A 72089-nucleotide genomic window follows, 5' to 3' on the forward strand; every position below is an offset into this window, starting at 1 on the left:
AAGTAGCAACAAAAATAATTTTATAATTGGGGGGTCACCACCACATGAGGGACTGTATGAAAGGGCGTCAGCAGTAGGAAGGTTAAGAACCACTGATCTAGCTGCTAACAATGTCCTCAAAATCAGAGCAGGGAAGAGATGCTCTAAAAACACCCACCCTCCTCCATTAATCCCGCCCACACAGATGCCACAGGTGCAAGCAGGTAAGAACAGGAGCATGCACTGAAGAGTAATGGGGGAGTGACGGGTCTGGACGATTATCTTTGCTTTAAGACCCCTGGTTTCATTGTAACTTCGTGTAAACTGCTTTTGAAGTAACAGTTGCCTTTCACCACAGGCTTGCAAAAGGAAGGGCAATGTGACAAACTACTCTCGCCCGTTGCCTCCAATCAGGTCCCAAACAGGAGATCCCGCAGTCCCCGAAGGTCATTTTGCTCTGCCATCCTTAATGTATAAGGTCTTCGCCTTCATTCACACTGCCTCGTGGTCACAGTGGTGCTGCCGCTCCACGCCTCACTGTGCTTCCCAGGCAAGAGGTAACGGGCAAAATACTAACGAATGAAACAAGGCATGGACATCTCACCAAAACTAGAACAAAGTCATACTTCCCCACAGCCCGATGGGTGTGCGGTGTTCTTTTTTGGTTTAGCACAATGCTGACCCGGTAGGTCATTAGCGTACTCGTGTTTTTGTGGGTGGACTGGGTTGATGGGCCAGGAGCTAACTGGTGTGTGTACTTGGATTTGCTTATCCAGGTTTCAAGCCTGAAGGTCATCTAGGTCGTTACAGGAGCCTGCAGCTCTGGAGAGTTGCACCTGGAAACGGTCATGTGGTATGAGTTAATATAACGAAAGTATTTCCACATGATCTCCCCCAACTTGAAGATGGCTAGGCAGGAGAGAGCTGTGGAGAGAGACCAGGAGAGCCAAACGGGTTCGCCATAGTAAGTAATCACCATCTATTCTTTGGTCTCCAACATCAAGCCAACAAGGCGTGGTGAGCGCAGAATGTGGGTCAAGGTCTAGCGTTTGCCACAAAGACTCTCAGGAGAAACAGAACCAAGTCCATGCAAGGAGTTACCATGCCTGGGAGCCAGGTGTGTGGGTTTTGATGCTAAAGACCTTCTGGGTTAGCCGAGGCCCGGCATCTCTCTGGGCTGGTGGTCCATGTCAGAGGGGGGCTTTTCATCCCAGAAAGAGAAGCTGAGGCAGACTGGTCATTGTCCACAGGGCTTCTGGTTCTTGCTTGCTTTCTAGTCACCAATTCATGTCCCTCGGTTGGGTCCTTGGTGGTGTTATTATTGGGTGCCATCATGTCGGTTCTGACTCATGGCAGCCTTGTGTATGAAACACCTTGTGGTCCTGCCTACGCCATTCTGACCATTGCTTTTACGTTTGAGTCGATTGTTGCAATCACGGCGTTAATCCATCTCACCCAGGCTCTCCTTCTTCCCTGCCCATCTACTTTACCAAACATATCCTGGGATGGATAGGTCTCCCCTGAGGATACGTCCAAAGTACGTTGACTCTAAGGAACATCCTGGCCATACTTCTTCCAAGAGAGCTTTGTGAGTTGAGGTAGTTTATTATGCCAACCTGGCTGATAAACACAGACAGGGTTAATTGAAGGGTAGAGGGATAAATGGCTCGGTGAGCCTCGATTTTCTAGTTTTCGGGTCTCTTGCTTTCTGATGGTTGGACCAGGGTGCAGCTGCCTTAGCCAGTTCCCTGCTTCAGCTGGCAAAGCTCACTTCCTGCAAGACACCCCCAAGGAGAAGCCATATGGACCTACCCTGATGCAGCCCTGGGTGCTGGAGCAGCCATGTGGAGACCCCTGCCAGCACTGAGATGCTTACACATTCACTGATTTGGCTTTCCTCCTGCAGTCTGCATCAACGCGTGTGTTTTGTGAGATAGAGGAGGACTTTGTGGATTGGTGTTGGACATATAGGTTAATGTTGGATTTGTGGGTTTGGGCAGCACTGGGTTGGGATGTTTTCTTGATGTGCACTTGACCTTTATATAAAACTCTCTCTTATACATGAGTTTCTGTGGATTGTTTCTCTAGAGTACCCGGACTAACACATGAGTACTCTAGATGTTCATGGTGCACTCAATATTCTCCGCCAGCACCATCATTCCGTGGGGCTCCTTAGTGCAGCATGGAAGTGTCCCTTCCACAAGGATAAATGGACATGAGCCCCATGGAGGCCAGCAGAGGAAGGCACTCACCACAGGACACCTGAAGAGTCGGGGGCCAGTCAGGGAAAAGAGATGTCCCCCAGGAGATGCCATAGAGACTCTAACTACCTGGGGGCCTTCCTGGTGGGCTTTGAGAAAGCCTAGTGGGCAGTTTCCCCATGATGGGGGCTTACATCTGATGGGCAGTGGTTATGTTGTATGAGGTCAGGGCATGGCGTGTCCCCGGGGTCTGACTACCAAATCGCTGAGAACCCCAGCCCAGCCTAGGTTTTCAGAAGGCTCAGAGAGAAGGGTTCTTGGCCAGGGATGTGCTTCCAGGAAGAGGGCATGGGATTACGTCCAGGTGGAAAGCAGGCAGGTAGTGGGGTGTCTAGAAAACTGAGGCTGTTGGGTGTTCTTCAGAGTTATTTTCTGCGGAGGCTCAGGGCCCTGGAAAGATGTGCGCCATGGGAGCTTGGTTAAGCTAGAGGAGAGGAGACTTTTCAGGGGCCCATCTGAGGGGTATGGACACTCCAAGGAGTGGTTCCCCACCAGGAAAGCAGCAGGCTGCTGGATGGACTCCCGTGAAGATGGCGTTGTTGTCAGGGGCCATCGAGTCAGTTCTGACCCATCACGACCTTAGACACAACGGAAGGGAACACTGCCCACAGTCCTGCACCACCCTCTCAATTGTCCCTATGCCCCGTGCCTCTCAATGTCCCGTGGTCGCAGCCACGTGTTAATCTGCCTCCTTGAGGGCCTTCCTAACATGATTTCTTTCTCCAAAGACAACACGTCCTCCTGACAACATGTCCTAAGTAGAGAAGACAAGCTTGCCTTTAAGACAAGCTTGCCTCTAAGATAAGGTGACCAGACATCCCGCTTTTGGTGGGACAGTCCCAATTTTTAACAATTTTTCCTGTGCCCCATGTCATTTTTTTTAAATCCCGATTTTTGGGAAGAATACACAACAAACTAGGGTATACGGTTTTTGGCTACCATGTGGCTATTTCACCAGGATATGAGTTTTATCAATGGTGTCCTGCTTTACCAATGTTAAAATCTGGTCACCTTACTGTAAGAATAGTAGTTAAGGACATCGGATGAAGACTGGTGGGACACAGGACAGTGTGGCACTGAGTCTCCGTCAGGGCTGGGTACGGACCCATGCCTGTGGCTCTGTTTTCAGCCAGAGGGTTGACAGGTCTATACAGGGAACAGTAGCACAGGTGAGGCCTGCCCACCTTAAAACCATCAACCGTTTGAGCACCAACAGGCAACTTTGCCCCACAGACACTGTTAAGAAGGCAGGAAGGGTTGGGAAAGGGTTGAGGGTAGAAATAGAAAATACCGGGAGGAGGTGGGCTTAGTGGCATGACGTAGTGGGCATCAGAACCAATGACAGATGGAAGCCGGCCTGCTATGCGGACCTTCGCCCCACTCACCCTGGAAAATACACCCATCCACTGAGGGAGGAGGTCTCCTGCGGGGCACAGGGGTTGCCTTGAGCCAGAGAGAGCGATGAGTTCAGGGTGCTTGGTTGCTCTGAGCAGATGTCAGCAGGCTAGGTGCTCAGGACAATGCCGGCTGTTCATGTTTCCCACTGCTCTGATGTCTGGGGGGGGGAGGGGCTGCCTCAAGGTGTCCCCCTCTCTGGGATCAGGCCTGGTGGGTTCTCACCCTCCCTGGGGTCAGAACACTCTCCTGGCCCAGCTGTCTTCTACTTGGCTGTGGCCTCCAAGGCGGGGGAAGTGGGGTGGGGGGCTGAGGCATCCTGGGGCACGACTCTAAGGGTTTTTTTCATCATCGGAGGGTTCAATATTTGGAGCAATATTGATTCGATTTATCTAGTGTTGTGATGTTCCATCGGTTGCTAGGCAACGCCACTCTGTCTTCTCTCCGTATCCTGTGTGGCTCATGGGAGCCAGGCTACCAGAGAGATTACTTTGTGTGGATGAAGCTAAATGGGGCATGGGTGCCGGATATAAGTGAGGAGCTACTGTTTTACTGGGCAGGGGAAGACCAAGTTCCCCATCATCTCTCAGTAATTGCAGCCCACCCTCCAGAACCAAGGGCTGTGCAGATTCACATCCTCCCCCACAAGATGCCCACTGAGAACAATTTAGCACAAACTTGGGCTGAGGCAGGAAATGCTGTGTGCTCACAACTCCATCCGCCTGAGGCTCGGTTCTATTACCAGGGCCAGGCTGGATTTATTCCGGCCATGCCAGGCCCTCTCAGACCTCACTTGGCCAGCCTCGAGAAGCAGCCAGGAGTCCCAAGGATGAGATCTGGCCGGATTGACACCAGAATCCACATGTGGTCATGGATTTTCCCATTTATCTTCCTTCAGTCCAGCTCACCCTCCCCAAGTGGCCCCCATCCTTTTTCCTAAAGCTTCCTTGGAAAAAAATCTCTAGCCGGCGTTCACCATTGTTTTCACATCCCAGGCTGAAGCCGCAGGTGGAGGAGGCCGGTCACCTGGAGCTGGGTGTGCAGTTCAGTGAATGGGCATGAAAGACACTGACTCTCTAGACAGATGTTGTGTGACGGCCTGGCCGGTTTCTTCACCTCTCTGTGAGTTTCACTGTTGCTCCCTCCCCCACCTGCCCCACGAGTGGAAACCCCACAGCCACCGGGTTGATACTGACCCATAGTCACCCTGGAGGACAGAGTGGAGCTGCTCCTTGGGGTTTCCAGAGCTGTCAATATCAGCAGGAGTCCAAAGCCTCCTCTTTCTCCCAAGGGAGACCTGGTGGGTTTAAGCCCCTGACCTTGCATTTCCAGTCCAATACCTAACCCACAGAGCCACCAGGACACCTTGTTGAACTGGTAGAGGAAAAGGCAAAGTAGACATGGCGAGGGTGGGAAAGAAGAGAAAGAGGCTGGAGGCCAGAGCTTCTAGAAATTACATAGCAAGCTTCCCCGGCTGCCTATCACGGATGGGAGTCACTGCCAGTGTGGAGGTGAACCGGTGTACACAGGGCTGTGGAGCACACGCTGGCTCACAGGACCTTAAAGGGCAGCGTACAGCTGCCCCTGTGAGTGTCAGAGACTGTAACTCTTTCTAGGAGCAGACAGCCTCCTCTTTCTCCTGCAGAGGGGCTGGTGGCTTCTGACAGCTGACCTTGAGGTTGGTACCCCTACCCCTATGTGACCTACTGTGTATCACCAGGGCTTCCTCCTCCTCCGAAAAACCAAATGCTTTTCCCTTGAGTCTAATTTGCCTCATAGCTATAGGGTGGCTGTGAGTCTTTGTGAGCCAGTGGTTAAAGACTGAGGGAGACCAGGCAGAAAGGTCTGGCAATCTACTTCCAAAACTCAGCTCAAGAAAACCCCGTGAGCCACAACAGAAGACTGTCTGGCAAATGGAGGGGGTTAGGAGAGGGACTGGGGAAAGACTCCAACTTCAAATAGGTTTTACAGAGATCCCTGCAGTAAGTCTTAAATGAGGACAAAGCTAAGGCAAAGACGAATTGTGTGCGTGAGGGCGCCATCAGTGTGAGGTCATCATGGCGTCCGAAGGAGTGGTGGCCATGTTGCTAATGGTAACCACCACACTAAAAACTCCTTACAGCCACTGATTCGATTCCAACTCATGGGGGGACCCTGGAGGACAGAGTAGAACTGCCCCTCCTGGGTCTCTGAGGCAGTAACGCTCAACAGGAGGAGACAGCCTCCTCTTTCGCCCTTGGAGTAGCCAGTAGTTTCAAACTGGTGAACTTCGTGGTTAGCAGTCCAATGTCCAGCCACTGTGCCCCTAGGACTCCTCTTGCTAAGGATAGAATACGGGAAATAGGGGACTTATTACAAAATCCTGACTGGGGGCAGATCAATGATCAATTTATCACAGGGGCAGCCAGGAGGGTGGAAGCAGCCTGTGATTTAGGTATGCACACTGCTGCAGATTCGCTCTGGGACCCTTGGACCCTCTGGTTCAGGACAGAACTCTCAATCCTGAGGCTCAGGTACCCCCATGGCTATGAAGCACAGGCCTGCTGGGGATGTCCTTGAGGGCCAGCCTGGCCCTCCCTGGGCCTGCTAGGAGATGGACAGCAAGCTGCTTTCAAACAGCACTGCCTGAGGACAAGGCTTTTTACATGGCCTGGTTAATTCCAGCGGAAAGTGCTCAATGGAGGCTGAGTTTATGTCAGGAAGCAAGGGGCATTTAGGGCTCCCGTTTTAACCCTCTGCCTTCTGCAAACCAAGCCTCAGAATGGAAGCACTAATCCAGCTCTAGATGAGCCCTCCCCCAGGGTTGAACAACATCTCCCTGCCATCAGGTCAGCTCTGACTCCCAGGGACTGGAATTCGTAGTTTGTGGCTCACATTCTGAATCCAAGTCACCAGCCTTTCCCCTCCCCCTCCCTTGTTTCCTCCTCTCCATTCCCCTCCCCCTCCTTGTGCCCTCCCCATCCTGTTCTCTCCCCTCCCACTCCTTTTCCCTTTCCTTTCCCCTTCCCTCTCCTCCCCTTCTCTCTAGTCCTCCCTCTCTCATAGTCTTCTCTCCTCCCCTTCTCCCCTCTCCCCCTCTCCCTCTGCCCTTTCTTTCTCCCCCTCCTCTCTCCCCTTCTCCTCTCCCCTTATCCCTCCCTCTCCCCCTCCCCCTTCACCCCTTCACTCACTCACTCTCCTTATTGCTCTATGTATCTCTTCCTCCTCTCCCCTCATCCTCCCACCTCTTCCTTTCCCCCCTTCTCCCTCGCCCTTTCCCTCCCTCCTCTCCTGCTTTTCTCTCTTTCTCAGCCCTGGAGAAAGGTCCTGGTTGCTCTAGCTTCTGCTTCTTGGTTCCTTTGAGATCTGTGTCTTAGCATATCTCTTCCCCCATCTCAGCTCACTGGCTGGTCTCTCAAAAGACATGGCTCAATGTCTTGTCAATGACTACAATAACCCTGCCTCATTGACATAACAAAGACAACCCACTGCCAAAATGAGATTATAACCACAGGCAGAGAGGTCAGGGGTGACAACACCTCCTGGGGAGGGGTGGGGGGCTGGCAGGGGAGGCCCACAATTCCATTCAATCCTTTACCCCAGGGCGCACATCAAACTGTCCCTAAGATGCCAGGGTGCAGGCCTGTGATGGCCCTTCTAATGGACAGCAGGCAGGAGCTGTGACATTTCCAGCCATTCCATTGCCTTCTGAGCCTCCTGCACTTCCCTTGGCAGGGAGGCACCATGGTACTCTGGGTCCCAAAATATTTTCAGGAAAGTGAGCTCAAAATATCAACCTGTCAGACATTGTCTTAAGTTATTAGCCTGTCTGCTAACATGGCTGGCAGGAGCAGGCTGGAAATCTGACTCTCTCTCCCTCTCTTCCCTCTCCCTCTCTCTCCCCTACATTCTCCCTTTCTGTTCCCAGTGTATTTTCCTAGGGCTGTGATTCACATATTTATAATTAGAGCAGGGGTGGGGGGTGGGGGGATCAAAAGGAGGAATGAGGTACTTTGTATTCTTTCCCCACTCCAGGCAAGGCTCCAGCCTCTGGAATCTAGATTAGCAATGTCACATATTGAGGAACTGGAAGGGGATATGGGAGGAGGAGGAGGAGGAGGAGGAAGATAAAGGGGGTGGAGGAATGAAAGACTGAGAAGGCCAAGGAGTGACAGCCAACCCTACAGGTGCTGAAAGGAGACAAGCACCTTCCCCAGAGCCAACAGAAAAGGAAACCGGCCTCCAGAGATAGAAACAACACACTCCCTGCCGCAGAGTCAAGTCTGACTCATAGCAACCCAATAGGAAGGAGCAGAACTGCCCCCGTGAGGGTCCAACTCTGTAACTCTTGATGGGAGTAGCAAGCCCCATCTTCTTCCCTCAGAGCTGACTGGCAGTTTCAAACTGCTGACCTTGTGGTTAGCAGCCCAACATGTAATCCCTGTGCTACCACGACCCTACCTCTGAGTGGAGACTTCTGGCCTTGTCAACAGGTGCCCTGGTGGCAGAGGGGGCTATGAGTTGGGCTGCCAGCCGCAAGGTCACAGCTTGAAACCACCAGCTGCTTCTCAGGAGAAAGGGGTCATTCTGCTCCCATGGAGATTGACAGGCTCAGAAACCCCCCAGGGGCAGGTCTGTCGTGTTCCTAAGGTAGGGTCCCTGTGACTCAGAAGGGACTCCATGGCAGTGAGACTGGATCCCGTGGTGGTGACAGACTATCTCGCCACCCCACCCCACCAGGCAAATGCAATCAGGTTTAACAGAGATTTATCACACCTTAGAGCTGGCTTAGTTCCTTTCCAAATGAAACTGAAGGAGGCCTGGTAGAGTAGTAGTTACACATTGGGGCTGCTAACCACAAGGTCAGCAGTTCAAAACCATCAGCTGCTCCCTAGGAGAAAGATGAGGCTTTCTGCTCCTATAGAGCTATACAGCCTCATACACCCACAGGGGCAGTTCTACTCTGCTCTACGGGGCCCCTCTGAATTGGTATCAACTCGACAACAGTGAGTTGGGTTTTTGGAGAATGAAAGCTACTCTCAAGCATACAAATCAACAAGCTAAAGAGCATCAAGGAGCCGGTTAAGAGGTGTGACCGGAAGTCCATTTATTGAAACAAATACCCAGGGGGTTTTGAAATCCAATGGCCCTTCCTCTGCTCAAGATCACAGCTGATGAGTAAGCAATTGCTTGGTCGCTTGGCTGAAGTCAGCTGGGTGCTTTGGAGACCATCCACCCTCTGCCTAACATTGGCACTTTGGGGAGCAGCGGCAGTTGAGGTCTTTGCCACCGGTTGGCTGGAGCTCAGAGCCTGGGTGCATTGCACATTTAAACTGAGCCTAGGAAGTTGGCTGAAAGAGAGAGTTAACATCAGCCTCAGAGATGGACTCATCTTCAACAGACCCCACCTGGGGGTCAGAATAAAAACAGAGGAGGGGAACCTGTTCCCTAGGTAACAAACACTGCAAGGATTCCTCCCCAGTTACCAGACAAAGTCCTTGCTGGAAGGCAGAAGGCCAAGTCAGAGCTAAGTCCCCCAACATTCCTTAAAGCAGCAGGAGGAAGCCCACTGGCAGTCCTGGACTACCCTTCACCACTGACCAATGGGCCTGAGCCCCTTGGGCATACTTCTTCTCTCCTGCAAAAACAGACCCCTCCCTGTCCCTGCTCCCATCCACCCAACCAAGCTCCTTCTACCTCTCCAGCCCCAAGGGGAGCCGTGCAGATAGTATACCTCGTGGGCAGACATGTTCAATGCCCAGTTCGGGCAACCCCTCCTAGTAACAAAGTATGTTTGAGCGTTAAAATAGCCAAGTGGTCCCATCTGGGTGATGGAATATAGGCTTGAGAGACCTGCCCAAGGCGGGGTGGGGAGTGAAATGGGGTAATTCTAGAACATGTTATCCCCAAACACCAGTGCCCACAGGCAAGCCTGGGAATACCAACAAGACAGAGCCTGCTAGGCCATCTGATGTGTCCCGGGGGTATCTGAGGAGGTGGGGCTGTTATTCAATAGCAGATCAGCACCATCTTCCGCTGAGAGAGCGCTTCTATTTCTGTCTTCCAGAAGTTTTCTGAGAGAGCCGGCTGGATGGATGGCTCAGCTGACCTTTCCTCAGTTCTGAGAGAAGGGTGGAGGGGTCCAGGGAGAGCTGGCTGCTTATTCCAAACAGCTGGGATGGGGTTGGAATGACAGACGTGTAGACATCCATTTCCAACATCTCACAATAGTCATAAGACCCCAGAGGACAGCCGCCAGGGAAGGGATTCCTTTCTAATGAGTCAGAGCTGCTTTTGATAGGGACCCCGGGGGTTCCTTACCCCCAAATGTCACTTGTCAAAGGAGCATGCGGGCCAGAGATGGGCCCTGGATGAGATGGATGGGTGGTGCCAAGTTCTAAATCTCCTCTGGGGTTTCCTGTGACAGGCTGTTCTTATGATTTAGGGCCCCATCGGCAGCCCGGGCTTGATTCATCACCTGGTGATCCATCTTTCCTACCAAGCCAGGGTCCCTGTTTTATAGTGCCCTTTCCATCCTTCTCTGCAGAAGAAGCACAGATTGGGCTGATAAAAAGCCAGGCTTTGGGACAAATTTCTAGCTCATTCCTTCCAAAATTGGCAAGCTTGGTAAAGCAGCCAAACCCCACTGCCGTCGAGTGGATTCTGGCTTCTAGCATCACGGGAGAGGGTTTCCCAGACGTTGTAAATCTTTGCGGTATCAGAAAGCTTAATGGCAGCTACCACCACCACCACTCACAACTCCACCACCAGCACGACCCCCACCATCTCCTCCTCCTTCCCCCACTCCTCCTCCTTCTCCTTCACCACCAGCATCACACCTTCCCCTCCACCACAACCACCTCCACGACAAACAACACCTCTACCACCACCACCACCTCCTCCTCCTCCTCCTCCTCCACCACCACTCTCTGCCACCACCACCACTAACACTTCCACCACCATCACACCACCACCACCACCACCACCTGCTCCACAACCATCAACCACCACCACCACCACCACCACCACCACCACCACCACCACCACCACCACCACCACCACCTCCTCCTCCTCCTCCTCCTCCTCCACCACCACTCTCTGCCACCACCACCACTAACACTTCCACCACCATCACACCACCACCACCACCACCACCACCACCACCTGCTCCACAACCATCAACCACCACCACCACCACCACCTCCTCCTCCTCCTCCTCCTCCTCCTCCACCTCCACCACCACTCTCTGCCACCACCACCACTAACACTTCCACCACACCACCACTAACACTTCCACCACCACCACACCACCACTAACACTTCCACCACCACCACACCACCACCACCACCACCACCATTAACACTTCTACCATCAGCACTACCCCCACCATCTCCTCCTCTTCTACCACCACCATCACACCTCCCCCTCCACCACAACCACCTCCATGACAAACAACACCTCTACCACCACCACCACCTCGTCCACCACCCTCTGCCACCACCACTCACACCTCCACCACCACCACTAACATTTCCACCACTATCACATCACCACCACCTCCACTACCATCCGCCACAACCACCACTCACACCTCCACCACAGCACTACCCCCGCCATCTCTTCCTCCTTCTCCACCACCACCACCACCACCACCACCACCACCACCACCACCACCACCACCACCACCACACCTTCACCATCACCTCCTTCACCACCAACAGCACCAACACTATCTCCTCCTCTTGCCCCACCTCCTCCACTACCACTGTAATCCCATCACCACTGCTTCCACTACCACCACCACCATCTCCTCCTCCTCCTCTTCATCCTCCTTCTACACCACCACCACCACCACCATCTCCTCATCCTCCTCCTCCTATGCCACCAACAACAATACCTCCAACAACAATAACACCCAAACCTACTGGATCAGGAGCTGTGGGGATGAGATCCAGCCATTTTTACTTATTTATTTTTGCATTTCCATACAACACGAAACAAATTCAAGGAGAAGGACCGGTTCTCTTCCAATGTGGCCACCAACTGCAGAAGGCTCTACCACAGAAGAATTTATTTTTAGAACTGTCTCTTCCTATAGATTGTTTTAATATCATTTAATCCCATTATAAAGACGACTGGAGATGACATGATTATGACATGGGGAAGGGGCTGGTTGTTGAGGTCACTTCCAAGTGCAGTGACCTCCTTCAAAAGCTGCCCCCACCCTATCCTCCAGAGGACTGTAGCTTCAGCTCCAGCCCCACTCTCGCCCACGTGGCCAGCAGATGCTTGAGGAAGTCGTCCATCATCTGTGGTGTGTGTGAGGGCTGGGGGCTCCCCACAACAGCTCCTCTCCACAGGCCACAGTGGGTTAACCGATGGCTCGGACATCGATGTGCTATGGTCTCATCAGCTCCTCACAGACCTCGCTGTTTGCAGCAGCCTGGCGCAATGGGTAGTAGATCACCAGGAGGCCAGTGTCCAAGAGCGTCTGTCACATGAACTTGACACTCCTGGTGCTGGCGTTAGAGCACCTGGTCCTCTGCGCTTGTAGGGTCCACACAGACTCCAGGGCATGGCGGTGGTGAAGAGGAAGCCAGCAGCATATGAGCGCCTGGTATCCCCCAGAGCCCTCGTGCTAGTGATGTACCTGCACACACAGCCAAAGGCTTTGCCAAGGGTTCCAGAATGATGTGCATTTCTGCTAAGACACCGTCCAGTTGCCAATCCCCACCCCCGCCCACCATCACCACATGGACCTCATTCAGGAAGGTGTCTGTTTCCAACTCATGGCAGTCATCACACAGCTTTTCCAGGGGCTGCACCGCACCACCCGATGAGTGGACAGTATCCAATGCGACAATGTTGAGGACCAAGAGGTCTGATCTTTGCAGCAGCTCTTGGGGGTGGTCGATGTCACGGTTGGGGGAGATGCCCTTTGGCACTTGGCTGTTGGGGATCCCCTGGATAATGGAGGCATGGTTGCCAGCATCAGAGAGTAAATTTCACAGCCTGGCATCCTATTCGCCAGGGTAAAGAGGGTGGAATTGTTGGCTATGAAGCAGAAGATGAACAAGAGCGCTACATCCTTCCCGTGGAGGTCAGCCAGCTCCCACTTCTGGTCCCCATGAGTTCCAGAAATATTGCCAGTGCTACCTGCCCCAGCACCGTGCTGTTTCAAAATGTCCGTGATGACCCCACACACAAGCGGCTGGTTGGCGGCTCATCCCCAGGTAGTTGCTGCACATCAACTCCTGTTTCTTGGTTATGATGGAATCTGAGGAGTTGACCACCATGGGGAAGACATGGACCTTGCAGTTGACCGTCTTGAACACTCGGTACATGTAGGCAATTTTTTTTTCTCTCAAGCGGTCATACAGGGAAAGCAGATACCGATTTTTGCAAATTATCCTGGAGAAGGTACAACCCTCTTCCTGCTCTCTGCTTTCTCAAGGTATCTGGGAAGTTCTTCAGCAATCCACTTGGCTCCTCACCAGCTTTGGTCTCACAAGCCTTCCAGGGGACCCTTGCACACTCTAAATGTGAAGCCGACGCTAACTACAGGGACGCTCATGGTGCTGTGCAGTAAGCATTAATCTACGGTGACTGTTAGCTTTATGGTGCCAACTAGGCTTCCAGGGGAACAGGTAGGCAGAGTTTAATCGGGTCGCAAGATAAATGGCGACAAGACAAATGGCTTGCCAAGGCCAGCCCCCTTTTCCCTTTATCTCTGTTCTTTACCTTAACTGTATGCTGCACTACCTGTGAGCCAAGCCAACCCATGAATTGTGTCTCCCCTTCAAGACCTGCTTCGCCAAGCTGATGGTGGATAGTGTTGACTTGGTATGTCGCGGGAGCTCCAGACTCCACTGGAACCTGCTGTACTACATCCCTCGCTACTGACTGTTGCTGCCCCACCCTGCTCTCGGCTGCCTGCAGGCCAACTCTACCTGTGTCTTGCTTCAGCGAATACTCCACAGTATGCTTCCTTGACCTTGGACCAGCAGCCCAGGTGAGTTGAAGGACCTTCAGTATATTAACTGTTCTACAAAAGTGACTTGAACTAAACCCTCTCTACTGCCCCGTGAACTAATTATCCATTATATTCCTTCTCGCTGTATAAACCTATTCTTTTACATATAGATAGTAATACGTGCCTGGTTTTGTTTCTCTAGAAAACCCTGCCTAACACATCTACTAAGTGTACATTCAGTGGTTCAAACCTTCCAGCTGCTCCTCAGGGATAAGATGAGTGATGCTCTCTGCGTTCATAAAGATCCACACCCTTGGAAACCCTGCTGGGCTGCTATGAGTCAGAATCGACTTGATGGCAATGGGTTGGGTTGGGTTGGGTTGGTACTTTCACTGAGGTAACCCCTGTGACCCAAGGCAAGACACCCTATGTTAACAGGTAGTAGTTCTTCCTAACTGCTAAGCAAAGGACCTCACTGGTATATCTGCCCTTCTAATCCTGTGGAGCTGACAGTGCAGAAGGACCACAGTAAAAGTCAAAGTTGCCATCTGACTGACGATGAAAGCATAAAAAAGGAAATCCTTTATTGGCATAGGCAGCTTCTGTTGCTCTCAAATTCTTGCTTGACTGTTTTTTGGGGGTCCAGTGGCATAGCTCACTGTGCTAGATCAAAATGACCAGCAGTGATGAATAGTCATAGAGTATCTGATACAAACGGACCTGGAGGACCAGCAAGCCTACCCACCCATTTTAGAAACTGGAAAACTAAGCAGTTCCAGGAGACTCAAGGTCCTACCTCTGGTTGTAGGGAGAGCCTGAACTAGAACTCGTGGATTCCGATGCCTGACCGGGCGCTCTCGCTGCTAACATCGCCTCCTGCCCTCCGTTCATAATTCCTCCACAACATACAAAGTGCAGAGTGGTTGCGTTATATTAATATTGCATTGGGTTCAGATCATTTGAATTCCAAATTTGCATTCCACAAGCCCAAGTTAAACGGGTGTGCAAATTTGTTCTCTAAGCCCTGTCCAAATGCAAATTAAAAAATGAATGAACACTTTTGCCTTAGAATTAGAGAACACTTTGGAACACTGATGTTGCTGTTAAGAAATTTAATGAGCAGCACCAGGCAGCAGCCTCTGATATCTCCTTTTCATATTTTCGTCTAAAATACTTGCGGGGTCACAGGAATCTGAGAGGAATTTCCAGTAACTGTGAGGCCCATGAACCTGAATTGCTGTTGCTGGATGCCACTGAGTCAGTCCCACCTCATGACAAGTGACCCCAGGGACAACAGAACCAAACATTGCTTGGTCCTGCTACATATCATCATCATCATCATCATCATCATCGTGGTAGTTAAATAATCTGGCGTCAACTTGAGACTATTAAGAGTGAAGGGGTGGAGTCTAGTCTGTCAATCAGGTTGCAGCTTGATGACCTCATTTGGAGGCACGGCAAAGGTAAATAACTCACTGGAGGCCAGGCACACACTCGCTCCCTGTGAGATATTCCTGTTGACAAGCCACATGAAGCTATACTGATGAAGGCAGGGCCTTAGAACTGGAGAAGCCATGTGGAGACCCACACCAGCAATGAGATGCTTCCACCCCCACTGGATCCACAAGAATTTCTGCACACTGGCCTGCGATCTTCTTGCATTCGGAATCATTATGTGTGTTGCATTAGTCTGAAGAGGAATTTATAGGCTGGTATCAGACACATGGGCTAATACCAGACTCATGGACTTGATCTGGACTGGGCTTGGATATTTTCTTAATATACAACACTTTTGGATATAAAGTTCTATATTATACACATATGAGTGTCTCTAGATTGGGTTCTCTAGCCTACACAGACTAATACAGTCATCATTATCAGTTGTAAATCAAACTATTGTGACCCATAGGGTTTTAATTGGCTACTTAGAAATCAGGAAGACTGATTCATGCATGTGAATTATGGTGCTAGTGAAGAATATTGAAAATATCAGTGACTGGCAAAGGGACAAACTAATCTGTCTCAGAGAAGGATGGCCAGTGTGCTCCTTAGAAGCAAGGATGAAGAGACTCCATCTCATGTACTTTGGACATGTTATCAAGAGAGAGTAGTCCCTGGAGAAGAACATCGTGTTGGGTAAAGTCCAGGAGCAGTGTAAAAGAGTAAAGTCCCTTAATGAGCTGGGAGGTCACAGTGACTGCAACAAGGGGCTCAAATATAAGAGCAAGTGAGAGGATGGCCAGGCTTTTCTTCCTAATGCCTCTTCATCTGTAAGCTCCCCTGAAACCTATTCCTGTACCATAGCCACATATAACCCCCTCAGTGACAGGTGAGTCATTGTATTGGCTGAGACTTGAACCCAGGTCCCCCAAAGGGAAGGTGAGGATTCTACCACTGAGCCACCAATATAGCCCACTGCCATTAAGTTGATTCTGACTCCTGAACAAACATGTAGGACAGAGTAGAACTGGTTCTTGGGGTTTCCAAGACTGTGCATTTTTATGGGATCAAAGGCTGGTATCCAGTGGGTTTGAGCCGCCAACCAACGTGGTTAGCAGCCCAATGTTTACCACCTAGGAAAGGAACACGGAGCTGAACGTGGCAAGAGTGTAGAAGAAAGGGAGAGAAATCAGAAAGGAGACAAGGATGGCAGACTGATGGATGGGAGGCAGCAGGAAAGAATGTGGGGGAGATCAGATACTGGGTCTAGACAGCCAGAGACACCGAAAGATGAGTACAAGAACCAGACTTGCTGGCCGGGTGCCAGATAAGAGCTAGCAGGGATTGACAGGAGAGCAAAGCAAGGGACCTCTGTGACCGCATTGTGAGCGCATTGGGCTGCCTTCTCTTTGGTTGGCTGGTGTGAGACCACATGGCTGACCTCAGTGGATCCAAGTCCTCTGACCCTAGCATCTGACCAACATAATCCAATTTGCTTCATTAATAGTCTTAAAGGTACTTATCACGGTCCCAAGAAGGGCCCGTGGCAATCTTCAAGGCTGCTATTTGGCACGCTACCCCTAAGAAGAACCAACGAGATACTGGGAATGATCCACAGCAGCCACAGAGAAAGCGCCACCTTGCCAGAAAGGAAACACGAACTCACTGGCATCAAGTTGATTCCAACTCATAGTGACCCTATCAGACGGACTAGCAACGCCCCAGTGGGTTTCCAAGCCTGGAACTCCATGGAAGTAGAAACCATCATCTCTCCCCACCAACAGACTGGGAGTCTCCAACTGCTGACCTTGTGATCAGCAGCCCAATTCATAACTCTCCATGCACCTAGGCCTCCTGGACTTGGCTCCCGTTATACACAAAAACCAGCGGTCTTCAAGATGATCCCACCTCAAGGGGATTCCGTGTGTCAAGAATAGAACTGTGCCCCACCGGGCCTTCTAGAAATGAGCTTTCAGAAACTGATTGCCAGGCCTTTCTTCCAAGATATCTCTGGGTAGTCTTGGCCCTCCAGCCTTTCATTGATTGACTTTGCACCACCCCGGGCATCAGTGAAATCGGTAGACCTTACCAACAGCGTGGAGAGGCCACTACTCTACAGGAAGATGAAATGATTGGGAAAAGAACACGCTCCCCTCGCATTATTTCCCATGAAAGTGCTGCTGGTGTTGTTCAGTAAGTCAGTTCCAGCCCATAGCAACCTAGGCGGAGCAGAACAAAGCATGGCTCTGTGCTGCGCTGGCCTCACAGTTGTTCCTGCGCTGCACCGTTGGTGCAGCCACTGGGTCAATCCCGCTCATCAAGGACCTTGCTTCACGCTGCTCCTCGACTTTGCCAAGCATGATGCGCTTCTCCGGAAACTGGTCTCTCTTGACAATATGCCCAAAGGACGTGATCCAATCAATATCTCTGTCCTTGCCTCTAAAGAGTACTCTGGTCATACTTCTTCCAAGACAAATGTGTGTGTCCTTTGGCATCAGTTGTTCTTAGGTCTTTCTTATTGAATGTGCAACTTTCACGTGCATGGGAGGCCACCGAAAACACCAGGGCTTGGGTCAGGGGCACCTTCATCCTCAAAGGGACATCCTTGCTTTCCAGTACTCTAAAGGGGGCTGTGCAAAAGATCTACCCTAACACAATGTGATGCTTGATCTGAATGCTGCTTCCAGGAGCACCGATGGCGAATCCAAGCGAGATGAAATGCTTGACAACTTCATTATTTTCCCCATTTACGTGGTGTTACCTATTGATCCAGTTGTGAGGATAATGATCTTCTTTTTTTCCCTTTAAAAAATCATTTTATTGGGGCCTCCTACAACTCTTATCACCATCCATCCATCCATCCATCCATCCATCCATCCATCCATCCATCCATCCATGCATCCATGGTGTCAAGTACATTTGTACATTTGTTGCCATCATCATTCTCAAAACATTGTCTTACTGCTTGAACCCTTGGTATCAGCTCCTCATTTTCCCCCCTCCCTCCCCACCCCCTCCCTCACAAACCCTTTATAATTTATCAATGATTATTATTTTGTCAGGTCTCACACTGTCCGACGTCTCTCTTCACCCACTTTTCTGTTGTCCATCCCCCAGGGAGGGGGTTCTATGTAGATCCTTGTGATCAATTCCCACTCTCTACCCCACCGTCTCCTTCCCTTCCTGGTATTGCTGCTCATTATTAGTCCTGAGGGATGTATCTGTCCTGGATTCCCTGTGTTTCCAGCTCTTATCTGTACCCATGTACAACACTGAGTTGTAATCCATACTGAAGGTGCTGCTTCCCAAGTTTACAGAAGAGGAAGCCAGGAGAGATTGAAGACCTGAAAGACCTTGGTCATAGTCATGTGGCTAGCCAGTGGAGGTGGCGGAATTTTAACTGCTTTGGGCTCTGGATCTAAGACCAAAGTCACCTTGCTTCCACACAAGGAAAAGCAACACCATGAGATTTCCTCTGTCTAGAAAACAAGTCTCAAAGGATGGCCTGTGACATGCTGCTCCCTCAGGTGGATCCCAATTTTCTGTCTTTGGGAACACACTGCTCTGTTGATCTGCAACAAATGCATGAGTATTCTAACACCCAGGAGTCCTGGCAGCAAAATGGTTACATGTTGGACTGTGATCCACAAGGTCAGCAGTTTGAAACCACCAGCCACTCTAAGGGAGAACGATGCGGCTTCCTGCTCTCATAATGAATTACAGTCTCAGAAACTCACAGGGGAAATTCTACCCAACTGATAGTGACATTGATTCAATTTTATTTTTATTCAAACACCAGGTAAGTTCTGTTTCAGAGCTCAAAGGTGACTAAGGACCACAGCAGTAGATAGATAGATATATAGATAGATGGATAGATAGATATAGATAGTTTTACTGGGGGCTCTTACAACTCTTATCACAATGCATACCTCCATTGTATCAAGCACATTTGTACATATGCTTCCATGATCACTTTGAAACATTTTCCTTCTACTTGAGTGGTTTCTTGACTGATGCTTCCATGAGCAGTGGTGATAGAGTCCACTACAGTGAAATCCCTGGTAACTTCAGTCTGTGGTCCCTGTTGTTGCTCACTGGTCCAGGGGTGAAGAGTTCTGTTTTCTTTGTGTTCAGGTGTAAGCCATGATTTAGACAGCACGTGTGGTCTTCGGCATTTATCACTAAGTCCCTGGCATTTTCTTTGCTTTCAGCAAGCAAGGCTGTGTCAGCTGCATGCCATGGGTTGTTAATGAGATTTCTTCTGATCCTGATGCCTTGTTTGTCTCTGTATCTGGTCCACCATCTGGAATTAGTTGCTCAGAATGCCAATTGATGAAATCTGGCTCAAGGAGACCGTCCTGACAAACAAGTTCCCTGATTTCAAACTCCGCAGCAAGCCCTCGGCCAGTTCAAATGACTGCTTCTTGGTCTGTGTACTGGTCCTGCCTGGGCATAATTAAGTGTTTTGGAATGCTTAATCTTGGTAATGCTGCCCATGTTTTTGTTTTGTTGTTGTTTACAACCCACACAGGTCAAATTACTTTGTGTTGTCAATAAAACACAGGTAACATCTTCCTGGTAGAATTTTGAAGCATCCAGTGAAGGTTAGGGTAGTTTTATTTGTTTGCTTGTTGAGGTAGTTTTAAGACAAACAAAATGAAGTCTTATTTTTCACAGTCCAAAGTAACCTGATAAGCCTTGCTATTATGCTAAAAGCGAACTTAAAAGTAGCCATATGTTGAAAGAGCACAGCTCCCACCTGAGGACTCTCCTCAGTGCTGCTGAATTATCCACAACAAGACTGTAGAGGGGGCATGTTTGTGTTGTGCACGTTTTCATGACAGTGCAAAGGAAGAAATGTACGCATGTGCGTTTTAAAAAGAAGACGAATGGACTCCTCCCACCTCTCCCAGTGGCCCTTGGTATCAGAACTAGAGGCATCAGAGTGAAGGGATGGCCCCTGGGCCTGGCGTTGTGAACAATGCACAGTGCACCTGACCCGCCTGTCTTGGCCAGTTACAGTGGGTTCTAGGTTGGCTTCTCCTGCTTCTCATGTGCCCAAGCTTCGTGGAAAAGCCAGCCTCTTTCTGGTGTGCCCATTTAAGTCACCCGATAGCTCCTGATGGGGTTGGAGACCGTCGTCATTGCTGTGTGTGGTCGAGTCGATTCTGACTCATGGTCCTGCCCTGGCGGACAGAGCAGAGCTGCCCCATAGGGTTTCCGAGGCTGTCAACTCCAAAGAAGCAGCTGCTTCATCTCTCTCCCCTGATTGGGTGGTCGAATCAAACCGCTGACCTTTCAAGCAGCAGTCAGGTGCTTAACCACTGAACCATCAGGGTTCCCTGGGTGACATCAGGTGATGTTTTACTCATCTGCATTTAACTCCAGGAAGTGGGCCATCCTAGCATGGCGGGGGGACCCATGGTTTTGGGCTTAACTCAGAGGTTGGCGGTTCAAACCCACCCAGAGGTACCTCTGGAGACAGACCTGGGGAATCTGCTTGCCAAAGGTCACCTTGAAACCCATGGAGCACAGGTCTACTCTGCCCACAGGGGGGCGCTAAGAGTCAGAATTGACGCCAAGGCAACGACCAACAACAACGTGGTGGAGGCTGAGCCCAAGCCCTCCCCTCCCCTGTGGTTTTGGACATGTTGCCAGGAGAGACCAGTACCTGGAGAAGGAGCTCATGGTTGGTAAAGGTAGTGGGGCAGCAAGCCAGAGGAAGACCATTAAAGAGATGAATGGAGCCAGTGGTCACAACAAGGGGCTCCAACATAGAATGGCTGTGGGGCTGGTGCAGGGGCTGGCGGTGTTTTGTTCAGCTTTAGAGAGGGCTATTCACGCATCAGGATTGACTCAAAGGCACCTAGTGACAACCTCAGGGCTTCTGTCTTGTCCCCACCTCACCAGTCTCCACATTGGCTATCTGGACCCCTCAGAAGAGGACAGAGTGGCCGAGCCAGCTGAGCCCACCTTGTGATTGTGGCCGCAGCTGCTTCCTCTCCTGTCAGCCAACCCTTCATGCTCACTGTCCAGGGATAAGGATCCCATGGGTCTAATTTACCAGGAGCCCCCGCGGGCCTTTCCGTCCCACATGGAGGAGTGAGCAGCAGGTTTCAGACACGGCAAAAGAGCCAGTTTCCACTACAACAAAGAATCACGTCAAACATCATAGAAACCAGGGACTGAAAGACACAGAGAGCCCTATCTTGCTCCTTCCTATTCTGCGCATGCGTAGGGGAGGGGAGGGAAGGGTGGGGGGTGGAGGGGAAGAATCAAGAGACTGGGCCTGGAGAGAAACGGAGAATGGCTGTCCTCCTGGCCAGTGCTGACACACTCTTGTCCCTGTGAGAGCAGGCCCTCCCCACCTCTGAGGCGCCCTGTTGTTCTTCTTGTGGTTGGCTGCCACCCAACTGGTTCTGCCTCACAACAGAACAAAGCAGCGTCTGGCCCTGCATCATCCTCTCGATCACCAGCAAGCCCAGGCCTATTGCTGCAGCTGTTGTGTCACGTACCTGTCACCACTTGTCTCCCTGTCACCTGCCGGTCCCCCACACTTTACCAGGTGCCACGTCCACCACCCACAGTGGATCTCTCCTGGGGACAACCCCCAAATGAGTGAGTCACACACTGTCCCAACATGGTCCCTAAGGATCCCACGGGCCCGTTGTCCGAAGCAGATTGCCCAGCCTATCTTAATCTGGAAACCCCTTGGAGACGGACCATGTAACCCAAATCAAACCCATCCACCCCGGGTGACCCAGTCACACCACAACACAAGAGATAGAGTTGTATGCTTGGTGGTGAGAACTCTGACCCTATAGGACATAGTGAACCTATAGGATACCCCTATAGGGGTAGATGTGCCCCTGTGTGTTTCTGAGACTGTAACTCTTTATAGAAGTAGAATGCCTCATCTTTCTCCCGAGGAGAAGTTGATGGTTTTGAACTGCAGACCTTGTGGTTCTGAGGCTGTCAATCTTCATGAGAGCAGATAGCCTCAAGTTTTCTCCCAAGGACCAGCTGGTAGTTTTGAACTAGCAGCCTTGTAGTTGGATGCCTAGTGCTTGCTGGATAGCAGCTGCCAGGGCTGCTAACATTTCAGTCAGGTAGTCCAAAATGTCCCAAAGAGTAAAGACCTTCCCAAGAGTCTTATGCCCCATAGTACTGAGGTTCCCATGGCCACGGGGCCCAAACTGTGTGTCTATCACAGTTTACGCTCAAGCCCAGATTCTGTCCTGCTCCGAGGATTTCTGATTCAGGAAACTGACCAAAACCAAACCAAAACCTCACTGCTCCCGAGTCAAGGCCTGTTCCTGCATGGACATACAGGACAGGGTAGAGTTGCTCCTGGTGGTTTCAGAGACTTTAAGGGTCTAGAAACACTTTTATTTCTCCCAAAGAACAACTGGTGGTTTTGAAATTCTGACCTTTGGATAGCAGTCCAACATGCAACCCAACACACTTCCAGGACCCCTTGGAGACTGACCATCAAAGCAAAATTTAAAAAAAACAAACAAAACTCCACTGTCATCGAGTCAATTCTGACTCTGGGTGACCCCAGAGAACAGGGTAGAACTGCCCCTGGAGGTTTCCAAGACACACAGAGATTTTCCAAAACAACACAGTGCCTGAGGTGAACTGGTCTTTCCTAAGCCATTGTTTGACTCAAAGGTGACTTTGGGAAACTAGTTTTTCTCAAGACTCAAGGCCAGTTTCCAAAAGAGCATCTCAGGGCAAGGAGCTGGGGTGCCACCCCACTCCATGGACCCCAGAACTCCAGAGAAACAAAACTGTTTCTCTGGGTCAAGAGCATGAGAAACATATGCAATCGAGCCACACAGCAGTCCCCTCCAGGGTCATATCCTAAAAACCACCACCACCACCACGATGTCTGAGAAAAGTTAGAGCTAACTATATTAGCATGAAGACTTCAGAGCAATCTCTAAGATCGGGAAACTGGGAACAATCTGGGAAACTGAGAATATGGGGAAAAGCTACGGAAGTGTTGAGAAATCAACCTTATGGAATATTACACTGCCATTAAAAAGACCATCCTGCCTGTGGGAAATCCCATTATGAAGCATGCATGGAGAAAGGCTGTGTATGTGTGTATGTGTGTGTATGTGTGTGTGAATGCGCGTGTGTAGGCGCTCTGATTCTAAGTGTGTGAGATCATCTGCATGGAGTCCAACTGGAACGGAATTTTAAACTGGAAAGTACTGTCGTGGCCAGATTCCCAGTGAGTTTTGCTTTTCCTTTTTCAAATATGTGTCCAAATGTTTCATTAAACATTCCTCTCAGGATGACTTCAGGACAGGACACGCCATCACAATGCAGAGTTGTCTTCCATCCTAAACCACAAGTTTCAGAAGTTTATAACTCTTCAATGTGCATGGGGGGGCGGGGAGACGGTGTGGAGAGAAGCCAAGCAAATGCACGCCTGCAAAGATAGATGAGTATTTCAAGAACCCTGTGTCCCAGAATGAACCAGGAAAAGGTGTCACACCAGGACCATGTCCCCCAAGAATGGAGAACTTCTCAGGGGGCAGGGAGCAGGTCTCTGGGAGTTGCTGCCGGGAGACACCAGGCGGGTCAGAGCAGGACTGCTCTGTCCACAGGGTTTCCCACGTTGGGACGTTTCAGAAGCAGGAGACCAGAGCTCATTTCTGAGATGGCCCTGGTCCCATCTCTGGTGGCCCTAATTCCAGCGGCCGACTGTGTGGGTCGTAATTGAATGCTAAGGCTCTGTGTACCACCCAGGGACTCCGGGGCAGATAGGTCCTCTGGCTGCAGGACAAGAGTATTGGCATATTTCTATCCCCCCCAAACTCACTGCCATCAGGTCCATACCGACTCACAAGGACCCACAAGACAGGAAAAAACTGCCCATGTGGGTTTCTGAGGCTGTAACTCTTTACGGGAGTAGACAGTCTCATGCCTCTCCCTTGAAGCAGCTGGTGGTTTCAAACCGTTAACCTTGTGGTTAGTGACCCAACATATAAGGCCAGGATAGTGATTCAGTTAGGTAGCAGAACAGGACCCAGGGCCTGTTCCTGTACATGCCAAGGCCTACCCCCCTACAGTAAGTTGAAAGCTGATAAAGGCTAAAGGGCAAGCACCAATTCAGGCTCTGAGGGAGGCAGTACACCTGAACTGGCCCAGTCTAGGCCAGGTGAGCTTAATTCAGCCAATGGGGTCAACCGGTACTGTCAACCATGCCTCCCAGAGGAAGGAAGAGCCCAGGATCAGGTTAAAAGGACCCTGGTCAAGGTCCTGGCTTAAGAACTACATATCAAACCTTCACTATGAAAAGCAGGGCCACCAGCTCTGCTTCCAGCATGGCTGAGCCCGGCACGGTAACTAAATCACACGGCCACTCTGCCTCAGTGGCGCCCATCCTGAGAGACAGGCATGCTTGAGGTGACCACCAGCACCCCTCTGGCTTAGAGACGTTCTATGCCAAGCTCTCTGGAATCAGGCTGCAGCCCTGGATTGTCCCAGAAACTCCCAATCTATCCTTGGTGGTCAAGCAGATACCTCAAAATGAACATGCTCAGAATCCCCTCCACCTCTTACTCCTCCCATTGCCAGCCATACTGCCCCCCTGCCACCCTACCCCACCCTGCCCCTCCTACCACCACCTGCTCCTCCCACTTCCTGTTCCTCCCATCTCCATCCTGAAGTTCCCACCACTGACCTTTCCCCTTTCTGCTTCCCCACCCCCTCAGGAAAGGGTGCCAGCAGCCTCCCACCCAGTTGCTTAGATCTGAAAGGTAATGTTCCTTTGAGCCCTCAGTTGCTCCAGTGCCATCACGCCCTCCTTGCCCACTAGCGTTACATCCTCGCATGTTTGCCTCCCTGCAATGCATCCCGCACGCTGAAGTCAGAGCCCCCTTTTGAAATTTTAATCTGAGCACATCACTTGCCTACTTAATAGGCTCCCCATCAGACTTGCAGGAACATGCAGAGCCTGGCAAGTCTCCAGGCCCCACACGAGCCAGCCTCCACCTCCCCCCAGACCTCAGTCTCCTGTGGCTCCCCTACACAGGCTGCGGCTTCCCTCCTCTGGATGCTGCAGGACATCTCCTCCTCCCAAATGGCCTTCTTCTTCTTGGTCCATCCATGGCCTCACTTTATGTGTTAGAGGGACAAATTCAGAGACACTCATGTGTGTGATATAGACTTTTATATCAGAGTAATTGTAATTAAGCAAAGAGCCCAACCCAGTCCATAAGTCTGATGTTAGCCCATATGTCCCATTCCAGTCGATAAATTCCTCTTAAGACACACAACACATGCAATGATGCTGAATACAGGAAGATCACAGGCCAGCGAGTGGAAAGTCTTGTGGATCCAGTGGTGGTGAAGCATCTCATCACTGGCATGGGTCTCCACGTGACTCCCCTGGTTCCAGGACTCTGGTTCCATCAGGGGTCTCCATGTGGCTTTCCAGGAGGAAGACAAGGCGAGTCAGAATCCAGTCTCCAGTGAGTTATTTATCTCCTTCACGCTTCCACATGAGGTCATCAACCTGTGACCTGATTGACAGGCTAGACTCTACCCCTTCGGAAGTTGACATGAGATTATTTACCTGCCACACTTCCCAACCTGAAAAGTACCGCCTCAGTGAGGCCTCCACCACCTGCTGTTGTGGGTGGTCATCAGCTGGCCTCAGACGCATGGAGACCTTCCATAGGACAGAACAAGCTGTCACAGTCCAGTCGGGTTCCATCTTCAAGATCATTGACAAGTGCGGGTCTGCGACTGGCAGCTATGGTTGCAGCCCATCTCTCATTGGGAATTCCCACCGTCTTGCTGACCCTCTGCCTTACCAAGTATGAAATCCTTTCCTAGCTTGTGGTCCCTCCTGTGGGCATATCCATGATCCCTTGTGGCACAATGGTTACACATTGGGCTGCTAACTGCAAGGTCAGCAGTTCGAAATCACAAGCTGCTCCATGGGAGAAAGGCAGGGCTCTCTACTCCTATAAAGTTACTGTCCCCAAAGCCCACGGGGTAGTCGTGCCTTGCCCTGCAGGGCTGCCCAGAGTCAGAATTGACTCGATGGCAGCGAGTTTGGTTTTGGGTTTGGTAACATATCCAAAGTAAATTAGCCAACGTCTCTCCATCCTTGGCTTCTAAGAAACATTCTTCTATTTATTCTTCTGAGATTGATTTGTTCATTCCTCTGGGTGTTCGTGGTGTTGTCAATAGTCTTCACAGACACCATGATTCAAACACATCAATGCTACTTCCTTCTTTATTAAATGGGCATGCGGGGCAGCATAAGAGACCATGGCTTGGGTCAGATACATCATTGTTCTCAAAGTGCCATTTGGCAAATGCAGTATGTCCTTTGATTTCTTGACTGCTGCTTCCACCGATATTGATTGTGGGTCCAAGTAAAATGAAACCCTTCACAATTTCAATCTTTTTACAGTTTATCATGCTGTTGCTTTGGGTCCAGTTGTGAGAAGTGTTGTTTGCTTTATGCTCAGATGTCACCCACACTGTAGGTTGCAACCCACACTTTGATCTTCATTAGTAAGTGCTTCAGGTCCTCTTCACTTTCATCAAGCAAGGTTGTGTCATCTGCATATTTCACGTTGTTAATTAATCTTCCTCTAATTCTGATGCTGTTCTTCTTCACAGAATCCAACTTCTCTGATAATTTGCTTAGCATACAGATTAAGTATGGGGGAAAGGCTACAATCCCAACACACTCCTTTCCTGATTTTCAGTCATGAAATATCCCTTTCGTTCTGTTTGGATGACCGCCTCATGGTGCAGGTAGAGTTCTGCATCAGTACAATTTAAGCGTTCTGTACTTTCCATTCCTTTCAGTGTTATCTATAATTGGCTATGAGTCACAAAGTCAACTGTCTTTGCATCGTCCGTAAAGCACAGGTAAGCATCTTTCTAGTATTCTCTGTGTTCGGCCAAAATCCATCTGACATCAGCTATTCCTAGTTCTATATCCTTTTCTGAATCTGACTTGAATTTCTGGAAGTTTCCTGCCTATGTACTGATGCTACTATTCTTGAACTGTCTTCCACTTAATTATACTTGTATGTGATACTAATTGTGGTAGTCACCTACTCTGGTGTCAATTTAAGGATTAAGAGTATAGGGGTGGAGTCTAGGCTGTTAATCTGGAGAAAGCCAATGAGACTTCTTTGGGCATGGCCTTCTGAGAATTCTGGGAAATCTGGTATTTCCTCCTTGGAGGCAGAAGATCGATCTCTCTCTCTCTCTCTCTCTCTCTCTCTCTCTCTCTCTCTCTCTCTCTCTCTCTCTCTCTCTCTCTCTCTCTCTCTCTCCCCCCCTACTCCCTGAGAGACATTGCAGAAGACAAGCTACATGGATGCAGCCAGACGTTGGAAGCTGGAGACGCCAGAGAAATCCTTGCCAGCACTGAGATGTTTCCAATGACACTGGATCCAAAGACTTTCTACCCACTGGCCTGTGATGTTCTGCATTCGGTGTCATTGCATGCATTTCATGAGGCTGAAGAGGACTTTAGAGATTGATGTTGGAAATATGGGCTAATATCGGACTTATGGACTTGATCTGGATTGGGCTGGGGTGTTTTCTCAATGTTCAATTGCTCTTGTATATAAATCTCTTTCTTATACACATATGTGTGTCCATGGATTTGTTTCTCTAGTCTACCCAGACTAACACACTAATGAGCTTGTTTGATAATTTCATTGGATCGCCTTTCTTTGGAATGGGCACAAGTATGGATCTCTTGCCGTTGGTAGACCAGGTAGCTGCCTTCCATTTGTTGAAGCATCTCAATTGGCATAGTGCCAATCCCTGGAAACTTATTTATCACCAACGCTTCTCTGCAGCTTGTACCTCTTCCTTCAGTATCATCAACTCTCGATCACAGGCTAACCCTCATTCTCCCTTTTGCAGTAAGGTGGTTGAACATCAGTCCTGTCTTTGTGGTACAAAGACTCTGTGCATTCCTTCCATCTTCATTTGATGCTTCCTGTATCTCCGAAGGTTTTGCCCACTGACTCCTTCAGTATTGTAACTGGAGCCTGGAACTTTGTCCTTCCCTTCTTCCATCGTGAGAAATACCATGTGTTCTGTTTGGTTTTCCGGTGCTCAGTCTTAACACATTTCATTTGAATACTTCATTTTGTGATCTCTATGAAATCTTCCACTCAGCAATCTCACCTCATTTGACTCAGCTCCTCTACATTCAAGAGCAACTTTCAGATTCCCTTTCCACATCCATTTTGAAATGTTCTTTTCTTTCTTTCCCCCCACTGACCATGCGCTTCCTTCCTGCATGATGTTCTTGATGGCCCCCATCACTGGTCTGCACTTTGATCATTATCAATCCATCTGTCAAATCTAATTTTGGAAGGATAGCAAAATTCAGGCAAGATGGATGAGAGGGCTTCCTAAAGGTTTTCCATAAGAGAAGATGGAACTAAAAGACAATGAATAAGTATGACCTTGAGTTGCCTCACAGTCAAGGTCATCCTCTAGCACTTGTGACATTGTTTTCATTTTCTCAGCTTCCACTGGAATGTGCCTATTGGAACGTCCTTCTTAACAGTTGGGCCCTGGCCTTGTTCGGAGTGATGGGGCTGAGCTTTTCTATCACCTCGTTCACACATCCAGCCGATTTGATTCCAGTGTATTCCCTCCAGTGTGCTCCATCTGTATCATCACTCTGTATGTGTTTGTTGGAAAAGAAAGGAATTTTCGCATGGGATAATGCAAGCACCAACCACGCACGCCAGAGATGAAGCAATGAAGACTTTGACCAGTTCCTGCAGTTGGAAATGGATCAGACACACCACCAACACAAGCTGCTGATTACCGGTGATCACAATATGAAAATGAGAAACAAAGAGAGAGCGTTGGTCATGGGGAAAAGACAGGAGTGACTAGCAGTATCATGTCACCTCTCAAAACAGCCTGTCCTCTGGAGCAGGGAGCATCTTTTCTGTTTAATTTTCATCAAGCAGTGAAATGAGGATTGCGTGGCTCATGGGTGCCAGCTGTGCTCAGAGCCTCTGCCCTCTGAGTGTCTCTGAGACCCTGCCCCTGCTGTGTCCCCATGGGCAGGAGAATACACAGCCCAGGTGAGACAACAATGTTGCCTACACGTTTTTAGGTTTTCTTTTTCTTGTCCTTGTCATTTTTTCCCATTCCATTCATCCTATTATCCCAGCAGTCAGCTCCACTTAGTTCAGGTGTCAGTCACTCGCCAAAAGTCACACCTGAGCTAATGACAGCTGTTGGACAGCCGGCTCGGGCCCACTGGGTCACTGAGGGCTTATGGAGTAATTGTGTGTGAGGGGTGGGGGGGAGGCAGGGAGTATGTGTGTGAAAGCGAGAGAGAAGTGGGGTGGGGTGGACACAGAGACAACAAGGCAGAGGCTCAGAGAGAAATAAAAGAAGGCAAGATTTTAAAGTTTGCCTTTGCGGGATACCTGGGAAAGAAGAATGGGGATGAGAGAGCGCTCTTACAAATTTTCTTCAAAACAAGAAGCTGATATGCGTAAAAACAATACAATTCTGTAAAAAGAATGGAAGCACCCCCTTGGGTCTGAATCCAGCCCTATAGACATTGGTCTTCTTCCAAAGGAGGCTGGTACCAACCCAGAATCAGCCCCACCACAGAGCACAAAACCAATGAAAACCCAGGAATGGTAAGACAGAGAAGGGTTGTATTGGATCCACACACCCAACCTCTTGGTTGAAGGCGTAGACTCTAAGCTTTGCAAATTGAGATCCAAAGACATGCAATAAGCTACCTGAATCATGAGGTTGCTAAGAGACTGAGCTAAAAATCAGCCCCAGACCTCCTGGTTTCCCTAGTTAGTACAGCATCCACTGCCCCACACTGCTTGTGTATACACATGGATATGCTGCTGTCTTAATGACCGAGTGCTACCATGACGTTATAGTGTTGATGAAGAACATTGAAAGTACCATGGGCTGCCAGAAATACAAACCAATCTGTCCTGATATAGGAAGTGATCTGAATTCCCCTTAGAACTGAGGATGGAGAGACTTCATCTCCTAGACTTTGGACACTGTATCAGGAGAAACCAGACCCCAGAGAAGGGAATGCTTGGTAAAGCAGAGGACCCAAAGCATAGAGGAAGACCCTCGATGAGATGAATTTATACAGCTGCTGCTGCAACAATAGGCTTAAACGTAACAAAGACTATGAGGGCAGCACAGGACCAGTCAGTGTTTCATTCAATTGTACGCCGGGTGACGATGAGTCAGAGCCAACGCACCAGTGCCTGACAAGGACACTACAATAGAAATACTGTAAAGCGCTGGTTGTACTAAACAGAAAGGTATTCTCTTGCAGTCCAGGAGGCTAGATATCAGAATTCAGGGGGGCAGGTCCAAGAGATGGCTTTCACTATGTGAGCTCTGGGCAAAGTCCCTATCATCAGTCTTTCTTTGGATCTAGGAGTATTTCAGAGCAGGGACCTTGGGTCCCAAAGATATGTTCCTTTCCTGGCTCTTCATTTTTGGTAGTAGGTCCTCTATCCCAATATCCTGCTATCTATCTATCTATCTATCTATCTATCTATCTATCTATCTATCTATCTATCTATCTATCGCATATCTCCTAGAAGAGAAAAAAGGGGAAGCGGCCACAGCCCAGGGAAATGCCCTTTACTTGGGATCAAGGTTGTGACCTGAATAAGGATGATGGAGCCCTGGTGGCACTGGGCAGACAACCACAAGGTCAGCAGTTCAAAACCACCAGCCACTCCTCAGGAAAAGGATGAGGCTTTCTACTCCTATAAAGAATTACACTCTTGGAAACTCAAAAGGGGTAGTTCTACTCTGTCCTAAAGCATCTTCCGTGGATGGGTCCTGCTCAGTAGAGTTTTGTGAGTTCCTTCTTGACAGTGAGTCTGCTACTAAGAGGAGGGACAGTGATGAAGGAGCCCTGCTTCGTAGACAGGTCGGAAAGACAGGATTCTGATTGGGTGGGGCTATCATCTCTAAGCAAAAAAATAAAGAGAGAAAACCCAGTAAGCCCAGGTCTTGCTTGAGGAATGATAGACTAGACAGGGGGAAGAACATAAAACACCAGCAACGTTCCAAGATAAATTGTGGGAGAAAGAAATATCTAAGAGGATACTGTGGATTGGATTGTATCCCCTCTAAAAAATATATCCTCCAGGTTTGATCCCTAAACCTATAGCTTTAAGCCTATTTGGGAGTACCATTTTCCTTTGGGATGTTTATGAGGCCAGATCAGAGTAGAGTCCTAAATCTGTATTTAAATATTTTTTGGTTTGTGTTTTCTTAAACCATTTATTAACATATAATCCCCATACCATATCATTCAATTGTTTAAACATATGAAAAATAGTAGTGCAAGCATCACCATAATCCATTGTAGAATATGTTCTTCATTCTGTGCTCATTATTAGCTCCCCACCTTCCCCCAATTTCCCTTGACATAACCTTATGACCATATGAATCCAATCACTGTCTCTGTAGATTTATGTATCCTGTATTTCATATAAAGAAAATCATACACATAATCACAACACACAACAACCAAAAAACAACAACCAATGTCAACCAAACACAGAAAATCCTCCATTCAAGAGAAAGCAGAATAAAAACTAGAACAATTTTTAAAAATGGGTCAAACACGAAGACAAATGATAATATGTAAAATGTTTCACCTACTGTTTATACTCAAATATAAGCTGACCCGCCCGAGTATAAGCCGAGGTATTCAATTACTACCTGGGAAACCAGAAAAACTGATTGACTCGAGTATAAGCCTAGGGTGGAAAAATGCAGAAGCTATTGGCACATTTCAATAATCAAAACAAATAAAAATAAAATTACTAAAAATTGAGACATCGGTGGGGTAATGTATTTAAATTAAAAACATAAATAAAAGGACATTGAGTCATTTAACATTAGTAAACCAGCATAGTAAGTGGAAAATAGGTGCAACAAAAACAATAAGGTATCAAAAATGATACCTTAAGAGTACTATTCCCTGAGCTCAATCAGCAACCAAGCTAAAATGTAAAGAGTTAAAGTCCTTCAAAACTAGATTCTTCATCATCATTCATATCCCAATTCAGAGCTTCAGCTGGTGTGAGGTCATCATAGACACTGTCCTCACTGAGTTCACCGTCATCACCATCATTGCTGTCATTTTCATACAAAGCGCAGTCTTCACTGCCATCCATAGCATTACTAATACTACATTTCTGGGAGGCACGTCACACCATGTCTTCTGGAATGTCTTCCCATGCATCTCGAACCCACTTTGTTATTAACTCTATATCAGGCTTCATGAGATTTCCTCCTTTTGTTAGTCGGGCTTGACCAGATGACATGCATTCATGCCACATCCTTTGTACACGGTCTTTAAAGGGCTTATTCAAAGATACACATCATAGGACGGCTCTGATTGGTTAGATGTGAGTAAACAAACATTCAAAGCCCTGCAGTGTCAGCGGGGCTTTGAATGAACAGCAGAGAAATGGCAGTCACGGAGAGATAACTGGTGCTCATCATGTTACCTCGGGGGGCCCCCAGCAAGATGTTACACCTTGCTGGGGTACCACTGACCCGTGTATAAGCCGAACCCCAATTTTTCAGCACATTTTTTGTGCTGAAAAACTCGGCTTATACCCGAGTATATACGGTAATTATATCTGTGGTAACCCACTTTCCAACACACTCTGAGGGCAAGATCTGGTCCCATCCCTGTACACCTCATCACTTGTAGGGTATAGGAATGATAGGGGTACAGCACAAAGAGTGAAGAACAGACACCATGTGAAGATGCCCAAGGAATCAGAAGCTAAGACAGGAATCTTCCCCCAGAGTCATCTACTAGAGCCAGTGCCCTAAACTTGGCCTTCTCGCTTCCTTAAGTGGGAGAGAGTCAACATCTGTTGTCTGAAGCTACCCACTGACAGTATTTCTGTTACAGAGCAGCACTAGACAACAGCTGGGTGAAATACACCATTAGGTGGCCAGGACACTGTTGGCTTTTCAGACATGTAAGCTCCCAAAGTCCAGTGACGGAGCACAACTCCTCACTCATAAAAACTCAAACTCACTGCCACCGAGTCAATGCCAACTCATAGGCACCCTATAGGACAGGGTAGAACTGCCTCTGTGGGTTTCTGAGACTGAAACTGTTTATGAGAGCAGGAAGCCCATCTTTCTCCTTCAGAGTGGCAGGTGGTTTCAAACTAATGACCTTGTGGATTGTAGCCCAATGTGTAACCAATACACTGCCGCTAGTTCACTCTCACTCCTGTAAGCTCCTGGTCCGTGGACAGCTTGCCTCTGTGTTCAGAGATCCAGTCTCCTTTGGTTTGTCGCCCGCCCCCACCCCACCGTGGGCCCTGGGGTCCTTTGTTTCTAGGCGTCGAAGGGGAACAGAGCATTGGAGAAGGTACATGCACTTCGTAAGCTCCCTTATCCGGAAATGCCACCCAGCTGCTTCTCCCCCTCCTTGACAAAAACAAGGCACTGCTCTGGATGCAAAGGCGCATGTCTATGTTGAGTGCAGTGTGGCCGTTTGCCTTCCAGCTTTGGAGAGAAAGCCGACGTTTGGGTGTGCGACTAGCTATCTCTGTAGCATTTCCTGCCCTGTTCCCCCTACTTAATCGCCATGAAAGTCTGCATTGCTCATTAGTTGTGTTAGTGGTTGGGATTTTTTGTGGAAAACATGACGTTCTCTGGCTGGAAGTAGGGTGAGAAAATGAGTCTATTCCCAGGGATGCTGGGGCGCTAAGGGGCCAGGCAATGACTGACATGTGGTTAGCACCTGTGTGCACTCAGGCGGTTGTGAGCATAGGTGTTTGTGGCAGCTCTTTCAGCGGAGCCCAGACTCGACTCCAACATCTGGCAGCCTCTGCAAGGGACGCCCTGCCCACTTGGCCACTCTTCCCTATAGATGAGTCACCCCACGGTGATGGAGGGCATTCAGATGGTAATTTTGATAAAAGGAGGGAATAAACTTTATTCTGGTGTTTGGCTGCACAATTCCATATCCCCCCCAACCCCCCCACACACATACATCTAGGAAACCAACCTAGATAACCAGGACCACTGGGCTGCTTTGGGTAGAGGTGCAAAGGAGCTTGGAGCTTCGGTGGCTCAAATGACAAGCTCCCCCCACTTCACTTCCGCTTCCCCTTCCTGCCTTCACCGAGTAGCCCCTGAGCCCCCTTGCCCAAGGCAGGACCCTTGGAAGACACATGGAAATGAACACCTGCTCCCTGCAGGCACCTGGTGTACAAATGAAGGAAAGGAGCCTTGAGAGAAGCAGTTTGCCCAAAGATGCCCCAGGAAGGTTTCCCATCGCCAACATCTGATAAGAAGTCTATACTCCTACTTCTTAAAATCACCTGGGGAGGGTCAGATAAGCAATAGATTAAATCGAGGTTGCTAGAGAAAGACAGGCGCTACGGAGCCGTCCCCCACCTTCAGTACAACATGGCAGCCGCCTGGCTCTACAGGAGACGTTGCCCGCCCTCATGAAGGCTCTTGTGCCCATCCATTGCACCTGTCCTCTAGAGACTCACACCCCACCCCACCCACAACGTGCCCATGGAGCAGTGGTTCTCAACCTGTGGGTCATGACCCCTTTGGGGATCCAACGGCCCTTTCACAGGAGTCGCCCGATGCAGAACAGTAGCAAAGTGACAGTAATGAAGTAGCAACAGCAATCATTTTATGGTTGAGGGGTCACCAGCACATGAGGAACTGCATTGTGAGGTTGAGGCATGAGGAAGCTTGAGAGCCACTGCCACAGAGAGTAAGTTGGACGGAATTCTGTTGTGATCCATTTGGCTAATGTTCCAGGCCTTCCTTCCTCGTCAGTCTTGGTTTGGAAGTCCCGCTGACCTAGAAGTTCAAGGTGCTGCAACACAAAAGACCCTGCAGCCAACTGCCATGCGCGCGCATGCACAGTGAAAAGCAAGTGTAGCCTGCTGAGCACAGGGGGCTCTCACAGGGGCAGTTGCTTGTTTGGTGTCAAAGCATTCATCTGAGATTTAATACCACTGAATGTTCCCAGGGTGGCGGAGGGGTGGGGGGAGTGGGGCGCAATCTGGAGACGAAATCTGAAGCTTCACGGTCAGAGGCAACCCTGCATTCTGAAAACTGAAATGATCTCATGAAACTGTTTAAATATGTAGGTCCCCACACCATGAGATCAGGGTGGGCGTCGGCCTAGGAGTTTTCCTTCCCCAGACATCCAAGAACATAGGAGAGGCTTGTGCTTGGCTTCGAGTTTCTCTTGGAGACAAAAAACAAAAATTACCCCCAAACAATGTGGAAACACTTTGACAAGAGGGAAGCCAAGGCAGAAATCACATTAGCAATTTAGAAAAGTTGCAATTCCTGGCAAAAGAACCGACTGAAAGAATGTGGACGAAGAAAACAGGGGGTTGGGGGGAACTAAGCCTCTTCTTTGAAGTAAAAGGGGAATTTGTCATCCTTGGTGGGTTGGTCAAGTCTAAGGGCAATCTCTATGCAAACCCACATGCAAGCACAGTGCTCACCCAAGAGTTGTTTGGGGAAACTGAGGCAATACCAGATGGGGCTTGGGGTTGGGGAGAAAGAGAATAAAGAATGTTGCGAAGAAATACCAAAAAGTAGATAACATTAGCCAAAGCAACATGTTTCCACAGACCGCTCTGTCTGATTGTACACATGTGTTGTTTTCTCTTTCTCTTTTTTTTTGGGGGGGGGGGGTTGGTGGTGGTAGATGGAGGATTGTGCAAATGTTGAGTAACAGGGGTCTCTTAAGGACCAAGAGAGGTAAGTAACCTTGAACTTAAAATGAAGGGAATCCTTGGGGAAATGTTGCCCAAATCTGTGGAGATGCCTGAGCCACAAAGGGAAGGACTTGTGAGGACTCCAGCTAGAACTGTCCGGAAAAGGCAAATCCCTAAGCCTGTAATTACAAAGGATACAAAGACAAAGCCACCGACAGAAAGTGAAATGTCGGTGTGTGTGGGGCGGGGATAATTGATGTCTCAGGTGACTTTAAAGTTGGGGTGGGATGACTGGCAAATTGGAGGGGCTGAGAAATGAATCGGAGGTGCTGAGGGGGTTGGTGAGAAGGGGGAAAGAATCAAGAGTTCTGGTTTAGTCTCTTTAACTGTGAGGTGCCAACCATGGAGCTGGAGATGCCAACAGGTTGAGGAAGATGCTGGCTTGGACCTCTAAGTAAGGACTCACAGTGGGTGGATGTTACTGACTCCGGGGGGCAGCAGGCATCTCTGTACCAAACCATGGTATTTTCATTCACCTCCTATGCATGTGAAAGTTGGACATTGGCTAAGAAAGACCCAAGGAGCATCCATGCATTCGAATGCTGGTGCTGGAGAAGAATGTTGAAGCACAAGACACTGCGACCCAATCTGTCTTGAAAGAAGTATGCTCAGGGGCAAGGATGGCAAGACTTCATCTTACATATTTTGGACATGTTGTCAGGAGAGACCAGTCCCTGGAGGAGAGTACCTTGTTTGGTAGAGGGCTAGTAAAGAAGAAGAAGGCCCTGAGTGAGGTGGATTGACACCATGACGGGCTTTTAAACAGGGGAATCGTTGTGAAGATGGCGCAGGACCAGGAAGTGTTTCCTTCTGGTGTGTATGCGTGGGCCACTATGGGTTTGAGCCAGCTTGACGGCAACTAATAGTCACGACATCTCTAGGTCAAATGTAGAAGAGGCCCTTGCCTGAGGCTGCCACTTATTGAAGACGACCTTAAACGATTGCAGCTGATCAACTATTAACGGGATGAAAGGCACCCCAAACAAATATTTCAGTATTGCACTCCGTGGTTTTACCAGGAAAGCTGGAGAGAGCAAGAGGGGAGGAAGAAGAAACACAAAGTCATGTTTTCCAGACACAAGAAGAGAAGAAGGAAGTAGAAAGGAGGAAGGAGGATTGAACCCAACGGCACATCACCAGACAAAAACACCCAGCTCATGGTGGTCAAGTGCTTACCAATGCATGCTGACCATCCATCTCATGAGGTTCAACACAGATTTCAAGTTCAGACATACCAAGAACATCCAAACCAAGTCAAACTCACTTATAGGGTCTAACTGTCCCCCGTGGCTGTCCAAGACGGCAACTCTTTATGGGAGTCAAAAAGCCTTGTCTCTTGGAGGGTTTTAAACTGCTGACTTTGTGCTTAGCAGCCCAGTGCATAATCCACTACACCCACCAGGGCTCCTGCACTTTGCTGCCCACCATACCAACGAGAGAGGAGAGAAAACCGCACAATGTGGTTGAGTTAAATAGGCTTAATGGAACAACAGTCTTAGATTGGTAGAAAGATTTTCCTTTTGATTGCTTTTAAATAGAAATAGAAAGCTCCGAGTATTTAACAGAAATAATATTTGTGATGGGAGGGTGGGAAAAGGGACTTCATTAATTAGAAGACAGGATGAGGAGAGAAAGGACAAATAGAACAATTATAACATGAAGCAGTAACCGGCTATATTCAGCTTCTGGTTTTAAATATCATCTACTTAGCAGCCTTGAAACAATCTTTCCCAACTTTTAATTAAAATGGCTTTTAAAAAAGCAGAACAAATATTAAAATTCACAACTCTGTGAAAAAGCAGGAACATCAGTTAACCTATTTCTAGATGGAAGCCATGGTGCCAACGGACCCGGATGTAATGGCACAAGTGATGGCTCAATTTGGTTGAAGGCCGCTGTCGTTAGGCGCCGTCGGATCAGTCCCAACTCACAGTGACCTCGCGCACAACACAGCGAGACACTGTCAAGTCCTCCGCCATCTTCACCACTGCTCTTGTGTTTGAGGCCATTTTTGCCCCCGCTGCGTCAGTCTTCCTCGGCGGGGGTCTTCCTCATTCTCGCTGCACCACGGCTTCACTGTCACATGATGTCCTTTTCCAGGAGCTGGTCCCTCCGGACCATCTGTCCAAAGTACATGGGATGAAGTCCTGCCATGCTTTCTCCCAAGGAGCACACTGGTTGGACTTCTTCCGAGACAAATTCATTTGTTGTTCTGTAAGTCCATGGTACATTCGGTATTTTGTCCCCAGGACGGTAATTCAAATGCGTGAATTTGGTCTCCCATCGGCGACTTTTTCACATGCAGTGTGATGGAAAACTCCATGGCTTGGGTCAGTCATGCCTTAGTGCTCAAACTAACAGCCTTGCCTCCACACTTTGAAAGGGCCTTGTGCACTCACTCGTTCAACATGTATGGCAACATAAATCATAGAAGTATCCCTTCTCCTTAAGGGTGCTGACTTCTGCAGCTCTCAGCATGCTGCCTCTCTTCCGCCAGCTCCCCCCCTCCTTGTCCAAATGCATGACTCTTAGCCAATATTCAGTTAGACACTCCCTACATTCCAAAACCAAACCCACAGACAACAAGTCTAGTCTCCTTAGAACAGGATAGAACTATATCCTTAAGGATTTCCTGTGCCAGGCCGGGTTGACGAGAGGAATCAATCCAGTGACATTCACCTATGTATAAGAAAGAGCTTGATAGCAAGAAGTAATTATATATCAAGAAAGCAGCCCAGTCCAACTCAAGTCCATACATCTGATATGAGTCCATTCGTCCCTCTTCAGACTCACACAGCCACATGCAATGATGCAGAATGCAGGACAATCACGGTCCAGTGAGTGGAGTCCTATGGACCCAAGGAAACGTGGCAGGCTGCCGACAGCTCTCAGGGTCCATGGCAGAGTCCCAGCAGGCAGGAAGGCAATGTGACAGAGAGAAATAAGTTCCCAGGCCTCTCCATATGAAAAATCCACACCCCCACAAAGACACCATCAGACTAGGATCTGATGGACGGTTGGATTCCACCCCTACACTACTTCCATACGTCTTCTAGTTGACATAACATGATCTCACTAGCACAGTTTCTGAGACTATGAATCTTGATGGGAACAGAGAGCCGCATCTTTCTCACATGGAGGAGCTGGGGGTTGTGAACTGCTGAACTTGCGATTAGCAGCCAAATATGTATCCCACCAGGGCTCCTGCCACTGCCCCCAAATAACTGGCCTCAGTAGATGGGCTGGGGTGGTAGGAGCACAATGCACCCTTTGAGACAGGGGTGGTAAGATGCCTCGGGAAGTAGTGGCAGAGTAAGAGCTACTTAGGTGCTGGGATGGGAGCATAGGGTGGGAGTGTCGGAGTGACACCTCCCCCACTGGCTGTAAGGCATAGAAGTAGGAGATCCAATCTCGGCTAGAACCTCCATGGAGTAGTACCACCACTCACCAAGGACTGGGCTTAAGAGTGTCACTCACTAAAGCTCTGAGAGGGGGATTTGAACAGCAAGCAAGGCACGTGCCCAGCCTTTAGTAGGACTTTGCCACCACCACCCAATAAATAAATAAGAATAAAAGGCTCAACAAAACAAAAGCAGAGGACAAGTGGGGAAGAATTTCACTGGCTAGACTACACCAAACTACACGCACTAGACTAGCTAGACCAGCGGTTCTCAACCTGTGGGTCGCGACCCCTTTGGGGGTCAAACAACCCTTTCCCGGGGTCGCCCGATTCATAACAGTAGCAAAATGACAGTGATGAAATAGCAACAAAAAATAATTGTATGGTTGGGGGGCCACCACAACAGATGGAACTGTATTAAAGGGTCGCGGCATGAGGAAGGTTGAGAACCACTGTGCTAGACTGAACTACCTTGACTACCCATTGCCATTGACTCTATGCCAGCTCACTAGCAATCTGAGGTACAGAGTAGCAATGCCCCCTAGAGTTTCCTGGGCTGTGAACTTTCTGGACACAGACTGTCTCCTCTTTCTCCTGTGGAGTATTACACCCCAAGCTATCCCTGGCTCCCCATCACATTGGGGCCAACGACGGAAGAGCTGTGGGAGCTGTTAGCCCATGGTTCTCTCCTGAGCTCCTTGTAGCAGCCCAGAGAGGCTGTAGACCAACTGTCCACCTGTGTCCACGCCGAAGAGCTAAGCAGCAAAGGAGGGAGACTCCGGCGGCTCCTCCAGAAGGGAAGGGTTATCAAATCCCATCTGTCAGCTGAATCCATTACTCCTCTTTCTGCTTCCTTCCAGTCACTGTTCCTCTTCAGGACACGGACCTTACATCTAGCTCCTGACTCATGGAAGGCCACCAAACCAAGAACTTCTTCAAAAGGTATGGCTAAGAAACCACTGGGATGACAAGATCCTTAAAATGAAGTATTCCAAGACAGAAAAGAGAGTGGTTACTTGTGGAAGTTGCTGTTAGGGTCTCGTCCAGCGAGACTCTCACACAGTGACCCGGAGGGGCAACGAACCTGGATGGGAAAAAGAAAGAGAGACATGGGGCAAGACAAGTGCTGATCAAGCCCGTTTATTTTGCCAAAACTCTGGGTATATATTCACAACAGAGAAGGAAGTGGGAGGCACATATTCCAATGAAGCACACTGTGTAACAACCGCACACTGTACAACAACCAATCAGTCACATGTTCCCAATAAGGTACAAAGGGTGCGCAACAGTACTCAAAGACATCGTGGTGACATACGGGTGAACTTATCACTATGTTCCTAATATGGTATATCTGAAGTTCAATGGGTGCTCAGTACTTTGACTAATGGCAACAAGGTCAGTTATCGGAACTGCTCATGCTACAGTAGCTTGGAATGTGGGGGCGAAGTTGGGCAGGAAACAAAGCCTTGCTGTTAGAAAGTGGCCAAGTTTCTGCTACGTGTCTGAGGCCAGGGTCTTAAAGGCTATTGGCTCCCAACAGTTGCGTCATTTTAAGTCAACTAGACACTCATGGCTAGGGGTGGAGCCAAACCTGTCAATCAAGTGGTAGCTTGATGACACATCATTGGGGGTGTGGCCTTGGGGATAAGTGTGAGGAATCTGGGAAGCGCTTTCTCTGTCTCTCTGCTCCTTTGCCTGCCTGACTGCTGGAACTCTGCCTGCCTTGAGGAGTGGCCTCCAGTGGGCTACCTGACCTGAGAGCTGCCAATGTCATGTTTTTAATGACTTAAGATCCACATGACTGCAACCGCCAGCTTGTGATCTTCCTGGTTCACTGTTCTGTGTCCCCAACATGTGGCTATGTCAGGCTAAAGAGGGACTTATGGGCTAGGAGCCCTGGTGGTGCAGTGGTAGTTCTAAACCACCAGCAGCTCCGTGGGAGAAAGACTGGGCTTTCTACTGCTGTCAACAGTTACAGTCTTGGAAGCCCACAGGCTGTTGCTAGGAGTCAGCATTGACACGATGGAAGTGAGTGAGGTGAGATCTGACTTATGGACTTCAGTTGGACTGAGCTGAGATCCCTTTCTGTTATATAATTACTTCTTGATATAAAGCTCTATCTTGTACACAGCTGAGTGTCACTAGATTTGTTTCTAGACAGCCTGGTCTAACACGGTACTTTAGGGAAAGGGTTGGGTTTAAGGCGTTTGGAGGGTGTAAGAATGGCATGGCAGAGGCATCTGACCTCTGACTTCACAAGGGCAAATGCGAATGAAACTCAGCATTAGTCTAAAGCTAATTCCTCCAAGGCGGAGGTCAGGCAGGTCTCCACTCTCTGTCCTCTTTTGCCAATGCAGTCACTAACTGCCCTTCCTATGGCTCTCTACTTCTATGCTGAGTTCTATAATCTGTTGATGCTCACAATTAGGGGCCTTATTAGGAAAGTGAGCAGGTTACAATTCAGGATAGAAGTGCTCAGGATACAGTTCTTTGGTCAGAAGTATCCTGTTTCAGCTGTGCCTGCAGCCATACTTCTCTCCCTGGTCCTTAACTTGTCAGCCTTGCGGCCCCTTGGTCTGACCCATGCTCAGCCAGTGTTTCAAAGCTCATTTGGCACTGCTGATAGTTGACCAAAGGTCATACCGCTCTGACTCACGCCTCAGCCCAAAGGAGCCCAGTTCTAACTATGTGGGTCAGCAAACCTAGCTCCCCTGATGAAGTGACTGGAGGCTACCCACTCTTAGAGCAAGCCTCCTTCCAGTCTATGGACCAGGGAGCCCCACTGCTCATTCCTGTTCTTGGTGCTGTTGCCACTTCACCACTCTCTTGTGTTATAGTTCTACATCTCTTGAATCAAGGAGGCTCGGTACACAGACATCTCAGGGTTCAAAGGATTCCCTCACAACTGGTTCATATGGTCCTACCTTGTCTTTTGTTGAGCATTTCAAAGACTGTGGCCCAAACAGCCGTATCAAGTGGCTCACCACTCCACAGAGTGTCATGGTTGTGGGATGCCGATATGCCCCGCTGTGTGTCCCGAGTCCTGGTAGATGGAGGTTTTCAAACTGTGATGATTCCTGAGCCTCTTCCAAAAGGATTTGTGTCCTTTCCTCCACCAACATTTACTTCAACAAGAGGCCGGGGAAGTCAAACCAGTGGCTATCCCATGCTGAGGCTCAGTGACCACAGGGGTTTCAGAGGAGGAGGGACCATGGGCTATAAGGTTTTTGTTGCCTGGGATATTCCAGTGAATCACCAGGCCTGTCTTCTAAGGCATCTCTGGGTGGACTTGAACCTCCAACCTGGCACCATGACCATTGGCACCACCCAGAGATGCTGCACAGGCAAGCATGGGTCTTTTCTTCTTTCTTTTTCCCCCATCCTTTTTCTTTTCAATGGCATGGTTAACTTTCCAGTGCTTAGCTCCGCCCTCTCTGTGTGTCTCTTGGTCTCTCCCATCCCACTTCCTTTTTTTTTTCTTTTTGTGTCCCCTCCCCTCCCCCTGACAGCGTGGATCCCCCTTCCTGGTTAAAACTGTACTGTGGCAAACATGCGCAGGCTTCGTGCCTTGTGGTAGTGATTAAGTCAAATCAAACACATTTGTCACTGAAGAGATGGCCTCCAGCTGTTTATCTAGGAAATATAATTGAATACTAATGGGGTAAACACTCAACATTGCCAGTTTTCTTTCCACGGAAGGTGTGGGCTAGGAGACAGAGAGTGGAATCCTCTGCGGTTAAAATACACACAGATTTTTGGTGGTTGTTTTTTTTTAATGTATCATAATGGGGCAAGGAAGTGGGCACAGGGCATCTCATGACCACTTCATCCCATATCAGCTCTAAGGAGGATGGCCTCTAGTTGCATGCTACAATTGGTACTTAATATAAGCCCCAACTGGTAACTATCACTGCCGACACATGAATTTACTCCCCCCAGCAATCCCCCTTCCCAGCCATTCTACATAACCCTCAATTTGTACTTCCCCCAAAATATTGGTTAGACACATATTTCTTGTCCTTGAGCCACAAAACCGAGCTAAAATGATAGCCATCGACTCACAGCTACAGGACAGGGTAGAACTGCCTCTGTGGGTTTCTGAGACTGTCACTCTTTATGGGAGTAGACAGTCTCTCTTTTCTCCTACAGCTGACTGGTGGTTTCTAACTGCTCACCCTGTGGTTAGTAGTCCAACGAATAACCACTACACCACCAGGGGCTCCCCCCACTTAAGTCACGCTCACTGTAAAATAGAAGCTGTCGTGACCTGCACAGAAGAGATGTGGGCTCTGAGGATTTGTGCTCAAGGCTAACCTTTCCTGGGGTGGTGCTGGGGGTCAGGGGTGGGGCTGCTCACCGTGGATGGTGGTCTTTCAAACCCACCAGCCTCTCCAAGGGAGACAGGTACTGCTGTCTGCTCCCACCAAGGTTGGCCATCTTGGAAATCCTACCATCTTGAAATTCCTCAATTCTTGGATTTGACTTATTGGGGTTCCAACTTCATGGGTCTTTCTCCCTGTGAGCACCTGGTTGGGTTCAAACTGCCTACCTGTCAGTCAGCAGTGGGCTATTTAACCATTTCTCCACCAGGCCTCTTTCGCTGAGGCCTAAAATGATGGCAATGCACATGGTGGTTCAAAGAGTTAAGCGCCCGCTGCTAACGGCACGGCGGGCAATTTGACTTCACTGACCAAGTCTTCGGACAAAAGGCCTGGGCATGGGCTCCCATCAAGATTAGAGCCTGGAAAACCCTGAGGGGTTAGGGTGATGCTCTGCTCTGTCGTGTGGGTTACTCTGAGTCACAATCAACTCAACCAAACCGAAACATAAAACCAAACTCACAACCACAGTGCCAACTCACAGTGACCCTACAGGCCAGGGCAGAATGGCCCCTGTGGGGCAGTTTCTGAGACTGTCAATCTTTATGGGAGTATTTGTCTTCCTCCAGCAGAGTGGCTGGTGGCTTGAACTGCTGATCTTGGGCTTAGTAGCCCACCACTACACCACTACAACAGGGATCCTTGTAATCAACTGGATAGCACCTAGTCCTACCGTGCCCAGAGAGTGTGGAGCACTTTGTTACCAACTATCCGACATCGTCTCCCCAATCCCAGCGGCATCCCCACTCTGAGAAGGACGGCTGCCATCCCCTCGGGGCTGCTCTGAACATGCTGAAAAGGTAGGCCCAAACCCAACTGCCCAAGACAAGACGGCGGTCTGTTTAAGCAAGCAGCTTCCACAATTTGGTCAGGCACGTGGCAAAGGTGTGTGCGGTGACTTGCTAGGCTGTTTATCCATGAAACCCTGGAGACACAGAGTGGGTGAGCGATCGGCCCAGTGCTGCGAAGCTCGGGCCTCAAGTCTCAGAACTATTTTGCGGTCACCCAATGAGATCAGCAGACATCACACAGGCCGGGCACTGATGCCCTGTGCAGCTCTTATTATTACCCACTGCCTTCCCCCATCAATGCCAACTCACAGTGACTAATGTTAGGGGCCAGCAGGTGGGCTCCAACTCATGGTCCAACACTCGATACAACACAGAGAGCGGCTTCACACTCGCTGGCCTGCTCACCTCCCCTGCCGCAGCCGCGGTGTGTTTTCAGCACCTCCCAAGCTTAGGAGAACATGGTGGCGAGTTGGTTTAAGCCCTTGGCTGCTGACTTCAAGGTGAGCGGCTCCAACAGGCTCCCCTCCCAACACTGTTAGTCTTCCATTGCCCCCCATGGGGTTTCCACTGGCTGATTATCAGGAGAGGATTGCCAGGCCCCTCTTCCTCCTCTCTCTGAGTCTGCAAGTACTACTGAAACCTGTTCACCCTGCAGGGATTTGAAACGCCAGCGGCCTGGCTTCCAGCATCTCAGCCGCACACAAGCCACCACAGCAGGACACACTGATGGAGCAGCGGGGGAATGAAGTACTGCTGTGGCAGTGAGCAGCCACCTCGCCGGTCCCTGACCCATGGTGGCCTGGGAATAATGAGATAGGACTATGGTGATCCACAGCGTTTTCCCAGACTGACTTTTTCGTGAGTCTAGTTTGCCAGGCTTTTCTTCCTCGTTCATCTGAGCCTGGTAACGCTACTGAAACAGTTTGGTGTGGTAGCAACACACAATCCCGCAGTGACAGATTAGGGTGGCATCTATGCATGAGGTGAACCAGCCAAAAGGCACACCCAGATCTCCCTTGGGGGAGGTAACTGTTCCACCACTGAACCATCGATTCTGTGCTGTAGCAGGAAGCAAAACAAGCTGCACTGGGGTTGCTGTTACAGCCATGGGCCAGCTCTTGGCATAGTGGTTATGCTGCATTGGGCAGCTCACAAGGTCAATATTTAGAAGCCACCAGCCCTGGTGGTTATGCTTTGTGCTGCAATCGGCATGGTCAGCAGTTCAAAACCACCAGCAGCTCCTCAGGAGAAAGATGGGACTTTCTACTCCCGAAAACAGTTACTGTCTCAGAACCCACAGGGGGATTGCTTGGAGTCAGTACTGACTCGTGGGCAGTGAGAGCCATTGTGCTGGAGAAAGATGAAACTTTCTATTCCCGTAAAGAATTAGAGTCTTAGGAAAACCACAGGGGACATTCTACCCTGACCTGTGGGCTCACCACGAGCCAGAATGGATTAGATGGCAGTGAGTTTGGTTTGTTTAGGGTTTTTATGATGTGGAGGCAGGGGTGGAGTCCAACCTGTCAATCGCACAATTGCCTAGTGATGCCTCCTTGGAAATGTGGTCCTTTGATAAGACACATACTGGCAGCCCCTCTCTAGCCCTTCTCTTTGGCCTTCCTATTTGCTTGGATTCTGTAGCTGCACCCAGGGATGTCCCCAGAGGGCAGACTGCCCTGGAAGCAGCACTGGCCATGTTCACATTGACCTTTGACCCACTCGACTCTGCACCCGGTGTGCCCTGTGACCTCCCCGCTCCCCACATCACCTTTCCGCTTTATTGACCATCAGCTACCTAAGTCTGAAGAGGACCTTGGCTAATATCGGACCCATGGTCTTGAGTTGGACTGGGCTGGGCCACCTTCTTGACATCAGATGACTTCTTGATATCATGTTGCTTGTTATACATCTGTGAGCATCACTGGTTTTGTATCTCTAGACAACCCAGCCCAACACACAGCCTTTGCACTGTCTGATCAGTTTTACCCTTGGTCGTCAACCCTCTCCCCAGTCACCAGTCTTTGAAAGCATGCACAATGGGAAGAAGCGAGTCTGCATGCATGCAAATTGCATTGTGCTAGCTCCCCTCCAGCACTGTGCGCTAAGAGAATCCTGTTACCCATTTGTCTCACTCTGCCCTGTGCTGTATGACACAGTTGTACAGTGCTCCCTCGGCAGCCACAGCAGAACCAAAGGGATTATACACTCCACATCTGGAAATGGTCCTCTCTCGTCACAGACCAGACTCACAGTCCTGCTTCTCTGCCAGGGACTAAGCAGGAGAGGCAGGGACGAGGGGTGGATGAGTTTGCACACCCAGCATGGCCTCATCGGAGGTGATGGGACTCAGAAGTTCTGAGAGCAGGTGTGGACCTCGCCTGGGGCAGGGAGCCCAGGAAAAGCCTTGGAAAGACAATAGACAGCTTCATCATTCTCCTATAGAGCGACTGGTGGGTTTGAACTACTGACCTTGTGGTTAGCAGTTGAGTGAGTAGCCCACTACACTACCAGGGTTCCTCTTACCTTCCAAAGGTGTCCACCTTTCCAGATCTCACTCTCCAAGTATCTTCTCTACCAGAGAAAAAAAATAATAATACCTGAAACAAAGAAGAAAAATACACAGGATCACAGGGTGAGTGGCAATTCCCCAGGAGCTGAAATAGTTCATGAAATAGTTTGTCTTTTCCATGCCCCACGACACACCTGTATGACAAGTATTTTTCACATCAAAGAAAGCGTGACTTGGGTGGTAAAAGAGGTGGCCCTCACCAGGTCGCAGGTGTTGGGGCCAGGACTTGAAGCAAGGCCTACTGCACACTAGCGTCCAGACTACCAACACTCCCCATTGAGAGAAGAAAGAAGACCCAAGAACATAACTCAGAACCAAACAAATCAAGACCAGGCTGACAGGTCTGATGGAGGCCGGTGGAACCCCCAAGACAAGGCCCTTAAACACCCTTCATGCCTGGAACTGAACATGCCCCCACGACTCAACATTCAGCCAACTGATAGGCCTCTAAGGTGACTAGTAACAGCAGGGAGATACGTACATCTTAGGACCAGCAGGGGTGGGAGATCCATAGGGCCAAATTCCTTCCAGAATAAAACTCGGGGCAGGAGAGAGGAAGAAGGGTGAAGGTCAGCAGGAAACACAGGGAGAAACTGGGGAGAGCAGTGGCACAGCGTGGGTTGCCCATTGGTGCCATGATGCAAATGGGCATGAATTATGAATTGTGGAATGGAAGCCCAAAGTGACATTCACCCAAATCACTCCCACGCATATGCATGTGCATGCGTGCACATACATGCACACGCATACACGCACACACACAGACCAAGATGAGTTTATGAAAGCCATCAAGGCCCATTGCCACTTGTTCCACATGGCAACACTCTTACTCCAGGATGATTTCGTTTCTTCTCTGTGATCTACAAGGGACTCTGCTGGCCAAGAGAGCAGCAGGATTGGTTTGCTGCTCATTAGCACTCGTGCTTCCATGTTCCCAGCTTCAGGGGCCAGATGAACCCTGACCCCAACCCTAAGAGGGTGAGAGGAATGAAAGTGACCCTGAATAGATTGTCTGGGAGCTGCCTGCCACGCACCCCCCCCCCCCCCGACTGTGCCCCTGTATAATTTCCACTGGTCGGAGCTATCATTGCTGGCTATTGATTCCGGAAGACGCTGATGTAAAAGGAACCAATCCACCCGGTAATAAGGCAGCGTCCAGGGCCGGGAGTCCAGAGAGGAGCATCGGGCCTTCACTTAACTCCTCAGTGATCGATAGGCTCTTCATTGAAACACATTACTCTTCTGCTCCCAGATCCCACGGGCGTGGGCATCACCGAGGAGCCTACAGCCCCGGCTCCTCCTCACTTCACCACAGATCCTGGGGGTGGAGATTGGTGTGGGCACAACACTGGGCAATGGTAGTGCCCCAAAGCAAGCCCTGCAGGGCACCATGAGTGGAGACGGTCCCACCCGGCTGACCCTTCAACAGGGATGGCTGTGGACTTGCTCGCCTGCCATGCACCCTCCTTGTGTTCAGTCCTCATCCCTCTGTTGATTCCTGCCTGTTCACAGACGATAGTTTCTATAGCTGGAGAGCTGGAAAGAGAGAGCGGCGATGGTGGATGATGCATTCCCTCCTCTACTCCGTCGGCATGTTATTTTTATGATCCTACCATCCTTCAAAATCTCTGAGGATGCTTCTAAGCTGCCAGGGTGACCGGGAAGAAAGGAAGGGAGACAGGGCTAGTCATGTGTTAGAAGGTGAAGCTGGGTATGCCAGGGACACTTGAACCTTGGAGAACTTTTGCTGGGAAAGAAGGAAGGTGAGGGTGAGGGTGAGGGTGAGGGTGAGGGTGAGGGTGAGGGTATGTTTGGGCACACTGGAGAGGGCTTTCCTTCTAAAAGGGAAGCAGGTGGAGGTGAAGAGGGTCTTATCAGGAGCCACGGGGTGGGGCTGGGAAGTCCACTGACCAACATCCATTGAAATCCACATTCCCAGGCACAGTTGACGTTTTCCATTTTAGGCATCTTGTATTTTTTAGCCCAGAGCCAACAAGATTTGAACTCTTTCCTTCTTCTTCCTCTGGAAAGTAAAGGCGGGTAGCTAGCAGCCCTTTCTATCAGCCATCTGTCGATTTGTCAGACAGAGGGAGTTTCCCTATTGCTGTGAGGCTGGATTCAAATGGTGAGGTTCGGTGAAGCCTGCGGAGTGTGTTGTGGAATGCCGGAAGCATGACCGTATCCGGTCCAAGGAGGAAGACCCAAAAAACAAGTGTTCCTGGGACGCAGGGATGGAGAGGCTTTCCCTCATTCCCTTCAAACGTGACATCAGGAGAGACCGATGCCAAGAAAAGGGTTGGTGACAACTCTGGGTGACTTTCAAAGAAGAAGGAAGCCCTGTGACATGGTTTTTAACACGGCGACTGAAGCCAGGGTCGCCAACAGAGCGGTGATGATGGAGACCGCACTGGACTGGCCTTCGTCTCTTTCTGGGATACACAGATCGCTACACGATGGAGTGACGGGACAGCAACTGGGAACAGAACACTCCAGGTTCTGTTGGCGTTATAGCCCAAACACCAGCAGGCTGGGCAGGTTCTAGCAGAGCTCCCGGATGAAGAGAGACTAAGAAGGAAGACCTAATGATCCGCTTCCAAAAATCAGCCATTGAAAAGCTTGAGGCTCACCGTAGAACGGTTTCTGAACCACTTGCTTTGGACCCGACGTCTGGAGGGAGGACCTCATATTTGGTGAAGGTGACGGTCAGTCAGTGTGAACGAGGCCCCAGGAATGAACTCAAGCTTACAAGCACTGAGGCGCATGACACAAGGCCAGGCCAGGATCCATCCTGTTGTGTAGGGAGGGGACTGTGAGTTAGTGTTGGCTTGGCAGTCGTTAATAACAACAAACAGTGGAGTCCCAGAAGGCTCAATGGAAGAAGAAACATGCATCAATTATCGCTGCAATTTCAGAAACCAGCACATTGATGATTCCCATGCATGATTTTCTTGAACTTCAATTTAAAAGGGTTGCAAATTCCAGCTGCATCTGTCCAAAAAGTATTACTCAGAGCAAACAGGTCAAAGCAAGGGCTAGCCGCACTCCAGAGTCACCCGTGAATCTGAGAACTGGTTGAGTTTGCCTCACATACCAAGAAGATAAAAGAACAAAGACCAGTTCTTAATGTGAGAGCAAACAGCACAGTCTATAGATCGTCATGGCCTTCTGGAGGACAGAGGATTCCCCGACCAACAGTCATTCCAGGCTCAGGTTCCAGCTTTGAAGATGGAACCAAGAAACGCTTGAGGCGGAATTCAGGAATCACAAACACCACCTCCAACTTTCCAAGTGTCCTTGAGTAACCTTCTGTTGTGGGGATGCTACATTCAGCATGATGACTGACACCTAACATTTGCTCAGGAAAAGAGAGCAACATGAAAGATAGTGGGATCAGGGATGGAAAGGCCATTGTGTAGGCGTGAAGGCAGCCACATGCCCATTCTTGGGTACACAGGCACCCCATGGAGGGCAAAAACTATTTATTGAAGAATGGCTGCATGCCAGGTACCATTCTTTAGAAACACTATCTCTTAACTTTTCGCCATAACCCAGAAAGGCTGGTCACTAAGCAGATGACTGCTTGGACCCAGGGGAGCAGCACTGATGCTTCCATGTGGTTTTGGAGAGAGAATAGGTGACAGAGCCCAGAGAAGTCGAAGCACTGAAGTGTCTGAGACCAGAAGAACTAGATTATAGATTATAGATTTCTCTGAAATAGATCACATGGGAAGGTCCTAGACAGAGTGAGGGGAAAATGTGGGGAAAAACTTAAAATCCTAAAAGAGACTGGTAGAATCCCCAAGACAGTGACCCTTAGCCACCCTTTGTGTCTAGAACGGACCACACCTCCAAGGCTCGATTTTCATCTAAACAATAGGAAGGTCTACCAGGGGAACAACCACACTATGAACATAGGCACACCTTGGACTCATTAAACTTTTGGGAATCAAAAAGCCAGTGTTTCCTCAGTGACAAAGTTTGGAGGGCTTAGGGGTAGAAGAGGGACACAAAGAGGAAACTCGGAGAGACAGTGGGATAAGTGACGTAGCATGCTGAAGGTCGTAATCAATCAGATGAAACAAAGGGTGCATGAGCTGTGGAACGGAGACCCAGGGATCTGCTCTATAAACTTTACTCAATTCATAATAAAAATTTTAAAAAATAAAAGAGAAGAAACAGAGGGGACCTCGGAGTCTCTATCAGGATTTCCCTGAATGCCCAGTACTGAGGGGGACTCAGATGTGATGTCTTTTTTTTAAAAAATCATGCTATTAGGGTCTCATACAACTCTTATCACAATCCATACATACATCCATTGTGTCGAGCACATTTGTACATATGTTGCCATCATCATTTTCAAAGCAGTTCTTTCTACTCGAGCCCTTGGTATCAGCTCCTCATTTTCCCCCTTCCTCTCCCTCTCTCCCTTCCTCATGAACCCTTGATAATTTATAAATTATTATTATTTTTTCATGCCTTTCACTGTCTGATGTCTCCATTTATCCCCTTCTCTGTTGTCCATTTCCTGAGAGGGGTTTATAGGTAGGTCATTGGGATTGGTTCCTCCTTTCTCCCCCCACCTTCCCCTTCCCTTCCTGGTATGGCTACTCTCAATATTGGTCCTGAGGAGTTTATCCGTCCTGTATTCCCTGTTCTTATATGTACCCATGTATATGCTCTGATCTAGCCAGATTTGTAAGGTAGAATTCGGGCCATGATAATGGTGGGGAGGAAGCATTAAGGAACCAGAGGAAAACTGTATGTTTCATTGGTGCTATACAGCACCTTGAGTGGCCTGGCCTGTCTTCTCCCCAGGACCTTTCTGTAAGGGGATGTCCAATTGCCTACAGATTGGCTTTGGGCTTCCACAGAGGTGGTTTTTTAACCAACCAATACAATGGTGTTCCACCCAGCAGGATCCCAGAGAATCCTCACAATTTCCTCATTAGCTAACCACAGTCGATTCATTTTTATTACCATGACCTAGCTTTACCGGTATATAGAGAGAAAGTTTCTGGGGCAGAATACTTGAGAGAATGTTATAGAGCACAAAGACCCTCTCTCTCTTTCTTTGTTTTATTTTTCTGCTGAGTCATTAAATAATGTTTTGTTAAGAATAGCATAGTGGTGACACATTGGCTGCTAACCACAAGGTCAGCAGTTTGAAACCACCAGCTGCACCAAGGGAGAAAGATGAGGCTTTCTACTCCTGTCAAAATTTGCAGTCTTGGAAACCCACAAGGGCAGTTCTACTCTGTTCTCTAGGAATCTACTTGATGGAAGTAGATGGGTTTTTGGTTTTTTGAGAGATTACTTTTAAAGCCAGCATGGTCACAACCAATCCTCCTGGCAGTGGTCTGAAGCAGGCAGGCGAGGTTGGGTGCATTTTATGAATGCGGAAAAGGCTAGTCTCAACAGAAACTGTGAGTCACTCAGGAAGAGGGCCAGAACCCCCATGCTAAACTGGACCCCAACCCTGTCATGCAAAGTCAAAACTTTCCAGGAGCACCTTTGGGGTCCAACCTCAGGAAGAATGTCTTAACATCTAAAGACAGAACAGTGTCCCTGAACAGTACGGAGTCCCTGGCCCTAGTTCTTTGGAGAGTTTCTGGCTGGAGGTGAGATAATGAACGAAAACGCATGAAGGGCCCTCCCCTCCCAACGATTCGTTTTCCATCAGAGCACCATCTACCTGGCAGTTTGAGGCACCGCGTGGCTCCTGTGTTGCTGTGATAAAAACCAAAAGCCAGCCTCACCGCCACTGAGTCAATCCTGACACACAGAGACCTGTAGGTTGGGCAGGACTGCCCTGTGAGTTCTGAGACTGTAACTCTTTACAGGAATCGAAAGCCCCCTCTTTCCCCTGAGGAGAGGCTGGTGGCTTTGAACTGCCCACCTTACAGATCTCAGTGCTCGAAAGCCCCCTCTTTCCCCTGAGGAGAGGCTGGTGGCTGAAACTGCCCACCTTATGGATCTCAGCGCAAAGAGTAACCACTATGCCTAACCACAAGTTCTGGAACCTTTGTCACTGGTATTTCAAATACTAACAGGGCCACCTAGGTTTCGGTGGGGCTTCTAGACTAAGACAAACTAGATAGGAAGGACTGGCTGTCCACTTTCGGAAATTGGCCCCCTACGCCTCTATGGACCACAGCAGAATACGGCCCCACATGATGCCGGAAGGTGAGCCTACTAGGCTAGAAGGCACTCCCAGCCCACAGTGGCCACAAGCACATGGATTCTTAACATAATAACCGTCTTGAAGGTGGCGCAGGACCAGGGGACAGTGCCCAGGAGAGTTTTGCTGTCCACGGGTCACTGATTTGACCTCGCGTCATGACAGCAACTGTGGGAATGAAAGACAACGTGGGCATTTCCCTCCGGTTCCTTCCCCGGCGGCATTCAGAGACGATGTAAGAAAGTCCCCACGTGCCCATGGCGGGCGGGGAAGAACAAGGCACTGAAAACAACTTGTGTGCCCTACCCCCGCTCACTGAGGGTTTATATGCATCGCACAAACCTAGTCATTAAGGAGCATAATTATCTCCAAACTGAGGCGTGGGGAGATTAGGTAATGCACCCAGCTGACAAAGGCCTCTCGGTGCAAATCTCAACAGCAACTTCCAGTTGGTGGGAAAGGAAAATGGAAAGCCAGGGGTGGAGAAGGGAAGGAGGAGAGAGAGATGGGTAGGGGTGGGGGTGGCAAGAGGCAGGAAGAGGCTGAGAGTAAGAGGGAGACAGGAGTGAGGAGGGGGAGCGACACAGCACAATTCCTGAGTTGTCCTTGTTTAGAATTCTCCAGCACTGGAGGAGGTGGCCCAACACTGTCAAGGGACCACTTAGTGAGGGGGGGGGGGCGGGGAAAGGAAGCCACCTGCAGAGATGGAAGTCGACTCCCCAGCCCAACCTTCAGTTCCTTCCTCTCAGTGTGGGTTTGGGGCCCAGTAATAACCTGAGAGCAGGGCTGGCTGCCCTGGCTCCCCACACCGCACCACCACCACCACCACCACCAGCGTCTAGCAGGGGCCCAGTAGTGGAGGTTTGGCTTCTTCTAGAAACAAGCACCCTCTATTGGTGAGGGTTTCCTGATTGTCAGGGGGGGTGGCTCTCAAACGCCAGTGGGAACTCTTTTTCTGGTCCTCACAGCACCTGAGAGACAGGTAAGTCAAAGAGTCGGGGGCAGGGGTGATTAAAAGAGCACGCTTTGAGGTCCCCTCCCTTGCACAGTGGCAGACACCTGTGAGAGCCAGCGTGTGCAGGGGGTGGCCTTGTTTGCCCTTGACACGATGTGACCTTCCCGTTTGTTGGTCACTTCTTTTTATGGAAACAAGCAAACAAGACAAATCAAAATCCTCAGGATGGTCTTCTCTGACAGGTTTCTGTCTCACATGACTCCACTGACTCCCCGACCCCAAACCTGGGCTCCTGGCACCTTGCCTTGGTTCCCCCACCCCCACCCTGGCCTGCCTCCCCGCAGGAGGTAAGTGTCAACCTCCATAGTTCTCCTCTGAAAGGGAGGTGGAGAGGTGAGGTGGAGAAGGTGTAATTACCGGGAAGCTCCTGCATCTCCCAGGGTGAGACAGGGGAGGCAGCTTCTGCCAAGGAAACCAGTGGCTGGGCTCTCAGCTCCTTCCCCGCCATCAAAGTGGCTGTCAGGGGAGCGCCCCTGTTATTAAAGACTGCCTGGCAAGCCTGCATGGGGGTCGAGTCACAGGTGGCAGCCAGAAGGAGGGAAGGAGAGAACACAAACACAAAGACAAGGGGAGCTGACTGCAAACACATCGGTGAGGTGTGAACATTTGAGTAGCAGGGACAGCCATATCAGGTCACTTCTTGGGAAGGGTGAGTAGAGTGGGGGGGTCCCAGTGTTGGGGATTTTCAATCCTTCTGTGGAGGAGGAAGGTTCTAGAAAGGTGGGAAAGGGCCACTGGGGAAGGTGGAGTACCGGCATGGCCACTTCTCCCTGGCCCATCTGCTGCTCCTTCCAGGGAAGAAAGGGGTCAGGGAGCCAGGAAGCTATTGGCAGAGGGGGCCTGGCTGGGCCTAGATCCAGTTTGGGACAGCTGGTGGCTTTAAGGAAGAGTCCTGGAGGGCCACAGTTCCAGGGGAAGTCTCCCTCTTCTCTCTCTCTCTCTCTCTCTCTCTCTCTCTCTCTCTCTCTCTCTCTCTCTCTCTCTCTCTCTCTCTCTCTCTCTCTCCTGTCCTGTCCTGTCCTGTCCTGTCCTGTCCTGTGTCTGGGTTCTTGCCAATCTTCAGGTGACCTCTGTCTTGCCCAGTTTTGCTCCCTGTGTGTGTATGTTAGTCTGAGTTGACTAGAGAAACAAATCCACAGACACTCGTATGTGTGTAAGAGAGAGCTTCATATCAGAGTAATTTTATAATAAGGAAACATCCCAGCCCCGTCCAGATCATGTCCATAAGTGCCAAGTCCATTAGCCCATGGGTCCAATAACAGCCTATACATTTCTCTTGAGACTCTCAAAGCTGCTCACCATGATGCCGAATGCAGGAAGATCACAGACCGGTGGGTGGGAAGTCTTGTGGATCCAGTGGCAGTAGAAGCACCTCCAGGGCTCTGGCTGCCATCAGCATGGCTCCATGTGGCTTGTCAACAGCAATGTGAGAGAGAGAGAGAGAGAGAGAGAGAGAGAGAGAGAGAGAGAGAGAGAGACCCACCTCTTCTGATGGAACGAATTTTCCAGAATCCTCATGAGAAGGCCACACCCACAAGGAGGGATTATCAGGCTGTGGATCTGATTGACAGGCCCGACTCTGCCCTTTCATTCTTTTATCAAGTTGACATGAAATCGTGTAACTGCCACAGCATGTCTTGTCGGCTCTTTTTAGAACTCGGAAGTGAGTAATTCTGCAAAAACGCCTTGCATGGCAATAGCCTTAGCAACACCCATTTCTAAATAGAATTCCACCCACCCATCGCCACATCGCCATCGGGTCACTTCCGACCCGTGACAGAGCCACGTGTCGGAGTACAACTGTCTCCGCGGCGTTTTCCCATGGCTGACTGGGAGGATGGACTTGCAGTCGGAACATGGGTCGCACACACAGGGGGTCCCCGGGTTACCAAGGTGGTCCATCCCTCTGTGTGTCTTTTTGAAGTTGAATCTGTCAGTGAGTCATAACAGGTCCTTAGGGCTCATATTGAGCTTCACTTTAGGACCCCAGGAGGCGCTGTTGGGTAAGTGCTGGACTGCTAACCACAAGACTGGCAGTTCAAACCCACAAGTGGCTTCTCCGGAAAAGGATGAGGCTGTCTGCTCCCATAAAGATGTATGGGAACTCCTCAGGAGAAGTTCTACTCTGTCCTGTAGGAGTGCTGTGAGCCGGCATCTACTCAATCAATGGCAGTGGGCTTTTATGCAGAGAGGCCCTGGCGGTGTAGTACATTGTGCTTGGGCTGCTAACCGTTCAAGCCCGCCATCACCTTGGGAGAAAGATGAGGCTGTCTGCTCCTGTCAGCTTTAACCGTCTCATCTGCTCCCATCGAGATTTTGAGTCTAGGAAACCCTTGGGAGCAGCTCTGCTCGGTGTTATCGTTGTCCTGGGCCGGAATTGACTCCATGGCAGTGGGCTTCTGTTTTGTGTTGGTTTTCTAATTGCGCAGAAAAGGCTGGACGTCTTTGGGATGATTTCAAAGCGGCAGGTGCAGCTGATGGAAGTTATTGTGAGGGATACTTTGTTGAGCGCAACGGTGGGTCCAACCTTTCAAAGGGAGAGCAAGTTGGCACAGCGTTGAAGGGCGAGGAGGAGGTTCTGCTCGTAGCCTGTGGACTTCCTGCGGTGAAAGGAGTGCACATAGTAGGACAGATCAGTGGCGTGGGGGCTGGGAGGAGAAGACAGAGCACAGGGCCTTGAGAGGAGTGGCGATGGCATGTGACATTTTCTCAGGCCTTCCGAGCTGACAGGTGTTTTCTCGTGTAGCAACTCCTTGAGGGGCTTACACTAGCCCTTGAAGTTGACATGTTAATCGCTACTTAAGCAGCGGGTCAAGTGCCATAACCAAGGTCACAGAGCTTTAGAGTGAGGGGCCCAGGTCTCCTGGTCTAGAATACTCTGTCCTTCCATGACACCAAGGAGGACTAATCCCATCTGGGCCTGGAGGGGAAGGGCATGCCAGGCCAAACAGAGAGCCGAGGAGACATCGGGGCTCCTAGAGGGAAGGGGGGGTTTCTTAAGGAATTTTGCTTTGGGGATGAGATTTTAGGGAAATGCCAACATCTCCTGGAAATCTTTGTCTCATCACCTTTCGGGGAGAACAAGTTTGTTGGCCTGCCAGGGCTAGTGTCATGCTCTGACCGCTTCCTAACCCAGGCTGGGTAGATGCAAGCTTGGTGGGTCTGGAAGTTTCCTGAAGCAAATTAAGACAAAATTATAAACACCAAACTGGGCACCCGGTGAATACTTGTTCAGAGCGGGGAAGGGGCTCACAATGAATTACATGTTTTAAAATCAGACAAAAACACGGAAAATGGCCCATGTTATCCCTTCACTGTCCGACACACCTTTGTCATCTTTTATATCCTTCCTTTTTTAATGGTGCAATACTTGATTGCCTTTTGATCTGAGAAAAGAATTGTTTGTCAGTTTGGAGTACCGTGTTTTGTGTCAAGCAATGGTTGGCCATACCTTGCTTTGGCTCTGAGTGGGCCAGGTAAGGGAAAACAGTGGGGAGTCTGAGGCAGCCCTGGGCAAAGACCTCACTCAGCTGGCTGGCCAGCTTCTATGTCCTTTCTCTTGAGAGCCAACGGCCAGGGAAGCCATGTGATCATCCTGCTGCGAGACCAACCATCACATGCCCGCTCTCTTTGCCGTGATTTTCTGTGGAGAAGACAGGTGAGCTCAGGTAACATGAAGGCACCAGGTATGGGAGTGACAGAGGCTTCTTGGAAGTGGAGTCTCCATTCTACTGATGCCATGAGGAGCAGAGACATCACCACCACCCCCATTCAACCAAGACTTGCTGATTTCCAGATCCCCAAAGTTGTGAGCGCTTTGATGGTGGCTTTAGAGCTGGGACTGCCAATCATGTGTTCCTCGTGGGCCTCAGTAGGCTCCTCAGGAAATGACAACATGGCTGTAAGCAGGATCCCTGACCGCCTGTGGCAGGAATGGAAGATGGAACCCTTCCTACTTGGAGGCCAGAGTCCCTGGGGATGCCCCTGGGTCCCTTCCCAGCTCCCAGGCAGTGCTGCCGTGTGGAGAGAGGATGTCGATCCCTTCAGTCCTCCTCCGAAAAGCAGTGGGATGGGTCCCAGATGGGCCTCCTGGGAGGCTGAGGAGTTGGAGCTTCCAGCGCCTCTCTTGCCGGGGCCCCTCCTAAGACTCTGGCCAGGGATTCACACATTCCTATGTCCTTTGTGACCCTCAGAATTACACCATCTCATGTTGACGAGCCACTCAGTCAACACCATCTGCAGGTTTGTTTTGCTATGCTGGCTTGTGTGTAAAGATGAGGCTGGAAGCAACATCTCCGGTGTTTCACGTAGCAGCCCCAGAGATCTCTTTTGTTTTATGTGGTAAAAAAGCAAAGATGCTTCTTTGAAGACAGAGGAACACCTAATCCAAGCCATGGTGTTGGTATCATGCGCAAGGAGTCCTGGTGGTGTAGTGGGCTCCACACTGAACTGCGAACCACAAGGTGAGCGGTTTGAAACCACCAGCCATTCCACAGAAGAAAGATGAAGCTGTCTACTCCCATCCTGTAAAGACTGGATGTCTTGGAAACCCACTGTGGGCAGCTCTACCCAGTCCTATAGGGTCGCTATGAGTTGGCATTGGCGTGATGGCCAGTGAGTGAGTTCACGCGCTGACTAGGAGAGATGGGAGGGGAGTCTATGCCTTGCCGACAATGAACATGGACTGTGATATGGAATGCTCAAAGAATGGAGACATCTGTCTTGGGAGACGACGGGCCAGAGTGCACCTGGGGGGTGAGGCTGATGAGCCTTCACCTCACATATTGTGGAGATGCAATCCAGAGGGACCCATCCGCAATGAAGGACATCGTGTCTGGTCTGAGACAGTAAGCAAAGGAGAGCCGTCAGGAGATGGCTTGGCACGGCGGCTGCAGCAGTGGGCACAACGATTGTGAGGACAGTGCCGGGCCAGTCAGGGTTGCCTTCCGCCGTGTCTGGGTCAGTCCGATGAGAAGCTGGCTTGATGGCTCTGCTTTCATGGTGCTCCTCAACAGAGAAGACTTCTTGACGTGGGACAAGCCTAAATGGCACGTGCAAACTCACGCTAGCTCCCCAGGCATCGCTACACCTAACCCTCGTTCAACCCTGGTCCAAATTAAAGATCAGAATGCACTGCAATGCCCAGGCGTGAAACTGAGCACAGAAGCCCGGGCTGCGCTGTGGGTTAGACACTGGGCTGCTAACGGCAAGGTCAGTGGTTCAAAACCACCAGCTGTGGTTCAAAGTCACCGCAGGAGAAAGATGAATCTGCCCACTCCTGTGAAGCTATGCTGACTCCGAGACCCGAGGTTGGGGCCCCAGTGTGTCAGAATCAACTTGGGCACAGTGGGTTTTTAAATGTTTACCGTGTGTTTGGTTTATCAGCCATTAACAATTCACGGGTTGACAGCCAAGCCCTCCCCAACCAACATGGTAGACATTGTCCGTCAACCCCTCCAGGGTCACCAGCCAGTATAGACACAGGCTTGCAGACCCATGAACCATCCTAGCAAAACAGGGAGTGGCGGGCTGGAGGTTTCACCTGCTTTGAGGCAATTAATGCGGGTACCCACACACTTGGCCTGCGCATTCTCAACACCATTTACGTATAAACGCCCTGCCCTTGTCTGTGGTCTTATGTAGTCTTTAGGGCCTGGTTTGTGCGGGGCTAAGTCCCCGTCCTCATTTCATGCTTACCATGCTGGAGGCTGCCTGTCCCCCACCCCTCACCCCCACACACGGTGAGAACCCAATAAGGAGCTTATTACTCTGTTACGCTTTCCCCAGCCAGCATGTCCTTAGACTCTTATCTAGCAAGCGGCTCCCAGACTACAGCTGCGCTATTGCTTCTGTGGGTGTTTTTTTATTTATTTTCTGTTTGGTCTTGTTTTTCTAATGAAAATCATCTATTGATCTTGTTCATAAGAGGGGCGCACAGCTCCACATCATTACCGCCTGGCAGTAACTAATTCTGGAGGCCTGTCTGCTTCAGCACACTCCTTAATGGCAGTGGAGAAAATCCCTCACAGGCAGGCTCCTCGGTCCAGGATAAAGGAAGCCATCTCCCGCCTGGTGGTGGCAGGGTGGGGGTGGGGGATTCTGAGTTCTGCTGCTCACTGTGAGGTTGGCAGTTCAAAGCCGCCAGCCAAGCCTTGGGAGAAAAGTAAAGCTTTCTACTCCCCCAGAGGCCTGGACATCTGTTTCCTTGAAGATGGAGAGCCTTGGAAGCCAAATGCTCACTCCCTTGGCCACCAGAACACCTCACTGATGAAAATAAACGCCCTTTTCTGCTAGAGTTGGTTTGCCTGTGTTCCTTCCCTTGGAACCCAATCGCCCCAAAGAACTTTATCTACACATGTCTGACGGAATCCCATCATCTTCCCATGTCCTTTTTCTGTGACATTTCTGAAGTTCCCTGTACATGAGGATGCCCAGGAGCCCTGTTTACATGTCAAGCGTGGAGCAGCCTTGGGATAAAGACATGGCTTTGGGTGGACATTGAGGGCAGGAAGAGTTGAGTGCAATATGGAAGAATGCCTGGAGCCTTGGCTCTTTCTGGGCCAAGAGACTCAGCTCTTGGTTCCTAACAAGATGCCACCAAAAACCATGTACAAAGGGTTGTCTCTAGGGAGAACTGTGGTTGGAACACAGTGGGGGCAAAAGACTTAATTTGCACTGTCCAGTCTGACCCGAGCCACCGTCTTTCCAATTGCCTTATGTGCATGTGAAGACCGGGAACAAAAACTATGGTGCTGGAGAATGGTGTTGAAAGTACCGTAGACCATCAAAAGAACAGACGGATCTGTCCTGGACGACAGGCAACCAGCATGCTCCTTAGAAGCAAGGCTGGTGAGACTTCCTCTTCTGTCCTTCGGCTATGTTATTAGGAGAGACCAGTCCCTGGAAAAGGACATCCTGCCTGGTAAAGTACCGGGGGGTGGGGAGGGAAAGACCTTGGGCAAGCGGACACAGTGATGGAAACAATGTGCTCAGATGTACGGACAGTTGTGAGGACAGCACAGGACTGGGTGGTGGTCATCCCATTGAGCACCAGGCTGCTTTGAGTGGGAACAGACTACACAGCACCTGACAACCACCGCCGCGGGAATAGTTGTGGATGGGATCCCTTTGGTGATAACGCTTTTTCTTGTGATAGTCTATGTTAGTCCGGGTTGATTAGAATAGCAATCTCAGAGATAGTCAAATGTATATAAGAAAGAGCTTTGTACACGAGAGCAATTAGGAAGACGAAGCAGAGACTGTGGGTCTGGCCTTCAGTGAGCTATTGATCTCCATAGCGCCTTCAAAGGAGGTCCTCAAGCTGGGACCTGATTGACAGGCTAAGTCCACCCCTTCACTCTTAACAGTCTCAAATTGACAACAGATTATGTACCTACCACATGTTCAGAGGCCTTTTTCCATGCAGAGTTCTTCTTAAACCAATCACTTTTCTGGATAGGAAGGAGCAGATTAGGCCACCAAGCCAGGAACTGGAGATGGGCAAGGACAGATGCCTCACAACCTGCAGGCCACCACCAAATCCCATTCCGGAACTGAACAGAGGCAAGAACCTGTGGCAGTGTCAAAGCCGAAACTCCTGGTGCCACCCCCAACCCCGGGGACCTCTTCTCATACCAGAATCTTTCTCACTCGCTGCCATGAGGCCGAAGACGACTCTCAGTGACCCTATATGACAGGATGAAACTGCCCCGTGAGTTTCTGAGACCGTCACTTACTTACGAGAGGAGAAAGCACTGTATTTCCCCCATCGGGGCCAGGGGTTTCGAGCTGCTGACCATGTGGCTCGCAGCCTAACCTATAACCACTACGCCGCCGGAATCTTTAGTAAGGCTTCTTATACATTTCCACCAGAGAAGAATATGCTATGAACACTGTCATCAATTGCCCAAATGAAGTCGTTCCTAGGTTGTAGTGATACTGCCAATCCTGTTTTGTGGGCTCCTTCCACGTGGAATTGCACACGTTGTTGGTTACATACTTAGTCATGGAGCCGAAATCTTTTTATGTTCTTCCCCTCCTTCAATTACCACTCCATCCTCAAACAGGTATTGCTAGGTGTTCAAAAAGATTGATTCGTACAATGCGATACAGAAACTTTTGACAAACGTCGTCTGAAAATATTAACAGCCAGGAAAACGGCCCTTCATGCTTCCAGCCGCCAGCAGACAAAAACCACATGATTCAGAGCCACGTTGTCACTGGGTCATGGCAGCTCTGCTGGGGTGCATTCAAAGGTTCAAGACGCAAATCAGCATCGAGTTTCAGCCTTGCAGATTTACTGCTCCGTGGAAGCTCTCATCTCATCTCACTGCCACCGAGTCTCAATGCCGACTCACAGCGCGCCTGCCCTAAGGGAAAGAGCTGCCCCCGTGGGTGGGTTTCTGAGATGGTAGCTCTTTCCTGGAGAAGTTGGTGCTTCCCACCTGCTGACTTTGACAGTTGCAGCCCCACGTGTAAGCACAACACCACCAGGTCTCCCCAGGTAAGCCAGATGTAGGAGGGGAAAAGATGCCTTTGCTATTATAAATATCTGTCGAGATGATTCTGTTAAGAAATAAATTTCTGCTGGAACACTTCACAAAAATGCTATCTGTCATGATTTCAGAGTTCCGGGCTAACTCCAGGGTCAGCCAGTGCAGTCCACACTCCCTGGATCCCCCCTAGAGATGCCACTGCAAAGGACCTCCCATGGAGCCCCCAAAGAGTCCTAAGCTCAGGCTTCTAAGCCTTGTCCATTGTGAGAAAATGAATCTCTTGATTAAAGAAGCCACCCAGCACCAGACAGTGAAGACAATGGGGTTTTCTGTGGGTGTCAATTCCTGGGGGCGGGTGAGGGGGATGGCCCTGGTGGAACAGCAGGGAAGTGTTTGGCTGCCAACTCCCCAGCAGCTCCTCAGGAGGAAGGGGTGCATTCGGTTTCCATGAAGCACACAGCTTCGGAAACTCCAGGGGGCAGTTCTGCTCTGTCCTGTAAGGTCTCCAGGAGTGGGCATGGGCTTGACAGCGGCTGGTTTGGTTTTCCAGTAATCTTCGGGAAGGATATCACCGGGCCTTTCTTCTGCGGAACAAAGGAAGGCCGAGGTGCCGTGTGGTCTGTAGGGGTAGGCTTACGTGCAATACTATACAACCATTGTGCGGCACTCTGCCTTCTCGTGTGCAGATGGACGTTGCTTCCTGGGAGACAGGGGACCCGTGGCCCACTTCTTCACATCCCTGAGCTGGCCATTGTGCATGGGAGGCTCCCCAGAGACACCAGTCCATCCATTGAAAGTGGAGCCCTGGAAACTTGTCTTCATCTTTCTTTTAAGTGGCATGTAGGCATTCCGATACCAAAGACCCTCGTTCCCATTCATCCGGCTACATAAATCACCGGCTGTGCTTCCTTCATCTTTTCTGAGAGCGGGTGTCATCAATTTCCAATTATCTGTGTCAGTGGGGAACAGGAATAGCCGGAATAATGAAACCCACAAATAATCCACACATTTAATTTGAGGAGTTGCCTCCAGCCGCTATGGAAATGTCCCACTGTGCCTGGCCTGGCCCCTCTGGGCCCTCCCTCCTCTCAGGCGGAGACCTGGGTTTCCCCCAAAGCATCCTCAGGCGGGAGGCAGGAAGCCCAGGCCGGGGTCACAGAGTGTGCTTGGCCAGTCTGCCTCCTGATTCTGACACCCCCTGACTGAGTGCCCTAGGACCCTGGGTGGGTTCAAACTGCCAGTCTTCAGGTGAATAGTTGCATGAGACCGCCTGCACCATCCAGAAATCAAATCACACTCACCACATGGAGTCCATTTACTTCCTGGCCCTGTCTTACCAGCTTTGCAGGGTTGGGGGGTTGCGGGGGAGATGACCTGAGAGCCCCCAGAAGAAGCTTTTGTGGGGTCTTGATCAGTTATGAGCCCATCAAGGCACACACACACACACACATCCATGACCTCAGTGCCACAGCCAGGGAGAGGAAGACGATGATGATGGCATACTTCAAATCCGATTATGGGTCCCAAGCTCATGGTATTCCAAACATCGGCAGCCTGGCCCACAAGCACCAGCCAAGAGCATCCAGACGAAAGCCACTGGGGGTGAGGGCATGTCACAGAGAGCTACTTCTGCGATGAGCCGTTGAAAACCTCACGGATCACCAGGGAATGCTGCCCAGTGTAATGTCAGCCTCTTAGGTCGGAGGCCCACCATCATCAAGTTGGCTCCAACTCAGAGTGATGACCCTAGATCGGGTCTCAAAGGTTTCTGGATTGTCTTTACAGGAGCCAACAGTCCCATCTTTCTCCCATGGAGCAGCTGGTGGGTTTGAACCAGTCACCTTGAGATTAGCAGCCCCACCCTGTCTTAGGTTGGAAGGCACTGAAAATATGCAGCGGCCCCACAATGCACCCGAGTGTATTGGTGATGCTGAAGGTGGCCTGGGCCCAGGCAGGGTTCCATTCTCTTGTACGGGGGATGGATGGCAGTGGCCAGAGTAGCCACAAGGCCCTCTTTGATGCCAACCAGGGCTGGATTCAACACAGATGGAGTTCCCAAGGTACAGGCTCCCTTCCCATCCAGCATGCCTGTCTGCACAATCTTTTCCCAGGGGAAAACCTCCATCTTTGGCCCTGCCCCAGTGTTACCCTTTCTAGAAAGAATAATGAGTAGATGGTACCCCATCAGACATCGTGCCTGGAATTGGGCCAGCTTTCACCCCCACCCCCACCCTGGGTGGCTGCCCTGTGGAAACTTGTCCCCCACTGTCCGTAGTTCAGCTGACCCAGTGCTAGTAAAGAGCATCAATGTCCTGGGCTAGGCTGTGCTCCACCAAGCCATCTGCAAGACGGGCAGGGAGAGCAGAGTCAGAGAACTGGCATAATGCCTTGCCTGGCTGGGTAATCGCTCCAGCAGAAGCAGAGGCACTGGGAGGGTGTCTCCCTTCCTCTGGGTGGGTGAGATGCTCAGCTTCATCAGCACTCACGTGGTGCATGCAGCTGGGCCTGTCATGCCATCTGCACCGCAGAATGCCAGGCAACTCACGCAGGGGTTGCATCTGCTTGGAGGTGGGGGGACGAGGTCCTAGGATGGCCCCAGGCTGCAGGCACTTTCTCCGCCTCTAGCCGCCTTTCCAATGGGGCCAATTTGCCACTGTATTGAGCCAGGAGCTGCTGCTGGTCTGGGGCTCTGGGTGGATGGCTTGTGCTCGCTAATGAAGACCGGTTGTCATGGAAGGCACCCCTGACTTCCATCGCCGAGCACCACGTCTGCATGGAATTCTAAGTGGGTTTCCACAAAGCCTGAAGACGCAGTGAACGCACTTTATTAAAAGACATCGCTTCTGATCACGTCAGGAATTCTGCAGGCGGCAAGCCCGGGCAGCCGAGCACTCAGCGATGTGAGCTCCCGTGAGTGGCTGTCCAGGGGGAGGGGAGCTTAATGGTACCAGGCCGTTGACCTGAGCAATTACAGTCCCACGTGAGCAATGAAAGAGCCTTCCTGTTTGCCTTCCGTACAGCCTCGCCTGCCATCCTCCTGGGAGATTTTAACGATGCGTGGTCAGTCCCAGCCTATTCTGGACGGCAGCCATGCTTGGGTCATTAACCAGTCCACACTCACTCACTGTGAGCAAAGGGGTGGACTAATGGGTGCAGAGAGTGTGGAGAGATAGATTGGAGAGAGGAGATCGCGCTCACGCACAGCCACCACGCATCTCTCAGCGGAGCTTCCAGATGAAGGCGGCTTTGGGAAAAAGGTCTGGTTGTATCTACCTCTGAGCACAAACCGGATGAAAGCAAGCCATGATTGCGATGTCCTCTTGTCATCATGCACGCGGTCACCATGAGTTGGGGGCCAACTCAAAAGCAGCTAACAATAGGTTTGAGTGGATAAGTAGGTGGGTGAGTGGATGGATCAGTGGGTAGATATGTAGATGGATAGATAGGTGGGTGGATGGAAGAATGGACGGATGAATATGTGCGAGTGGGTAAAAGGATACATGGATGGATGGATGGATGGATGGATGGATGGATGGATGGATGGATGGATGGATAGATAGATGGACATATGGATGGATAAACTCTTTATCATTTCAGTATGTTAGGCCTTACCCTTTGCACATAATCAAATGGGGGTCACTTTATAAAGATTGCAAGTCATCTCAACTTGCCTGACAATGAGGTCAACCTCTGTCAAAGGGTCCCCCAGTTTTTGTAGCCTACCTAGGGGCTTTGAGGTGCTCACCAACACCTTAGTTCCCAATTGGACGCCCCCAGAGCTCTTCCTATCGACAGTCCCTGTGGAGTGAAACTAATATAGGTCTGAGGGTGGTGGCTTCATTCTCAGTTATGGACCAGTATGTGCTGTGAGATCTTGTGGATCTGACCCACCCGAACCACCAGAGAGACTGGCTTCCTTTTGTCTTATTAAGTTTTGATTGTGGGGTGAAGTGGAGGTGAACAGAGCTGATCTGTTACCCATTCAACAATCCATACACATCTTGTTTCAACCCACTGAAATGCCCATCCCGCTTCTTCCCTGTTTCCTGTCTCTGGGCCTCCTGCTCTCTTCCCTTTTCTGAGCTCCCTCATGAGTACCTGCCGCCCTTGGGATCTCATGGTTGAAAACGCCAAGGTGTGCCTACCTCCCCTGAGTCACTGCTCCTCTAGTGGCCCGACTATTATTCTCATGGAAACAAAGCCAAGGGGGCGAGTTCTGTTTCAGACCCGAAGGGCGGCAAAGCACCACACTCTTGGGCTTGCACCAGCCCCTGTGCAACCACCAATATCAATCACCATCAGATTGGTTCTGACTCACGAGGACCCAGTTCAGGGCCCAGCAGAACAGATTGCAACTGAGTACATCAGTCATGTGCACCCTCCAGAGATGCACCGGTCTATCTATCGATCCATTGCTGGCCCTTGGGTACAGGAGCCTGGAGAGGCTGAAGAGATCTGAGGGAAAGGCCGATGAGCTCAGCTAAGCAGAGCCAACAAGGGTCTCCCAGGGCCCAGGTTCAGTAGCTAGTGAGTCTTCTTTCGGAAAGCTCCCCCCAACAACCCTCCGCATGATTGAGTGCTTCTTTGGCTTTCTACAATTTTCTGCCAGAGAAAGAGATTGGAATCCTGCCTCTAAACCCAAGAGATGTCTGAATAAATAGAATTCCTATTGATCCAGGGAAGATTCTGGAAGACAGGGATGGGAGCACTTGAAAATGAAGCAGCAAGGGCTCATTCAGAGCTAGCCCTGCCAGGGCAGCAGGAGTGCCCATTGGTGCCAGTGCACACCAGGGCCTTGGTGATGTCCGGCCGTACACAGGTACTGCTATGCCTCCTGCTCTCTGGGGGCCTTTCACTCCCCCACCTGCTCCTCTCCCTCCCTAAGTGTTCAGTGTCCAGGGCCTAGTGTGCTGCCATGCTTCGCATTCCATTGGCTGGCCTTCCACTTTCACCTTCTCCCCCACCCCGCACTGTTCACCGAGGAGGAGGTGGCCAAGGTCTAAGTCGGGTCACACCTGGGCCCTGCTTACAGCTTTCCTGAGTCATCCTTTGGAGTGAAATTCAAATCCTTTTTCCTGCCCGCAAGGTCTGGGCATGTCTATGTGATCTGCAAGGGCCTGGCCCACTCTTTTTTTTTTTTTTTCTTCTTTTACATTTTATTAGGGACTCCAACAACTCTTACCACAATCCATACATATACATACATCAATTGTATAAGGTCTCCCCTCGCCAACCTCCCCCTGTGCATGACACCCCACCACAGCCCCGGCTGCTTCGGCTTCTCTGGGGCCCACAGAGGCCAGAGCTTATTCTTGTCTCCGGATGCTTCCTTCAGCTGCTTTCTTTGCATGCTGGCCGTCACATGACAGCCTTCCTCTCATTCTTGTCTCCATTGAAAGCTCCTCTTCCTCCTCCCCTGGGCCCCCAGCTGCAGCCCCCCTCCCCCGCCCAGGCCATGCTCTTCCTCAGGGCCCTCCTTCCTCTGCTCTGTGCCACCTGCTGTCGCCCTTGGGGGCTGCAGAGTCCGTTTCAACTCGTAGCAACCCCATGTGACTTGGCAGAGCTGCCCTGTGGTTTTCTGGGTTGCTGTCTTTAGGGGAGGAGCTTGTCAGGTCGTTCTCCCATGATGCTCTGAGAGACGGTTTGAAGAACCCATCTTTCCAGTGTTTCACCCCCAGGGCTCCTACCACCACTTGTTAGGTATCGGGGAGTTGGCCCCAACCCATAGCAACTTGTACAATAGAGCGAAACACTGTCCTGTCCTGCGTCGTCCCCACAATTGTTCCTATGCCCCAGCCCATTGTTGCGACCACTGTGTCCATCCATCGCATTGAGGGGCTCCCTCTTTTCTGCTGCCCCTCCACTTCACCAAACAGGATGTCCTTCTCCAGGGACTGGTCTCTCCTGACAACACATCCAAAATATGTAAGACGAAGTCTCGCCATCCTTGCCGCTAAGGAGCACTCTGGCTGTCCTTCTTCCAACACAGATCGGTTTGTGCTTTCAGCAGTCCATGGCACTTCAGGTCTTCTCCAGCCCCACAACTCAAGGACATCAATTCTTCTTCAGTCTTCCTTATTCCGGGTCTAACTTATATGCATGCATCTAAGGCGAGTGACAATATCAGGGCTTGGGTTAGTCGCACCTTAATCCTCCAAGGAGCATCTTTGCTCTTCAATAGGCTCTTCAAAGAGGTCTTGGGCCGTACATTGACCGACTACCACTTCTTGATAACCCCGTGGCTGCTGAGTCGATTCCAGCTCACAGTGGCTCTGTGTGTCTGTCAGAATACAACCACACTCCCCTCTTACCTGTGAGTTGTTTGTTCTCTCTCCCACCAGGGTACAAGCTCCTAAAGGACAGGAAACTCTGTCTTTCACACCTAGCACTCTCCTTGGGCCACAACAGGTTCTTATTTAGATGGATGGATGGATGGATGGATGGATGGATGGATGGATGGCGACCTCACAGAAGCTCCACCACAGCTCTCTTTTGATACACATCCTCAGAGTAGATTCATCCACACAATACTTAATTCTTGTCTCTAGGATGGTGATGCCCAAGTCCCTATCTCCAGTCCAGTTGCCTCCTGACCGCACGGATGGATGGATTCAAGTACCATCTGGGCATCTCCAGCCAGATGCCTCTGCGTGCATCAAGCTCAAGTGGCCAAACTCAAACTGCTCTTCATAATGTCTTGCTCAAGTGAAGAGTGCTCTGGAGGGCCTCAGAAGAACAGATGCATTCGATGATGGTGCTGGGGCGATGGACATTGAAAACACCGTGGACTACCGGAAGAAGAAACACATCTGTCCTGGAAGAAATACAAGCAGAATGCTCCTGAGAAGCAAGCATGGCAGGACTACATCCCAGGGACTTTGGATCACAAGAGGCCAGACCCTAGAGAAGGACAGCATGCTGGGGAGAGTGGACGTTGGACAAAAAGAGAGAGAGGGAGAGACAGAGACAGACAGAGAGAGAGGAAGACCTTGAAGGAGATGGAATGACACAGTGGCTGCAACAGTAGCGCCAACGAAATTGTGAGATTGGCCCGGGACCAGGCAGTGCCTCGTTCTGTTGCACATTGAGTCCCGGCTAGATGGCACCTAACCACATCAGCAACAAGGTGTGCTCAGTTGCCAAGGCTGGAATTGTGGGCATCAGATTTGACTCCTTTCCTCCCAAACATTACCAAGGTCTGTAGATTTAACCATGAATCTCTATATCTCTCCCCTCCCCATTGCCTGGCTTTATTATTTCCATCAGCCACCGAAACAGTTCCACAGCTCACCCGCCACCTCTGGACATCCTCTCCACCCGACACCTGCTCCAATCTACTTATAGTACTCATCGTTCAATCCCTTTGATGGCTCCTCGTTGCCATGAAGACAAAGTCCAAAGAGCTCCGCGTAGCCAACAAGACTTCTCAAGACCTGGCCTCCCTCTTTGACACTGCACCCCTGCCCATTTTGGGCGTTGGAGGTTCCCCAGAGAGCAGGGCTTCCTTTGGGTCTATAACCACTGCATGAATTGGAATGCAGAGGCTCCTCCCTCCTTGCCACCTTGCTTTTTATGCAGGATTGGGGGGAGGCTGTCAGCCATGCTGGGAAGCTTTCCTCTGTACGGCACGCCTCCATCCGGGTTTGGATGAGGGACTTCTGCCTGCAAAAGACTACATTAAATGCTCGAAAAGGCAACGTGTCACTCTGAGGACTACAGTGAACCTAGGGTACCCAAGCCCCGCCATTTTCAAATATCCGTGCTTAGGAAACTGGCTAAGGAGAGGAAGGCTGGAAGAGTGTGCCGCCCCCTCCACCCCCCTCCACACCCCCGTGTGAATTGCAGTGTTGTCAAAGAATCTCAGACGCACCATCAGCTTTCCGAAGAACTTTCTCCAATTCTGTCTTGGAGAAAGTACAGCCGGAATGCTCCTTGGAAAGGAGGAGAGCGAGCCTTCATCTCGTGGACTCTGGACCGGCCCCCAGGAGGAACCCATCTCTGGAGAAAGACATCATGTTTGGTCAAGTCCAAGGTCCGTGGAAAAAGGGAAAGACACAGTGGGTGGAACAAGGGCTCACAGAAGGCCACCATTCTGAGGAGGATTCAGGGCTGGGCCACATTTCATTCTGGTACACATGGGGTCACCCTGAGCTGGGAGCAACTCAGCAGCACCTAACAGGACCATTTGCCACTGCCATGAAACTCTCCTCTTGTGCTCCAGGTGCGGGAGCCCCTTTGCTTCTTTGCATGTCGCTGAATCCTCTATCCCTGGCCACAGCCGACACAGCCAACGCATTCAAATATGCTTAGATTGACGGGTGGAAACTTGAGGGAGTTACAGCCTATATTTTGGAAAACCTAATAAGGGCTCCAGGCGTTTCTGACAGGATAGAGTGATGAACTGAGTTTAACAAGATAAAATTTAATTGGAACCAATGTAAGGGTCTGCCCTTGGGTCCAACCCGTGCGTGAGCGGGAAGAAGCAGCGGTGAGAAGAGGGGGCTGGTGCAGAGAGCCCGGGAGGCGTCCAGATGCTCCACGGGGGTCAATGGCATGCTGTGACTGCCAACAAGATAAAAATACAACAAGGAAAGCGTTGATTCTAGAGTGAGAGTGTGGCGCTCGGATTCCTGCTGGGCCACCACTCTGAGGTTCTGGGTTTCTTCTGAACTTGGACCTGCAGGGGCCAAATGACACAGGTGAAGGAAGGACTTCAGAAGATGTCCAGTGAGAAACGGGCCAAGGAGCAGGGTCTGCTCCACCTTCAAGAGCCCTGGGTCCAGGCTACGCTGCTCAACTCATCTGAGCATCGAGAGGAAAACAAACAAACAAACAAAAAACAACTCCCTGCCATCAAATTGATGCTGACTCATAGCGACCCTTTAGACAGGGTAGGAGACAGTTCTGCCCTATTCTACCCAGTTCTGTCTCCTCAGGAGTGGCTGGTGCGTTTGAACTTCTAGCCTTAGGGGTCACAGCCCAACTTGTAACCATTGTACCACCAGGCTCCCCTTGAGCACCAGGAGATGAGTGCTTTATCATATGGGATTCTTTTACAGCCACATCCAGTGTCACCCAGTGGATCTGACCCATGGCGACCTCGTGTGCATCAGGGTAGAACTGGGCTCCAGAGGTTTCCAGTTGCTGCTTTTTCAGGAGTGGAGCTCATGCCTCCGAACTTATTAGTCTCCGAGTGCTTGGACCCTTTCTCCCAGCCAGGTTCTGCCCAAATGTTGACAGGTAAGAAGACTCTTGTCAATGGCTGTATTCCAACCCCTACCCAACTCTACCTGAAACCCCTCTCATCCTTTCCCAAGTGGTTCTTGTGGTGGTATGGGTTAGGCACAGGGCTGCTCATGGCAAGGTTGACAGTTCAAACCCACCAGCCACTTCACAG

The 72089-nt window shown here is 50.2% G+C and overlaps 1 pseudogene; it reads right to left on the reverse strand.

Annotated features, from left to right (window-relative positions):
- Positions 1–11840: 11840 nt before the first annotated feature.
- On the reverse strand, positions 11841–37844 carry LOC142422993 (5-aminolevulinate synthase, non-specific, mitochondrial pseudogene; annotated as a pseudogene).
- Between the last annotated feature and the right edge of the window lie 34245 nt (positions 37845–72089).

This window comes from Tenrec ecaudatus, chromosome 12 (genome assembly GCF_050624435.1).
Source record: "Tenrec ecaudatus isolate mTenEca1 chromosome 12, mTenEca1.hap1, whole genome shotgun sequence".
In the NCBI taxonomy this organism is placed as follows: Eukaryota; Metazoa; Chordata; class Mammalia; order Afrosoricida; family Tenrecidae; genus Tenrec; species Tenrec ecaudatus.